Here is a 72089-nt window from a genome sequence, read left to right on the forward strand (position 1 = left end):
GAGAAAGTGTTGGTGCACTTTGCTGTGGGTGATGAGGAAAAACAAATGGTGGCGAATAAAGCAGCTCAGTGGGCTCGGAACGCAATCTATAGTGTGGAAGATGTGTGGAGTGTGATGAAAGATTATGAGCCCTTCATACAGTAGCATGCCCTTAAGCATATGTCGGCCACGCTGATAGGACTGTGGGAACAGTGTTTTCAGGATGTTGCACAGCAGATCAACTATGACATACGGGACAGGGTATATGCTACAGGTAGGGCCCCCAACAAGGTTTTTAGTAATGTACCGACCTTGGTGAGTTATTGGGGCAGATTGCTCCTAAAGGTCCCGACGATAGTGACACAGTGTCCCATGAGGGAAGTCCATCCCATTTACCATCCTGAAATACCAGAACTGTGCGACTCAACGTATACTGTGATTAGGCAACGAGTCAATGCTCGGTTTCAGGAACAGTGGATCTATACTCCTTGGAAGAGGAGTGAGGTGATATACCTTAAGGCTCAGTTGCCGGACCCTCGTAAAAATCAGACTGCGTACTACAAAGAATTGACTGAAGTGGCCTCATCCATGGTGATGACGTTAGCTGATATGGAGTTGTTCTTTGGCTTGGTACCGGTAGACATTTGAAGGCAAGTGCATACACAGGATTATGCAGTGGAATTATGTTAAACATGGGACCAGATTAGGACGTGGGACAAGGAACGCAAGCCTGGCGACAAGTCGAAGGCAGAGTTATTAGCCTTACCGGGTTGCATTATCACTTATATGCATTCCCTTATCCCGCTGAGACAAGTGGATTGGGACAAGTTGACTGCATGTCATCAGAAGAAGGATGAGAGTGTGTCTGATTTCTTTACTAGGTTTGAAGGGGTGTTTCTAGACTTTAGTGGTCAGGATCTGTCGTTGGAGGGAGGTGTCTGGTTGTTTGTCAGCAGGTTTGTTAATTACTTACTCCCCGAGATTGCAGCCAGGTTGCAGGCATGGGAAAGTGCGTGGAGTACCTCCTCCCCGTCAGTAATATTGAGTATGGCACAATATTATGAGAATATTGAGAATGAAGAGAAAGTGGAGAAGAAGTCGAAGGAATTGAAGATGAGGGTGTTGATGCAGCAAGTAGCGAGTGGAATTGGAAGCGGCAGAGGTTTGGGTTTGGCCCAGCAGCTACCTCGGTCTAACAGGGGTGGTGCTTCGAGTGCGCCCTTTGGGCTCAACCAATGTGTGTATTGTAAGCAGGAGGGACACTGGCGGAACGAGTGTCCGGAGATGTTGCAGAAAGGTGAGGCCCCTAGAGGTTGAGGTTTTAGAGGAAGTGGAAGAGGAGGAGGAGGACGAGGAGAGATGCAATCAGAGAATACATCGTATACTCGACAGAGTGGGAACTATTTTAATGACCCCCAAGGCCCACAGAACTAGTGACAGGGCACAGGACCTGTTCCGGTACCTGTAGATCAATGTGGACCCTATGTCACTGTGGATCTGCAAGGCATGGCTAAGACATTTTTGATTGACACGGGTGCAATGAATAGCTCTGTTTCTCATTCACTGGTCCCAGGGGCAGCTCTGTCTGGCCACAATAATGTGTTGGTAGGTTTTTCTGGCATGCCGGTTGTTAGCCCCATTTACAAACCTCTTGCTTTGACTATTGGCCCCTTTACAGTTGATTCGCCATTTTTGTTAATGTCAAATTGCGGGGAGAATTTGATGGGATTGGATTTGTTAAAAAGATTTCATGTAACAATATTTTGTACTCCAGATGGTGTATACATGACTATTGGACCAAAGGTGGCCAGTGCAAAGCAATGCTTCGCAAAAGATGCTCCCCTCCCTGCGGAGTTTAAAAATGTGCCACACACGTTGTGGATTGCTGGAGTCACGGATGTGGGGTTGATCCAGATCTCCCCGGTCTCCAACCAAATAGATGACACCGCCAAATTGCCACGCATTGCCCAGTACAAGATATTGCAGGCAGGAGAAAAGGCTTTATTGCAAATAATACAGGATCTGATTGAGTCTGTTGTGGTTGAGGAGACAGTGGCAAATGTGTGTAATAGCCCTATTCTTTCTATTCTTAAGAAGGCACCCCTGGATTCTCCTGATGCTCATCCTGATGTTTATCACTTTGTCATAGACCTTAGAGAGGTTAACAAGATAGTGATTCCCGATTATCCTGTAGTTCCAGGCATTACCACGATCTTGACAATGACTCCCCCATCAGCAAAATTATTTTCTGTAATCGACTTGAAGAATGCTTTCTTCAGCATACCAATCCATACAGATAGCAGATATCTGTTTGGATTTGCAATAGCCGGCTGGAGCTTTAGATTCTGTCGTGCTCCACAGGGCTATACAGAAAGCCCTAGTATCTATAGTCAAGCTTTAACCACTTGGACGCTAAGGCATGCCCAACTCTCTCATTGACTTTCCATTGAAATCAATGGAAAGTCCATGACGAGTTACCCTTGTCATTAGCGCTGAAGGGGTTAAAGAGCCAATTGGATTCTTTGGAACTTCCCACTGGTAATGTGCTCTTGCAGTACGTTGACGACTTTCTTGTGGCTTCTGATACTGAGGATGGTTGTAAAGAGGCCACAGTTAAATTGTTGTTACGTTTAGCACACCATGGACACAAGGTGTCCCCTTCCAAATGTCAATATTGTCGACAGGAGGTCACCTATGTAGGTCATCTACTGTCAAAAGGGGGTCGCAGACTACACCAGAACGCATATCAGCTATCACTAACATGTCTGTACCTAGGACACAACGCTAGATGCGTGACTTTATTGGTGTAACCTTGAGTAGTCGTCACTGGATCCCCAACTATTCCCTACTAATAAAACCCCTCCTTTACCTGACCACCAAAGAAGTGCATTAACCCCTGCCTTGGACGTCTGCATGCCAGCAAGCTTTTGAGCAATTAAAGGTTGCGCTTTGCTCTGCTCCTGTGCTTGGTACTCCTGATTACCAGAAGCCTTTTGTGCTCTACGTACACGAGATAGAGGGTTGCACGCTCTCTCTTCTAAAACCGTGTTTCAGTTGTAAGCAGAGACCCTACACTTACTTTTCTTCTATTCTTGATAACATCGCCAGAGCTCTTCAGAGCTGCCTAAGAGTTGCTGTGGTGGTGGCAGTTTCTATTAGACAATCGGCAGGACTCGTCCTTGATACTGACCTCACAGTTGGTACCCCATGCTGTAGATATGCTTTTGAATAAGACAAAGACACAGCCCCTTACTATTCCACATCTGACTGGATATGAGCTGAACTTGTTTGCTCCGCACATTACCATCAAACAGTATGCTACTTTTAACCCAGCCTTGTTACTACCCCTCCCTTCGGAAGAAAAGAATAATGATGTTGATGATTGTTTATTTCGAACTGAAGAAGAAACGAAAGGATGGGTAGACCTAACTAATGTTCCCTTACCTGACCCACAAGGGGAGCTATATGTCGGTGGCTCTTGTTTCATATTACCAGATGGCACTACCACTGTCATGTCCATGATGAGGGAAACATTTTACCTCTCTGTCCACTTTATATTATGGCCTAGGGCACAGAGGCAAACAGTCCATCAGAGGACACACTGACTGTGCGACTCAAAGAAGTGGCGCAAAGTCAGTGCACCCCTGAAGGTTCCTTCTGAAAGGCAGACATCCTCCTGCAGTCTAGTGCAGTCACCCTTTTCACTCTTCTATTTTGTTCTCTGCCCCACTACCTCTTTGGAATGCAGGTCTTGTATTGCCTGCACTTGTAAAGACAGACAGGGTTCTTCAAACAGCTGCTCTGCCTTTCACAAATGTTTTATTTGTAATAGAGTACACTGTCACTGTTTGTGCCAGGTATACCTAGTTTAAGGTGAACCATGGTGAAAACAGAGACAGTGTGCCATTACATAAAAAGGCCCAGGTTGGGTAACCTTAAAGTTCTTTTTTCTTCAATTTATTATGAGGAAAAAATTACAAGTACTTGCTTCAGATGCAGTGAGCATTTGCAAACTCTTTTTTGCAACCGGGAAGACGTTGATATTACATAATTGACAGCATTACCTCTAAAACATGGGGGCATTGCCCCAATAAAATGAGGGGACCTTTTGTCTTTTCACCAATAAGGTGTTACAGATGCCTTTTGGGCGGGCCATGACTGAGCCCAACACATGAGGTGGTGCCCGATCAGTGTTTCCTTAGAGGGTGCTCATAGGTAGCAGCATAAGGGTGCAAGGTCACCCTCAGATGACCCTTCACTGGTGGGTTTAGTCATAGACTGCATCCACTTGGTGGGGATCTCTGTGGTCCCCTTGAAAGGGAGGACATGGCCCCCATCTGCAGAGATGAAAAACAAACTGGCATCTTCAAACAGCTGGCCCACCTTTAATTGCTGACCTGTTCCCTGTGCGGTTCATTTTTCATAGAAGGGTCTAAACCAAATAAAAATAAAATCTACACTTACCTGGGTCAGCAAGCCGGCACCTCTTCTCCGTCCTCTTCTTCGTGTTTCGCTAGATGCAGGAAGGAGCAGAAAGCACCCGGGCTCCCAGGCTCTCCATAGCTAATCACAACATCGAACCATGGTGCTCAGATGTGGACTGGGAGGTTTTGCATGGTCATCAGCAGGCTGTGTAAAGCAAGCCTGGTGGGTAAGATGCAAAGTGCGCAGGACTGTTTGGCCGCCCCAGTATGGCCGACCAAAAAGTCTTGCGCGCTTAAAGAATGCAAACCACTCCTATCCCTGCTCTGGCCAGCCCCGCCCCAAGAGCCACTCACTTCAATAGGAAAAATAAAATGATAATAACAATAGGTTATTATCCCTTTATTTTTCCTATTAAATTCAGTGGGGCGACGCTCCTCCGCCTTGTTGGAGGAGCTTCCACTGTGCATAGGAGTGATTCCATTAATTCTATTTTATTAATTCTCTCTATCAAACATGAAAAACAATTAAACATGCAGGATTCTGAGAACTGTGCTATGCAGTCCCACAATTGTTCACCAAAATGTTTCTGTATGTTTCTAGGCTCTAACAAACATCATGGGCATTCATAAAGGCTGTGACCCCACTACATGCACATGTAACCATATATATTAATATGTCAGTCTTCCCATCTGTCAAATGTGAAAATCAGAAAGAGATTTTTTTGTTGTACTTCTGTCTGTGAGTTGTGTTAGTCCTCTGGTCAAGCAATTGTATTGACAATACACCAGTCCCCGCAGTTGGCTCAATCACTGGCACACTACTACCTGGGGTGGCACCAACTTGGCCTGCCCAACGAGCACATGACAGATGACATTTACTGAGGCCACTTTTTGGCCTGTGAAGAAACTAAACCTTGGGGCCCAGGGAATAGTATAGAATAATGCAGTTTAAAAGGATATTGTTCTGACATCTCTCTTCTTGCTGAATGATATGCAGCAAATGTTGTTACAAGATTTCCAAGACACAGGTGAAGCTATGCAAGAGGAGAAATACTTTTTAGACTCTTTCAGCATCAACTGAGCTAACTATAACCTTTTTGTTGGATGGTACTTTTGCTGCCTTTGTCAATTGTGATGCTACTTTTCACATTTAGGGCCAGATGTAGGAACCCTAATACCGGTTGGTAACGGCTGAAATTACCGAATTTCGGCCGTTACCGACCGGTATTAGGCATTTGGGATGTAGGTGGCTACATTTCAGATTCGGTAATTTACCGAATCGGTATTTCAGAATTCAGTAAATTATCGAATTCTTAAATACCGATTCGGTAACTTACCAAATCTGAAATGTAGGAAGCACTCAAGTGAGCGCTTTTCACCTGTAAGGATTCGTTATTTACCACCAACTACAAGTTGGTGGTAAATTGCTGAAACCCTAAAAAAAGCAATTATTGGCATTTAATAACAGTGCCATGTGGCAGACATATATGCCCTAACGGCATGTATGTGTGCCACATGTGCACCCATGCACAATTCAGGGGTGCAAATGGGTGTCAAAGTGACACTCTGCCACCCTTGAATGTTTCCCCCCTTTTACCGAATCGGTAAATACCGATTCGGTAATTCCCATTCATTCCTATGGGCCTACAGGCCCATAGGAATGAATGGGAATTACCGAATCGGTATTTACCGAATCGGTAAATACCGAATCGCACCGATTCGGTAATACTTACCTAGTAATTACCTACAGAGCATTTACCGATTCTAAAATACCGAATCTGTAAAATTCGGTATTTTAGAATCGGTAAATGTAGTTTACCTACATCTAGCCCTTAGAGAGAAAAGATTACTGAGTAGTAATTGATCAAAAAAGTTTGAGCACCTTCTCCTTTTCTGGGGCCACTCTATGCATATGGCCTAGGGGGCATACAAGGTGTGTGCACCCCGTGAGACTATGGCCTGACAGAAAGGTTCACATATGCTTGTGCAGCTCCTTCTGCAATATTGATAGAGGTGGATGTAGTCAGTACCCATCAACAACAATACTCTCGTGCCTAGCTCTTGCTAGTGGCAGGCAGTTTTCAATATTTCACAAGTGAAAAAATATGCCAGAAAAATTGATTTGTCAAGTGGTCTCCAAAGGATTTATAATCAAATTCAACATTCCTTCTCCAACACAGTTCTGTCAAACACATGTGCCTAGAAAAAGCCGAGGCTATATTGTTGGTGATAATATCTCTCCAGGGAAAAACATCAATAAGCCCAATTCCTATGAATGACATGGGGAAAGATTTTACTCAGTTGTCTTCCTGATTCCAAATCCTTCAGGAAAAGACAGACCAATCATAGATCTGAAGTATGCAAGCAACTTGTAACTTACAAGGCTTTATCAGTGTTGTTTCTCCAATCTGTCACTCATTTCATCAATACAGATGATTTCCTAACATCTCTAAATCTCAGCAATACATATTTAAATTGACATTACCACCAAAGACCTCAGAATTCTTGAGAATTTGTGATAAAACAAGCAATATACAATTTAGTGTTCTGCCTTTTGGTTTGGTGTCAACACTAAGGCACACAGAGAAGGTGCTTTACCCTTCCCTTAACTTTATGGTTAGTTAGTTTGTTCATCTCTTCTTTCTACGGATAAAAGATAAATGCCCAGAATATGGAGTGTTCTTCACTTCTGGATTTTTAGTACCTTATGAAAGTGAAAATAGCTCATCTCCCAACATGCAATATCTGAAGTCAATTAGAGAGGTCCTATGCTTCTGGGCCTGGAATTATCCTGTCTGGAGATTTCAAAGCCAATAATTCCATGCCTGAGAACACTCATAACTGCAAATTACATTGTTTCACCTGGGGTAATCATTCCAGGTGAAAACACACAATTCATATTGGGGTGCTAATTATTCAGGATGCATTGGCTGCATCAGCAAGGGTAGTCCCTTGAGTTCTTCTTCATATGAAACAATGGATATGGTTTCTTCTGTATAATTGGAAATACAGCAGAAGCACACTATGAGACCTTCATACCTGTAACTCAGAAAATCGGCACTGCTGCTGAATTCTGTGTAGAGAATGATCACATCTTGTTGGGACTGATGTTAAATGCTACATGTTCCCTAACAATCACAACGTATGCCAGTCTTGCAGGACAAGGGCAACTCTTTATGTAAGATCAAAACTTAGATGTTTTTAGAGTAATCTGGGTTCAACTTTGAAGTAGCTGACATACATTTGGAAGTCTTCCTTAGGGTTTGCTCCTCAACTTTCAGGTCATGCTCTAGAAGTAAAAACTGGAGCTTACATAAATCACTAAGGAAGAACTCAAAGTCCTCACCTAGTGTTGGTGATACATGCTCTAGATCTCTGGATGGAAACTGACCTCCTCTCCCTGATGGTGTGGTAAAATCCAGCAAGAGAAAATACATGGCAAATCATCTAAGTCAAACCTTTTTTCATTGACATCAAGACGTCATCTGTTAATTTGGCAGTGGAGGAGCCAACCAAGGCAACACCTTTTTGCATGAACAAATGATACTCTCCTGTCCTGTCTTTTCATTATGTATTCGTTCCATTGCATGTATTTTCTCAAATTACCCTTCATTCAAGGGTGCAGAAGAAGATTTAGCAGGACAGAATGTTAGAGATCCTAGTAGCTCCCCATTTCTTCTCCTTCTGCAATCAGCAAAAGGTCCCCAATTTGTCTTCTGCTGGACCTTTCTCCATTGTTTATCACAACTTTTCTACTATGATTGCTGATAATGTTACACCAGAATATTTGGAAAGTGAAAGGAAGAGGCTCCAAATGCTTGGGAGATACCTTAGATCTTTAGTCTTCCAGGAGACCTCCTATATTAGCCATTTACTCATGTCACCAGAAACATCTTAATGAACGGTGTACTCTTGAAGAATGTTCTCCTCTCTCCTTTTTTCATTCTAGATAATTTTTGTAAACGTTTGTCACCCTCAGTCAACTGATTTGGGTTTAATCCATCATCATTCTTTAGCTCACTCCACCACCCAGTTTGGTTTCTGGCTTCCTGGGACCGGTTTCTGGCTAATCAGCCATCATCATCCAGGATAGCTTGACTCCAGTGGCGTAGTGAGCACGGGACCCAGGTCTGGGCATACCCTTCCCACATAGGGCGAACAGCAAAACACACAAGATGATGGACGGAATGTTGCACTATGGCAAAACATTCACCCCCAGTCACAGATCTGGTTTTAATCTATCATTATTTTGCTAACCATGACACTGTTCCCATGCGGCACATGGTCAGACTGATTTGCGTATGGCCATGTCTGAACTGGGGTGGTGGAGTGAGCTAAAGAATGATGATGGATAAAACCCAGATCAGTTGACTGGGGGTGAGTGTTTGATTTGCTCAAACGCTACGTCCATCATCCCCTTTGGTATCGCTTTGTTTGCCTTAAGTTGGCACGGTATGCCCAGACGTGGGTCCCTTGCTCCCTATGCCACTGGAGTCAAGTTATCCTGGCTGATGAGGGCTGATAGCTAGAAACCGGTCGTAGGATGCTTGATTCCGGTCCAGGGAAGACATGGCTTTGCAGTTCGAGCTGGACTGTTCCCATGAGGCACAGGGTCAAGACTGATTTGCATATGGCCATATCTGAAATGGGGTGGCTTGGTGAGCAAAATAATGATGGATTGGGGGTGAATGTTTTGCCATTGTGTAACATTCCATCCATCATCTTGTGTGTTTTGCTGGCAGCTACTTTGGCCATGGAACAGGGCAAAAGCAGTATGCAAAGCAGGTGCATGGTTATCACAAAAATAGAATTGTTTCTTCATTATTGTCTTGAATTTGCCTCTACTCAAGAAGGTTAATTTAGTTCAGTTTTTTACAGTCTTTCTGTTCTTGCGTTTGATTCTGAAATTGCTGATTGGTAAAAATACAGATGTGGAGCAGCAATTGGCTTCTTCCATTATTTTTACACTTTTCAAGAGAAGTTATTATGAGCTTGTCACATCCTCAAAAAGTAAGGACTGGAACAAAGAAGAAGACCTACGAGTATATCATAACTTCTTTAATTACTAGTAATCTTTATTACTCCCAGCCCATTTATTCCTTATATCAATCCTCATTCCTGTCCTTCATTCCCTGTCATTTTCTCATTCAACATGTTTGAAATTTATAGTAAGTGGTAACGAAGAAACAGGGAGTATAGGAATACAGAGAAAAAGAAAGACTAAAAGGTTGCCGTACACTGGGAAAGACTTTCTTGACATTAATCATAAAGTATATAAAGTTGCCTGCGTTTAGCAGTAAGACTAAAAACATGAGGACTGGTTCAAGAGAAGCCTGGATTTGGAGTAAAGAACATTACCAGTAAGTAACTAAAATACAGATAGCTATTTCTTCATATAAAGTTGCATAAGTTACAATTCTTTGTTTACCTTGCACACAATGATAATGTTTCAAGCACTCTGAAATGAAAATGTCACTATAAGTTTTCAAACATCCTGGGGCAATTCTCAGCAATAGCAATTTAAAAGTGTAGGGAGACCAAATAATGATTTCTTAGCCAATGATGATCTGTTTGTGTATCCTGATGGAAGTGAATGGGAAGAGTAAGTCATGTATCTATTAAGAAAGTAACCTTTGGGATCTGCACTTTGAAGACTTATTTAAAAGTAAAACTGTTGCTCAGTACACATTCTTCTTTGGCTTATTATACATTGTGCTACTTGCTGCTTATAAATAACATGGAGATGTAATAGCTTGATTTTGAAACCTGTTTGCTTGGATATATTTGGTGCTTCCAAGGACAGGAGCAAACATATTTTTTAAATATTTAGATGTAAAGTTCCAGAATATGAAAGCAACTTGGTATTATACTCTGTTAAATTTGGCAAATCTACATACATAGAGCTTTTTTCTATTTCAACAGTGCACAAATGAAGGATAAAAAGAAACTCAATATGGGACATTTATTAATGATTGTATGAGCGCACTTGCAGTGCAATTTTACTCAGTTTTGTAGGCTTTTATAATCCATGGTATATCATTTCTATGTTTTGTTTTGCATTGTACCACTCAAGAGCCCACACAAATTTTATTAACAAAAAAACCTTGTCCTCTCAGTATTCCTTCCTCAATAAAATTGTACATATTTTTACTCACTTGTTAACACTGGTGCACATTGGTTGCTACTTCATCTGCCCTACCATATGGCCACCTATATACACTAAAATGTAACTTATAATGAATAAATACAATATCTTTCAGCCAATCCTTGCCATTTGGTGTAATTTATACTTGATTATATATGATTACTGAGGAACTGTTTCCTCACAGATTTATTACTTGATATAACAAATCAATCCAGAGGGAACAATGTTTCTTACTGAATGTACAATGTTTTCTAAAACATCAATTATCACACAATATAAGTGCAATAGTGCAGTTTAATGTGTGTGTGTGCACATACTCATGTGTGGTCATGTCAGTGTGTGCAATATGTCTGCATTTGGGTTCATTGTGAAAGTAGTGAGTTCTGTGAAAATGATATGCGTTTCAGTGAGAATATCTTGAGCAAGGGTGAATTAAAAATCATAGTGCAACCCACATACATTTCGCACAGTTCCTCTACATACGTATTGTGCCATTGTGCCATGTGACATTCAAACTGTGCTCAACTGTGCTCATTTTGCAATTCTCTGAACTCACACTTCAATTAAAAGTGAATATACTGAACCACCGACCACATAAACCTCTCAAACAGAACCCAAGATGTGCCAAACTCCACTCACAATGCCCCACACAACACTCCTTTCACACCACTGCATTGTCTACATATTCTACCAAAGAAGAAGTGCATTATGTGAAGTTCAATGTTGTAGAACCTCAAAATAATGCATTCATTATGTTGCAAGAAAATAATAGTGCAGCCACTACTACGATATACACACTACCACATGAAGTACAATCGACACATATAATAGTTAATAGGGTTATGCAGGTGGTTTGAATGTGAAAATAGTGGAGTGCTTACCTTGAAAATGCAGTGATAGGTAGTGTAAGTGATTCAATAATATTACAGTTTTATATTTATGATGTGGATACAGTGTTGTACAACCATTCAGCGTTTTTATTAAGGCAAAATAGCACTAAATTCCCAAAAGGTTCATCCAGATTCAGTTATTCAATGAAGGTTTTGAGCATATTCATCAAGAGGGGGCCAAAAAAAAGAGGTAGGGTCCCAAAAGGACCATTTCAGTTTTTAATTCCCATAGGAGCCCAGGTAACATGCATTTTTTCTCCATTCTTTTATAAATCTACAGTGCTATATGGATGAGTGGAGAGATTTCTTGAGTAGAGTTCATGATATTGAATGGAAAAAGGTTTCTTATTGATGCTGTATCGACCAGTATTACTCAAACTGAAGGTAATCAAGCTTGTAAACACGTACTTCGCGCAATAATCACGACCCACTACTTCTCTTTGTAGGACAAAAGGTCACTTTATTAAGGCAGGTGAATTTTCAAATCAAAATATCATTGTCAACAACTTGACATCATAAATCTTTACTTTGTACTTCAGAAACCCCCCCAGAAAACTTTACCCCAAAACAACTCAATCAACTCTTCAAGAAAATTTACCCCATGAAATGCAAAAATCCCCCAATTTTCTCTCCCCCCCTGCTTCAATCCTTCCCCACCCCAGAGGGATGGATAAGACCGCTCCAGACTTTCCACCCCCCAAAAAGCGCCTCGTTAAGGGGAAAAAATAAGGGGAAAAAATGAGGGATACACAATACCTGCCGTATAGTTACAAGACAGAATTATTATTATTATTTTTTTATTTACATATGGGTGGGATGGTAGGTCAATGAAAGTGCCCCGCAACCATTGAGCAATGCCGTCGCAATGCCCTTCCCTGAAAAAGCACCCACATTTAAAAACTACCTAACTCCCGCCCCCTCCCCTGACTACATCTATCACCTGCCGAGGCCCGCTTCATTGCATGAAAAAGCCCAGATGGAGACCGGTTCGCACCATGCTCCACCTGGGTTCCCATCGCACAATAATCACGAACCACTACTTCTTGTTGTAGCAAAAAAGGTCACTTTATTAAGGCAGGTGAATTTCAAATCAAAATATCATTGTAAACAACTTGACATCATACATTTTTACTTTGTATTTCAGAAAACCCCCCACGAAACTTTACCCCAAAACAACTCAATCAACTCTTCTAGAAAAAATACCCCATGAATTGCAAAAATCCCCCAATTTTCTCTCCCCCCCCCCCGCTTCAGTCCTTTCCTCACACCCCCAGAGGGATGGATACGGCCGCTCAAGACTTTCCACCCCCAAAAAACACCACCCAGGAAAACCAAAGAGTTTTCCTGGCCCCACCCGATACATTGCTGAAAAGGAAAACATCATGACCTTGAGCGCACCATAAATTATCATTCCATAAGAGTGGGAGCAGATCCCTAATTTCCAACAAATAATAAGCCTGGCACAATTGTGATAAGTGAACACCATCATCCCTAAATAGGTGTCCTTCTTCCTTTGTAATGTTAACATTAGACAGTACCTTAATACCCATAGCTCGACAAAATACCTTCATATCCCGGTTGAGATTGCGTCTGGCCTTTTCACCCACGGCCTGACTCCTGGACTCTCACCCATGTTTCCTCCAAATAAATTCTGTCCAAACTAGCTAAGTGCCTGCCCAATTGTTCTTGATAACAGCGACTTTCAGGTTAATTTGTGTAATGATGGACAAACCGGACAAAGACACCAAACCACTTTCCCCATATGAGTGATTAACATATCCAGAGGACCCGGAGAAAAAAACGACAGTCAACGTAGGAAACAAACACGCCCACCGCATTCCACTTTTACCCTTCCATAAAACCTCATGCCTAACACTTGGAAGTCCAAGGGATCTGCCATAGATTTGTTGTTCTGCAAAATTCACCACCTATTTTATGAAAGAATGTCCCACTATCCAGGTGTTTGTGTTCTCTGTCATAGGGGTCCTGTGCACAACCTAAATAGAACAAACTAAATTACCAAAGAAAAATACAAAATCAAATCATTTTCTAACATAAAGAGTACAACAAGATTTCCAACTCCCAATACGCTGAATATCATCCCGTGCCCAACTCAACCTTGCCGCCTCAGTAGCAGCTCCAATGCAAAGGAATGTGTGCCAAACAAAGCAGGATTTCTCCCCACCTAATGAGAGTCTTCTTAAAACTACTGGCAGGGGGGGGCACTGTTGCTTGTAGCCAATCTTATAGCAAAATATGTCACCTGATCTAAAACAGGCAGAGCTGCTAAAGTGCACCCACTCGACCACTGGGAAACAGTCCTCTACACCTATCATGTTAAAAAAATACCCAAGTACCATTGCCTAATTGGTCTGTTTTGATACCCTCAACCAAAACCTAAATTTGGACTGCTGCAAAAACACCTCATCACTGCAAATAGCAGGTTGACTACGCAATTCGAACAACTCAGAACCCCTGATTGCACCAAAAAACAGCCAAATCATACATAAACTAAAAACGAAAAAACTTACCACTCATTATTGCAACCAAAACGTCAACTGAGCAAAAGTTGCTGCAATAAATCAAAATTTACTGGCTGTCTTAAAGGAGCTGTATTTCCCCGCTCCCTACTAAAGACCTGCAAAACATTCTTTACCAAAACGAACCCACAACTGGGTCGTACCCCCACCACAACTGACCCTAAAATGAGATTCCTGCTAACTTTCATGTGATATTGGTGTGAGATAAGCCCTTGTTAACTAAATGCCTTACACAACCCAGAATCAACTGTGCAGAAATGGCCACCTTCTCGTAATTAAAATCAACGTTGCCATAACTTAAGAACTCCATCCAAGCCTGTTGATAGCTTCTCCTTGTAGTGGGAGCCACAGATTACTCCACTAACTCTGTGATCTTCAAATCTCCCAACCCCCAGACTATCTGTAGGATTGCAGTCTTGTTGAGGTCTGCCGCTGGCGCCAAACTGTGGAGCTGCTGCCAATGGAAGCGAGACAAAAGGGTTTGCTACGGAGTTATTGGTACCAGGAATATGTCTAGCCTTAAATAAAATTTTCAACTGTAAACTTTGTAACATAAAAGTCCTCAGGAGACGAATAACTCTCAAGTCTTTTGCTCTTAGTTTGTTGAATAGCTCCACAACGGCCATGTTATCAACATGAAAAAGTACAGAACGATCCCTGAACTCCTCCCCAGACAAAAAGAGCCACAATCAAAGGAAAAGTTCCAGGAAGCAATGCTACGCCCATGCTGTACCCAGTGGGAAAGGCCAACACTCTGCACACCATCGCTCCTCCTAGAACAGGCCAAATCCATGAGCTCCCGACGCATCAGAAAGAAGTTGTACCTGCCATAACATATTGTCTTCAACAAAATGCCGGGAGACACCATTGAAATCTTCCAGAAAATGCAACCAGATGCGTAGATCTTGCAGCAATATTAGTTAGTAGTGTTCACAAGGAAACGTCAGCACAATTCTTTAGATTACAGTATTATTATACATGCAAACAATACACAATATATGTGGAAGCAAAGAAACTTAGTTGAACATGAAGTGGGTGCTAAAGAAACTCCAGGCACCTACTACCTCAAGGTGCGATAGGCAAACACAAATGTGTAGACCGTATGAACTATTGAAGAATGAGATTCTAATTACAGCACACCTAATAATAACAAATATTTCAGTATGGGCTTTAAATATTGAGCCCTCAGCAAAGGAAAAATTCTAATTGTTATAGAGAATAGAATTAAGAACAGAACAGATATTGTAATGGATAAGGGGAATCCCAAAATTCCAAGATGAATTCAAATAGAGTCCTCTTTAGATTTCTTCAAAGTTTTCTTTATTGATATTCAAATTTCATAAAAAAGTTTCTCCCAGCTCGTAAATCGATTTACGAGCTGGGAGAATATCAATAGGCCGCACTATCCATCCAGTCAAATAGCACATTTTAGAGTACATGTGGGCATTACGACAAATTTATAAGCACTGACCAGTTGCCTGGCATTAAAATGAACATCATGGTAACTTGATTCCCCTAAATGTGTGGCAATTGACACAATATTGATGAGTATGCAAGGGGGCAACATGAAATAAACCCTAAGTTGTCTTCAGTCCAAATACATTATTTGCATAGAAACAAAAACCCCAGGGGGTTAATTATGGAAGAAGAGATGAAAGTACATCTCTAATTCACATTCAAATCTTGCTGCTTGTACATGTATTGAAATTTTACTAAGCATGAATATTTTAAATTGAACTATTTTATTTTTATGTTGTTTACAGACCTACTACTACCATCTAATGTGGAATAAGTTATCCATGAGGAGTTTCCAGCAATTAATTTGTGATTGTATTCTCACTCTGTGAAAAAAGTATTACGGAAGACATATATTCTAGAAATATACTTTCTTAAAACTATTAGCACCTTCTTTACCCACTTACAAGTAATTTTGGAGAAATTGTTTTACAGACAGTGTCTTGGGATTAACCCTGGGCGAAGCACTACGCTCCGCTCGCGGAGTTTGCGAAGTTTTTGCAACTTCGCACTACGCGAGCGGCACGTAGCACAGTGCGAACATGCGTAGTGCAGCGTAGCGTAGTGCAGCGCTCATTTTTTGCTTGTTCGCGGTCCTGAACGTCATGTTCGCGACCGCGAGCAAGCAAAATGACATCCTGGCGAGATTCTCAATGCGAGGAAGTCAGGTTTCTCATTGTGAGTGGTTGCGCATGCTCGCGACCGCTCTCAATGAGAAACTACCTGTTCGCGTTGAGAAAGCTGCCGCTCGAGTAATAATCTCCTCGAGCAGCAGAAAACTACAGCTCGCACTGTGCAAGATGCCGTTTTCAATGCTTGCACAGTGCCGGATGCTTGTCCGCACTGTGCAATCATTGAAAACGCATCTTGCACAGTGCGAACATGCTACTACGCAGCTCGCGTAGTGCTACGTGAAGTTCGCGTAGTGCGAAGTGCACTTCGCTTAGCTTCGCGTAGCGCTACTCCGCGAACTACGCCCACCCTTACTTGGGATCAGTATTGTGACCAGAAACGTGAGGAAAATGTATGATTTTAGAAACATTTGCAGTTTGCAGAGCTTTCTGAGTAACAAAATATAGTGGGATCCATGCTAGTCGCACAACCCTAGGCTCCCCTTGGGTATTTAGTTTTGAGAAATGTCTGGGTTTAATAGTTTCTTTGAATGGCGACCGGGCATGTGCCCAAACAGTGCGGCTGTTCAGCAGGACAAGTAAAGAAATGTGTGTTTTTTCCAAATCGTCTGATCATATGTCAAAACTACACCCAAAGGAATCTATATTTCCTCTTGCGTGCCATGGGGATAGAGATGTTCTGCACACCAAGTAGGAGCAGAGATTGTTGGTACTGTAAGAGTGGGGGGCATTCCCATAGCCAGGGTGGCCCACCCATATTCCAGATATTTTCCCCAAAAAAATCTCTAATGTTCAGTGAGCTTTATGTCCCCGTGAAAGAAATATTTTGGTACATTTCTGAATCTGACCCCAGGAGGGGCAGAAAGACTGTAGGGTCTGTTGTAGAGTCAGAACACATACAGATGCCTGGGTTGGCTGCCCAAATCTGCTCCTGTGGGTTGGGAAGACTGTGTGGCTCATTCTGGGATGGAAGCACACCTCCACCTGTTCTTTTTTGACTATTTTGGCTCTGAGGTGTAGAGGGATGTTTGCTCCCCGGGGGTAGATTGGGGTTACATTCCCTGAATATTTCCCCTATTGGCAGAAAAACTGTTGAGCTCATTATTGGGTGGGAGGACTGCCCAAATGTTCGTATGGCCACCCCTACTTTTTTCTTGACCATTTATCCAGTGGTGTCTAGCTGGTTTCACCCCCCAAAAATCTCTATTGTCCAGAGGGCTTTCTGTCCCCTTGAGGGAAGTCTTATGGTAAGCTTCTGAACTTGCCTCAAATGTTTAGCAGACCGTCTATTGGGCATGGTCTGCGGTGGGGGCCTAGTCCAATGCCTCAGCCCCATCCTCACCCCTTCTTTTTTCGCACCCTGTTTTCCTGGTGTCTAATGAGCTTCCTGCCCTCTGCTGGGGAGGTAGATAGTTGTGCACCTTCACTATCCACCTTCTGTGGGGCAGCACATGTTTTGTCCTGGGAGTGAAGTGAGCACAGTCCCATGCCTGAGGGATAGTTCCCCAACAAACAGTAAATAAGAAATTTCCTTGTTGTTCTACTTGGCTTTCTTTCCCCCAGGGAGAAACACTGGGGGTAGACATCCCTAACTGCCACCCAGGGGACAGAAAGACTGTTGTGCCCAGGGGTGGGGAAGGACTGGCCCATGTCCAGGGGGTACTCACCCAAACAGTAAAGAAAACAATTGCCTCGTGGTCTAGTGGACTATCAAGCACAGAATGTGCAGATTTGGTGAAAACACCCCTATCGGCCCCATGACATGGCAGTAAGACTGATGTGCCTGTGGGCTGTGATATTGTAGCTTTCTAAACAAGTATTTACTGTTCCAGGAGAAATGCACAAGGTAGAAAAAAATAACCCAGTCTGATGGCCCACTGGGCTTAATTTCTTACTGCAATAATTGAGTACTGACATCCATTCAGTTACATGATCCACTTAGAGTGACTTTTTTAATTCTCACTCTAGGACAAATGAGACCTGTAGTCCACTAACCTGATTGGGCTTCAATCACAACTATTTGTGAAACCTTGCAGTTATATATTGATGGTCATACCTTCCACTCCTTTCATATTGTCAGGTACTTTACAACCACAGGATTGGGTTATTAAACAGTAATTTCTCAAAAACGTACCGAGCAGATTGCAACAAACCAAACAAAGGCACTTCCTTGAGTAGAGTTCTACTTTAATGCAAATTTGGTATAGTTTGGGAGCATAAATCTTCTGGTAACTAAATTGGGAAGGGCCACATTTTGATGCTCCGTTTTTTAGCACCCAATGTATGCATCTGCACAAAATGTGCCATGTTTAACCCATTCAAAGATTTCATTCAAGTTTGTCAAACTGACCCGGGGTTAAGAAACTAATGCTTCCTTTGTAATAGATATATAGCTGACTTTGATGGGTTTAGAAAATGGGTTGGCTGCAGGGCCAGTCAATGCCAAAGGCTGTGCACTGAAGTGGTTGATCTTCTGCAGTATGTTGGGTGCAGGGCCTGAATGAGAGAAAGGCCCTGCACCCACACTGCACATAGCTGAAAGATATGCGCAGGGGATTGGCCAACCATGGAGTGGTGAGTGCAGGTCGAGGTTCTGGTCAAAGGCAATAGCCAATGACTTAGCCTTGCAGTACATTGTTTAAGGCTATGTGCAGTGATGGTTAACTGTAATAAGAAGTTAAGTGCAAGGAACAATAGGAGGTGATATATGATTAAAAGATCAACAGTTCACTGAAAATAAACACAAGTTAAAGGTTAAGGTGATGCTATGGTAAGGTTTGGTTATTATACCATAACATATGTTTAAAAATCGCTTTAGAAATTCACTGAACAAAACCCAGTTAAAGTAATGTTACTGTTACAAAACACAGCCTATTTTATCTCTGTGAACTGTGAGCAAGGCAAAACTCTTTAGGGTTGCAGCCACTTGTAAATACAATTTCATGTGGAGTATTTAGGACACAGTCACACTCTTCTGAAAGCAGTTATACCCCATTGCTCATATAACTTGGCAGTGACTACCATACTCACTAATTAGGCAGTTCACACACCCATTTACTCATGCGTACGTCAAACTTTGAGTACTAGCACACCCTTAGAGCCGGGGTAGATATCTGCAGAATACAATCTGCATCACATGAAGAGTTTGAAAAGGACTACTTCAGCAGTCTTGAAAAGAGAGAACCCTGTTTGTTGTTGAGCTCAGAATCACTGCCCCAAAGGGTAGTGAGTTTCAGAAGGAGGGAGAGGAGTGGAGGAATGAGTGAGTAAAGTGTCCAAGAGGAGAGAGGGAATCCTTTGGAGAGATAGACCAGGAGGTTTAAAAATAAAAATCCTCCTCCGTCTTCAGGTATCTCTTCATTAGTGGAGGCGTAGGGTATATTAAAATTATATGTACAAGGAGTCTTCAGGAAGTGATGTTAGTATGACCCTAGTGTTTTTGCCTAGTATCTTGCCAAGATACTGTCCACCTAGTCCAGATCAAAATAGTTAAGGAAAATATTGAATCTCTAAACTTTTCCAAAGACACTCATTAGAATTCTTTCAGCTTGTTTCATGTAATGCAGTTAAATGGCTTTGACAATAACCTCTTTTGAATATATAGTGGATGGTTAATGTAATGCTCATATATTTTTTAAGCTCTGCTAGCCTTTAATCCTCTTTGGCAAGCTTTCCACTTGAAGGCAACATTTGTTCTACCATGCAACTTCCATGTTAGACAACATCTACATCTTTATAGTACATGTTATTGTATTTAAGGTATAATGTATCTTTCTTCACCAACTTTACATTCACAAGTTCCTGCTATATTTGTTTGTTTTTTCGTAGGCACACCATTCATTAGTATATCAAGCTGTTCTGCCACAGTTTCAATATTGCATTTAACATTGAAAGGTAAAGAAACAACTCTTTTTTGAAGCTCAGTGAATTATACCTTTAATGCTACATTTTGTTTCTCACAGAAAGTAATGTAAGTGATCCCTTAGATATTCTGCACAACTCAAGGTTAGACACCAAGTTGGTAATTCTCAATTTCACAACATATACTTAAGCTCAACATGACGACAATACCAATACTCATTTATCTGAATAGTTGCAGAGGTAAAGAATATAGACAATAGCACTGCGAGTACAAGAGTGGTGTCCTACAGTATCAATTTATTCCTGGCAAATACTAAAAATACTACTGCATTGCAACTTATGCACAGGAGCATGTATACACCTTCCTTGTAAATCTTCACCTATTTCTTCTACATTTCGAGGAACCATCTTCTTTCGCAATGCGACTACTGTCTTTTACTTCATACCATTGGTCAGATGTTGAAACTGCTATTTTATTATTTCATTCTCTTGTAAGTAGATTTTTTCATTAAAGAAAGGCTCAGTAGTAGATGTACGCTTCCATTCTATACATTTTTACAGAGTGTTTCCATTCTATCTAGTATTAAAATAAATAGTTCATGCTTCAGAGCAAACACTTTAACAGCCATACTCTCAATATTTTATGATTGTTTGAGTACTGCTCTTTTTGTCTTGGTGTCCCTCATTTTTCGCACAATATTCTGTATTACTTATTTCTAATTTCTTATTCCTATTTCTTTAAATTATTTCCACCTCCTTGTCACATTAGGTGTTTCTTATAACATTCTTTCATTTAATCTGACTTATTCCTTCTTTGTTACAAATTTGGAGAGGTAAAGTACATAGACAGCAGAAGTGTAATTATATGAATGAGCTCTTAGAGTAGTTTAATCGAAAGTTCAAGTTTCAGTGTGTGTTTGCTCTTGTAAATAGTTAAATAAGCTATGTTATGTTTGTTTCTTAATTGTTTGGTTTACATTGTATTCTAAAATGTTAATTAAATGTGCTTGTAAAGTTATAAATATATTCATTCTTAATTTAACTTAAGGGTCATAAACACACCCATGAGTGCTGTAAAGATGGAATATTATGCTGCACCTAGTATCTCCAATATCACTCAGTTGTACACCCTTTCATGAACTGTTTTGAAGTGCATCGATTTGGAACTTGTTCCATGTGAATACTTCTTGGCAGTGCTACTGGGTAACTGTGTGCCACAAATATTACAATGCAAATATTTAGCTGTAATCAAGTTGACGAACATTACATTGAGAGACTACCATATTTCCTGGACTTAACTGGCAGCAACAAACAGAGACTTGCATTTTCTAAATTGTGAAGTTCCAATAACGAAACAAATACAGTTTTAAGGACAATTGTGCTATAGGGACAATTACATGTCTGTATTACTTGCTATTGTTTTTTTTTGTTTTTTTAATCCTTCCTTTAATTAATGAAGGTTAGCAACCTCTGATCCAGGATATTCAAAGAAGGCATCACTTATCATTCAAGTGACAATATAGTAGGAATGCATGTGATAGCAGATTGAATATTTAACCAAGATATTGATGTCATGGTATTTATTCTAGATTACGCAACTTCTAACTAGGTTGTAAAGTTAACCCACAATCCTGTACTCAGGGGCTTATTAGGATAGCAGATTTTCCGCATCCTCTGGGCCGGCGGAAGCCACCGCCGGCCCGGAGGATGCGGAAAATCCGCTGCGGACCCACCAAAGACCCACCGCCACATTAGGATGGCTGGTGGGTCCTGGTTTCCGTCCGCTGCTTTTCCGCCGCGGTTGGCTTACAACTGCGGCGGAAAAGCTCTAATATGGTGACGGTGTCTCTCAGACACCGTCAGCCAGATTAGGATGGGATGTGAAACATGCTTTTCCGCGGCTGCTTTTCCGCCGTGGAAAAGCATGTGTAACTTCACTGCGGGGGCCCGTTGCGGGCCCCCTAGGTGAAGGGGGGCTGGGGGGTGCACATGGGGGGTACCTATGGTACCCCCCTGCATTTGTATGCGGAAAGCGACACCTGCATTTTTTACATTGCTGCGGGTGCAGCTTGAAGCCGCACCCGCCGCAATGTTAGTAATAGAGGATGTGACCGCCAGGGTGGCGGTCACATCCTAATCCCACTGGAGGGAACGTCGCAGCCCATGCGGACGTTCCCTCCTCCTCAGTGATCGCGGACGGACGAAGGTCCGTCCGCGATCATAATCAGCCCCTCAATCTGCACAATTAGTAGGTAAGATGTATTTGTTATCGCATTGGTAGTTTGTGATACTTCTAGAAACCATTCGCGATTTTACACATTGTGATTTCTCTATAATTAGTAGCATTGAAGAGACCTTTTAGAAGATTCAAGATAACTGCTAAGCACCTGGTCGCTTTCCTGCTCCAAAATATGTTGTGCCCTATCCAGCCCCGCTGAATCCAGTCCTCTAGTGAAGATGTCTGGAATCTTAATTTTCTTTCTCTTGTCTTTGTCATCCCAACCCTGTTCCCCCTGGGGACTTCAGTGTGACACAAGTCTTTAATCTAGTAAGTACGCTGGGAGTTTCTAAAGGGGCTGGGGAATTATCTTCATCCTGGTTCTCTGGCGTCATCAAGGTGAAACAACCTGGAGCACAGGTGAGTGCCTCTTAATACGGGATTCTTCCCCTTTTCTGGAAAGACAACCATATTTGTCTCTCTCCAAGACTCAAGGACGCTATCTGAAACATCAAATGGGTTAAAAACATCCCTTAACACTGGGTACAAAATCTGTGAGACAGTAGCGCAGAACTCAGATGTAATCTGGTTGGGACCCGAGGCCTTCCCACTGTCCAGGGAACTAATAGACTCTTTGACCTCGACAAGAGTTATAGGTGCCTCTAGTTTAAATAGCTGGGCAGAAGTCACCCGGCCGTCGAAATCCCGCAGAGTAAATCAAGAGATATCATCGACAGAAGAGAGACAGTCCTCGCTTTAGAAGTCCTGGTAAAACCGGCAAAACCCACACACACTAACATGGGATTGGCAACTAGAAGTCCATTCTCATTCCAAATTTGCTGAATGCTATTTGCACTAGATCTATCTTTTACCCTGAATGATAAAACCATCCAGTTTCCTCATTATTCACAAAGTAGCTCATCTGTCGAGCTCTGCGGATTTTGACCACCCTCTGCCAGTTTATTTTTCCAAGGAAGGCTCTGAGGACAGTTGACTGTTCCTGAAGACATTTGTCCCAAGGCCCATCCCTCACACTAACACAGTTTTCTAAATCAGATTCCACGCACCAGAGGGTCTGTCGGATCACAGTTTCCTCCGAAAATGCTGTCCTTCATTAATAAGAAGCAAATTGAAGAGTCTGACCTCGGAATAGACCACATTGAGTGAAGCTGTCCCTATAGTACATTCAGGATACTTCCTTATGTGCGCCTTCCATAAGCTAGCATAGCCATCTTTCAAGAGTAATGTGTATTCAATCGTCCAGATTTGGGGGCCAGATGCCTGAGTGTGTGCACCAATTTGTAAAAACAATTACAAGCCGTTAAGGTCTGACAGGACCCTTGGATTGTGTGTGATCCTAGAAGAGGACACCAGAGTATTACTGGTCAAAAACATGTCCAATCTTGACATGGCCTTATGGGGAGCTTAATAAAACATGAATTCCAGATCTCTAGGATGCTTAATACGCCAAAGATCAACGAAACAATATAACAATATTACTGCAATGCAGCCTCCCCAAGCAAATTATTGACCAACAAGCTGAGTCATTAAAAAAAATCATCTGAGGACATAAGCTCGGATGCTGAATCATTCCTAGGGCAGAGAGCAACGTTAAAATCAGCACACACAATATAAGGTGGGGCCTAGAGATGCTCCTCCGATAAAAGAAAATCAAAAATATTCGGCTCATCCTCATTAGGCCCGTAGAGAATGCAAATGGTAAAGCAATCCCTGTTCTATCTAATGGTCACCACAAACCAGCACCCCCATTCTGTCATTTGGCGCATAACCTCCCTCTGACTCTCCAGTACCAGAAGTGCTATCCCCCTCTGGGAAGAGGAATAACATGAAAGGGATAACGTCTGATATCCGAGTTCTTTCAATACTAGGCTCTCGGTCTCAGACAAATGAGTCTCTTGGAGACATAGGACTGTGTAATTACAACATTCAGTAACTTCTGTACTAGTTTCCGCTTTAGCAATGACTTAACTCCTTTAATGTTCTACGATAAAGCATGCAGCTGCTACCCAGGACCTCCACCATAGCTAGCTGTTGCCATTGCCCCACAAAATCCACGGGTTCCTCCTCCCCTAAGCTCAATAAGATGTGCCAACTCGAAAAATCTTTTGGCAGATCAAACTCATTATATTCCTTGCAGCGTGAGCGACCTTGCTCCAAGTCAAATTGTCAAAAAACATACCCCAAATGCTCTGAAGGATAAAAGCAAAATCCCCCAACCCATCCCTGACTCCCATGTAGGTGAGCCGGCCCACCTGCCCCCATGCTATGGTTCATTAAGTCCTCATGATAGGCCTCTCTGTGCTGCAGGAGAAGATGATAAATGGCCCCTAACATTGGGGAATCCTGTGTCAAGGCAGTAGATGAATATCCAAAAGGGGATGTTGGATAGACAAATTGTTAGAGCTAGAATGTACAGCCAAGTATGAGCCTCAGGGGGTAATGGTTTGTAGGCATCAGCTCACTTCAAATACTGCAGACACAATACCCTCTTTTTAATTTACTGTTGGGCCATGACCCTTACACCTCCAATGAGATGGGAACGTGAAGGGAATATAGTGTCCTGGTGAAACCCTGGAAAGATCATTGCTGACATCAGAGGACAGGACTGTATGGGTTGCCTGCTCAAGACACTGTCCAGGTCACTGTCAGAGAAATCTGAAAATTAAAAAATGGCCCTAGTACTGTTCCTCACAGTCACTGCCAACTTTAAGCTACCAGGGCACAGAAGATGAGCAACCAGCTGCTAGAGATTGTGACTTGACTGATGGCATCTGAGTGACAGCTGAGGGCTTTACTACCTGAGCCACCAGAACTGGGCCCACTGAAGGATCCAGTTGAGGAGGTAAGATACGAATAGGCGGGATCATCCTCTCACTGCCGATGTAGCTACACTTGAACAGAGATCAAAAGTTGCAGTTTCCGATAAAAATTGCCTGGCCCCCATCCTGACTGGGCTCAATAGTTGTGGCAGATAATCGTGGGCCCATCATAGAAATGCATCCATTGTACATTCAGTGCAAGGTACTAGACTGTCCCTCCTCTGTTCCACTGATACCGCTGTGTTCCTGGGTGCCTTCTCACTCAGGGATTTCTCTACAGTGGCCAACACAGATGGATCCCTTAGCCTCTCCTAAACTGTAGGGGAAGGGGGCAGGTGGCGGCTTTCACCCTCTTTAGCCCATTGCGAGTATTCATGCTGCCATCTCCTACCTTCCCAGGAAGCAATCGCTTCTGCTTCAGCTTTGGGAAGATATGAGAAACATGAAAAGTGTCTATTCCCAGTCACACACCTTCTTAGGGGCAACCTTCTAAGACATCCTGGTCCAAACCTACCTTGCAGTACAGGCAGCCCCCACTGCAGACCCAGAGTCTTCCACCTCCTCCAGAATGAAAACACTGACTGTCAGCAAACAAAGAGTGAGACCTCCAGCCGGCAACAATGTATCAGGCAGTGGGATAGCCCAGCAAAAATAACAACTGCCACTGGTATGTGCCTTTCTCCGACATGCTAGCTGCTCAGGACCTCGATCACACAGCCACCAACAGTCAGAAGCTGCATAGCCAGAAGTCTGCGTTCCCTCTGCTTGAGCGGCCATTAGCCGGCATCCAATAGTGGCCCTCCGCACTCGGCCATAGGGAAAGCCAGGGGAAGTCAGTCTGCGCATCCGGTGCTGCTGCTCTTAGCTTGAAGCCTGGCAGCCGGAACATGGACCAGGAAGCCTCCAAGGACCAGCAAACCATCTGTGGGGCCACAAAAATAAGGTGAGTAAACAAGGAGGAGACTGATGGGGCCAGGGGATACCCTCTCAGCTCTAGAAGCCTACTTGCCACCGCATTTAATCAAACAGCAATGTCTACCTCATTTGTTTTGTATGCGATTCCCGATTGTATGTATAACATGTGATAATTATGTACTGTAAAGCGCTCTGATACCCCTGTGGGTCATGTCCGCGCTATATTAAACTTTATAAATAAAAAATAAATAAATACCGAGGTTCAAAAGCGCTGGATTGCAATACTTGTTCAGCTACGAGCCGCTAGCTCACTTTGATTCGAACTATCTTATTTATAAGTAGTTAAATAAGCTGTGGTATGTTGATTTGTTTATTTGTAGTGAGTGCAACGCACCGTGTTCCTTAATTGCAATAAGATAGTGTGCAATTTTGGGGTTTTCTACTACAATCTTTATGATTGTTTTTCCCCACTGTTTAATGATGACTGCCTAAAAAGTATATAATGTACGAGTAAAGAAGCTGAGAACAGTAAAAGAGTGAAAATGAAATGCTTATTTAGATTGATACATACGTTTACAGTATGAGAAAAATCTAGTTATTTCTGAGAATTATGTCTTTATGCATTGTTGAATTTGTAAGCTATTTTGTAATTCTATTATTTGTAAAACTAATAAATATTTGTTTTTTTCTTTTTATACAGATCAATGGCACCGTCTATTGTGTTGTGTAGTTCCACCAGATCTTTAGAGGATCTGTGCGTTTAGACAACATAAGCTAAGGGAATGGAGTCCAGACTGATTGCAGCCACCGCCAAAAAATATAACAAAAGATATCCTGGCACTCAAAATATTTAGACTTCAATTATTCACATAGTTATGTCCAATGCTACCAAGAAGAAGCAGGAGAAGTACTCTTTACACAGGAAACACAGGAAATTTCATTTTTAAAGATATTAGTTAATTTATTTGAAAAGTAACATTCACATGTTATAAGAGTTGCAAGGACTGAGACACCTAGATCTAAATATTACAATCTTAAAGAGGAATCTCTACAATGATGGAAAAAGTGATATAGTCCTTGGTGCAGAAATCATGAAACAGCCAACACGTGTTTCATCACATCCGTGACTTTTTTAAGGCTGTAAGAACAATGATGAAAACACTTACATACGTTTAGAATATCCTTGCAATCTATAATTAGGGCTCCCAGTTTTATGGTATTTATTTTTTTGACATTTCTGTCTTCATTTATCCATGTTTATTTTTGCTGATTTTATCTGTATTTTTCCTTTTTTATTTTTGGTTTTGTGAAAAAATGAATTTGAAATGAGTTTATTTCTACGTTTATTTAACCAATAAATATGCTCTCATGCCTGAACGACTGACAGGTTTCAATGATATATACACACTCAGATGATAAAATATGCTCTTATAGGAAAACATGCACATTTTAATATCAAGGTTGTGCATATTTATTGCTGTTTAAGGCTACTTACTAAAAATACTTTATTATTTTAACCCCCTTACCTTTCGATCGACAGAGCTATTGGCGTGATAGTCATGAATGACAGCATTTAGAATTACTCAAAAAACAACCCAATTTCCATTTTTATCCACATTTAACAATAAACACAGACAGGAAAATAAATGGTTTTCTGTCTGTATTCATCTGTAAAAATCAGTAGAAATGGATAAAAGGGAGCCCTATGTATAAAACATCATATCCACATTAGACTGGACAGTGCATAGGATATATCTAGAGAAGAAGATCTGAAATCATGCAAAAAGAAACAGAACTAAGAGAGCCAGTGTAAAAAATAGGAAGATGTGTGTTAGACCTGGCATCATTGGCATGAGTCTCTCCTCCATTTTTTCTGTTTGCCTCCTCTGTTTACGATGTTTTTGCTGGTATATGCTTTGGGCACTGTGCCACTGCTGATCAGTGCCACAGTGCAAGTGCTCCCTATGTGAAATTGCTGTATTGATTTACTTCCATGTTTGGCTTATTTGGTTTACTATCAGTCCCTAGTAGAGTGCACCAGGAGTGCCAGGGCTTGTAAATACAAATGCTGCTAGTGGGCCTGCAGCACATGTTGTGCCACCCACAAGAGCGGCCTAGTAAAAGTATGTCTGAAGGTCTACCATTGCTAGACCACGTGCAGTCTGACTGTCACGAGGACTGCGCAAGTACACCTACTTGCCAGTCCCTAAACCTTCCCTTAACTTCATGTGAGTCACCCCTGTAGTAGGCCCACGGGCAGGGTGCATTGTAAGCATAAGGTAGGACAAGCCTGACAAGGTTGGCATGTCCTAATAGTGAATTACATCCATAGTCGTTTTTCACTATTGTAAGGTAACCTGCTCTCCATCAGTTAGAATGGGCTGCCAGGATTATAAATGCTATAATCCTAGCGGGCTCGGGGAGCATGGTGCAATGTCGAGTTTGGTATCCCTGAACTCAGGGTTTAATAACGCATCCGTTTGTGTGGATGGTTTTTGGACTCTGTGTTTGAAAATAGCACTTTTAGAAAGTAGCTATTTTCTTGTCTAACTGTCTACCGGTCTCTGCTGGTTCTGGTGTGCGTGTGACAGGAGCTGGGTGGCTCCAGAGAGTCTGAATGAGTCAGTGTGGGATGAGTGGGGCATTTGCATTGAGAGTAGGGGAGAGTAGCTCTTGATAGCCTGCCCTGCCTGATACAATGTTGGCTCCGCCCCCCTGCCAGGCGACTGATGACTCTGTGCTTGCCTGGGACTTTCCTGGCCCGCCTCCTGCCGGGCAGCTGATGGCCCTGCCCCTGCCAGTAACAATGCTGGCTCCGCTCCTGCTGAGCGGCTGAGGACTCTGCCCTGCCCAGTGAATAGGCCAGGTGCTCTGGCCTGGCAACACCCACAACAAACCCAGGATGGGGGGAAATTCCCCTGCATGGACAAAGGGATCAAAGCCAAAAAGGGGTATAAGAGAAGGACCCCTGAACCAAGAAATCAGATCACTTCTGACAAGGAAACCTGAACCAAGGACAAGAAGCCTGCTGATCTAAGGACTGCCTACCCCTTCTGCCAGAGTGCTGTTTGTTGGGGGAATCCTGCATTGCTTCTTTATTTTTGCCAAGGAACCAGGAGAGAGGAACTTTGTGTGTACTCTCACTCTTTGCTGAGAAAATCTCCAAGGGCTGGAAGAGTGCCAGTCTCCTGTTGAAGTCACAGGGCTAAAGGACTTCATCTGCTTAAAGGGCTATTTGCTGGAATTTGTGAATCCAGCACCTCTGAAAGAATCCAGCAATCTCGACGCCGACGGACGCCGCCGAATCCAGCTCGACATCGTGAGTAACGGCTCCAGTGTCCCGCTTCCTCGACGCCGGCCGCCGGGCCCGATCGACGCCAGCAGCAACGCCAGTGAGTAGTGAGTTCGGCTCCAGCTCCAAGTGACCCCGTGTCTGCACCGCTGCTGATCGCATCGACTTCGAGCCCTCTCGACGCCGTGAGCGCTGCTCACTCTTGCAACCTCGACATCGACGACGCCGTATCCTGCTTCATCCCGTGAGCGCTGCTCCCGCCTGACTTCGGTCGACGCCGCTGCAGATCGCCCCGACTCCGAGGCCCGATCGACGCCGAAGACGCGACGCCGGACATCTCGACGCCGCTGATCATCGAGTGCTTCACTTTTCCAAGGTACTGTGTTGTTGGGGTCAGTGCGGCTCCGGGCTCGACGTAGCGCTCCTCGCGGTCGACGCCGAACCTTTGGATTAACTTTGCCTCGACGTCGTGTGACTCCCGTGTGGGTTACATTGTTGCCAAGAACTGTGTTTTAGAGAAGAAGAGTTGCTTTTGATACTAAAGACTTTGTGCTAAGAAGAAACCGTGCTTGAACTATTATTTTTCCTTCCAAGAGTATTTATTAAGACTGTGGTATATTTTTGTCGTTATTTGGTCTTGTGCTAAACCTTATATAAAAATACTTATTTTTATAATACTACTGTGTCGTGTCCATTTGTAGTGTATTCACTTTATTACTGTATGTGGTCATAAATGCTTAACGCACTGCCTCTGAGATAAGCCTGGCTGCTTTGCCAAGCTACCAAGGGGGTGAGCAGGGGTTATCTAAGTGTGTGATCTCCTTGCCCTGACTAGAAAAGGTGTGTCCCTATTTGTCAGAAGTGTATACCTCTGCCAACTAGAGACAGCCGCTTCTAACATTGGTGGGTCAGCGGTGGGATTTTGAACTTTGCATTTATGACCCATGTGCAGTGATTAGTGTGCGCTACATAGTGAAAGCAGACCATAGCGCAGCCACAATCTGTTTTGGTTGAATATTCTATTTTTGTTCTCCGCTTTTCCTGAAGCTTGATTTTTGAAACTGCCAGTTTTGACCATGAGTAATGCTGGAAGCACTACACCTGTTGTTGAGGAGGAGTTTGATAGGAGTAAGATAAACGACTATCCAGTAAGGAAGCTGAAATCCTTTTGCAAGCAGTTGAAAGTTCCTACCACAGGCATTTCCAAGAGAGCAGATTATCTCAAAGCATTGGAGGCCTGGTTAGAGGCCAGAGACCCCTCTGCCCCGGTGGTGGTACCGACAGAGGAAGGGGAGGAGGAAGTGCCCGTGACTGGGCCTGTATCCCCTCCTGGCAGCAGTGTTTCCTCCAAAGGTCTTTCCCCTGAAGAAAGAGAAGAAAGGGCGAAGGAGCGAGCCTACAACGTGGAAATGGCAAAACTTAAGATAAATGGGCAGTTGGAGATAGAGAATGCAAGAGGCAGGAGAGAAGCTGATTTGGAGATCAAAAGATTAGAGTTTGAAAGAGAGAAGTTAGCTTTTGAGCGTGAGAGAATGGTGAGGGACATGGAGCTCAAAGCTAAGGAGTTAGAATTGAATCCCTCTGGTGGCAGCGTCCCATCTGTGCCTGCAGAAAGTAGGTTTTATTTTCCCAAAGATGTGATCAAAGATTTTCAGAAGAATGAGGATATTGGTCAGTGGTTTAAAGCATATGAGTTAGCATTGTTGGCCCACCGGGTCCCTGAGAAGGATTGGGGAGCGGGGTTGTGGGGTCGCTTTGTGAATGAGGGAAGAGATACCCTGTTAGACATGCCTGTTGAGAATAGGACGTCTTATGCTCATATGAAAGATGCTTTAATGTTAAGGTATGGCCTAACCCCAGAAAAGTACAGACAGGCCTTTAGAGAATGTAAGAAGTTGCCTGGTACCACGTGGGTGGAGTATGTGTCATATTTTTGCAGAGCCATGGATGGTTGGGTAAAGGGCAGCAAAGTGGAAAGTTATGATGCTCTTTATGATTTGTTTGCTTGGGAGCACTTGTCTAATAACTGTTTTCCAGAGCTGCGCCAGCACCTTATTGATAGCAAGATATCTAACCCTAGAAAACTTGCTGAAGAGGCGGACCGCTGGGTCAGTACCAGGGTCCACAAGGGTCCAGTGGGAGACTCAGCCAAAGGTGGGCAGGGTCCCCAGCAGAAGAGTGGGGGGGACAAGGGTAAACAGAAGGAGTCCCAGAAAGGGCCCCAAAGTAATCCCCAAGGGAAAGGTTCCCAGCCTCCCCCTGTGAAGAAATCAGAGGCCCCGCCAGGTAAACCTGGTCATAGGGGCCCACTGACCTGCTTCGTTTGTAAGCAGGTAGGACACCGTTTTTATGACCCTCAGTGTCCCTTGAAGAAGTCTGGTGCACTACCCAGTGCACCACCCCGTCAGTTGGCTAGTGTAGCTCTGGGAGGGGAGGAGATGGTTGCCCATGGTGGGGAGGGTCCCGCGGAGATGTCCCTGGTCTCTCTAGGAGACATGGAATTGGTCCCTCCACCCCCTCTGCCTAGTAACACTAAGAAATATAGGCAGTGGGTGACCATTAATGGCCATAGAGTGGAAGCTCTCAGAGACACCGGAGCGAGTGTGACAGCTGTCAAGTGTCACTTGGTGTCCAGAGAGCAGGTTGTTCCCCACGCATTCTACCCTGTGATAGCTGCTGACAACTCCCAGAAAGAGTGTGAGGTAGCTCAAGTTTCCTTTGAATGGGGGGGAGTTTCAGGTACTCTTCAGGTTGCTGTGAGGCCCGCCATGCCTGTTGATTGTCTCCTGGGCAACGATTTAGAAGACTCCCCTTGGGCTAAGGTGGAGAGGGAGACACATTTGAAAATGTTGGGTGTGCCAGAGTGGGTGTGTGCAACCACTCGATCCATGACAGCAAGTAAGGGTGTTGATGGGGTTCTGGAGCCTGAAAGTATGGCCCAGGACCCAGCTATGAAGAGAAGAGGCAGGGGGCGCGGGAAACCGCCCCCCGTAGTTCCCGTGGTCCAGGAGGAGGCAGACCTCGAGGGGGATGCCCTGGAACCCACAGGTGAACAAGTTGCCGAACTGGGAGACCTGCCCGAGCTGACCCATTGGCAGCAGGATGGTGGTCCCTCCAGGGAGGAATTCTGTGCAGAACAGAAAGTGTGCCCTTCTCTTGTGGGTATGAGGCAGCAGGCCTCAGCCCAAACCTCAGGTGATCAGTCAGGGTCACATTTTGTGTACTGGGAGAACGACCTCCTGTATAGCGAGCCTAAGGCTGCTGAGCCTGGGTCAGCCCGTGTGCTGGTGGTACCCCAGCGCTTCAGAGCCTTCCTACTGGGTTTGGCTCATGACGTTCCGTTAGCTGGACATCTGGGGCAGGACAAGACCTATGACAGGCTTGTCACCCATTTCTATTGGCCTCAGATGCGAAGGGATGTAGACATCCAGTGCAAGACCTGTCAGACTTGCCAGGCAAGTGGGAAGAGCGGGCGGAAGCAGAAGGCTCCCCTCCAACCTTTTCCCGTGGTCAGTACCCCCTTTGACCGGGTGGGGATTGACATTGTTGGGCCACTGGACCCCAAGACAGCCCTGGGCAACAGGTTCATCCTGGTCTTGGTGGACCATGCCACACGGTACCCGGAAGCCATCCCTCTCAGAACAGTGACTGCCCCCGTGGTGGGACGGGCGCTGATGGGTGTTTTCTCCCGAATGGGGTTCCCCAGAGAGGTGGTGTCAGACCGGGGCACCAACTTCATTTCCAACTATATGAAGTCTCTGTGGAAGGAGTGTGGGGTAACTTATAAGTTCACCACTCCTTACCACCCTCAAGGTAATGGGTTGGTTGAAAGGTTCAACCGTACCCTTAAAGGCATGATCATGGGTCTTGAAGAACCAATGAGGCGTAAATGGGACGTCCTCTTGCCATGCCTGTTGTTTGCTTACCGTGAGGTGCCACAGAAGTCTCTAGGGTTCAGCCCCTTTGAGCTTTTGTATGGTCACCCGGTAAGAGGACCTTTGAGTCTGGTCAAAGAAGGCTGGGAGCAATCTCCCAGGAAACCTCCCCAGGATGTATACAGTTACATGCTGGCCTTTAGGAACCAGACTAGGCGCTTCAGGGATCTTGCTCAGGCAAATCTGGAGGCCAGCCAGGAGGAGATGAAGCGGTGGTACGACCAGAGGGCCACTCTGGTAGAGCTTCAGCCTGGACAGAAAGTTTGGGTCATGTCCCCTGTGGAACCTTGTGCGCTCAAGGACAGGTGGACTGGACCATTCGAGGTTGTGGAGAAGAAGAGCGATGTCACCTACCTGGTGGATTTAAAGTCTCCCAGGAACCCCTTGCGGGTCCTGCATGTCAACCGTTTGAAGCCCCACTTAGAAAGGTCCGAAGTGGGCATGCTCCTAGCTACAGATGCTGGAATGGAGGAGGAGAGTGAGCCTCTTCCTGACCTCCTGTATGCAAAAGAGCAAGATGGGTCAGTGGATGGTGTTGTCCTCTCTGACACACTGACCCCTGAACAGCAGCAGGATTGTCGCCATTTGTTGGGGCAATTCCCTGATCTGTTTTCCTTGATTCCTGGTGTTACTCAGTGGTGTGTCCATGATGTAGACACCGGGGACAGCACTCCTGTCAAGCACAAGGCTTACAGAGTGACTGACAAGGTCAGAGCATACATCAAGGAGGAGGTCTCCAAGATGTTTGCCCTAGGGGTGGTTGAGTCCTCTAGCAGTCCTTGGGCCAGCCCCGTGGTCTTGGTTCCAAAGGCTGCAGCGCCTGGTGCTTCACCGGAACTTCGGTTCTGTGTGGATTACCGAGGACTCAATTCAGTCACCAAGACTGACGCGCACCCCATCCCCAGAGCTGATGAGCTCATCGATCGGTTAGGGGCTGCCCAGTACCTTAGTACGTTTGATCTAACGTCTGGGTACTGGCAGATCGCCTTGACCGATGGGGCAAAAGAGAGGTCAGCATTCTCCACACCAGATGGGCACTACCAGTTCCGGGTTATGCCCTTTGGGATGAAGAATGCCCCTGCCACCTTCCAGAGGTTGGTCAACCAGGTCTTGGCTGGGCTGGAGGATTTCAGTGCTGCCTACCTGGACGACATCGCAGTGTTCAGCGCCAGCTGGGAAGAACACTTGTGCCACCTCCAGGAAGTGTTGTTGGCCCTGCGCAGAGCAGGCCTCACAATCAAAGCCAGTAAGTGCCAGATTGGGCAGGGTTCAGTGGTGTACTTGGGGCACCAAGTAGGGAGCGGCAAGGTGGCCCCCCTGCAACCCAAGATTGATACCATCCTGGCATGGGCACCGCCCAAAACCCAGACTCAGGTGAGAGCCTTCCTGGGTCTCACGGGTTACTACAGGAGGTTTGTCAAGGATTATGGTAACATTGTGCACCCCTTGACTTCGCTGACTTCCAGGAAGCAGCCGCGACTTGTGAACTGGACTGACGCCTGTCAGACGGCCTTTGACACCCTGAAAACTGCAATGTGCACAGCACCCATCCTCCAGGCACCCGACTTTTCTAAAGAATTTGTTGTTCAGACGGACGCTTCAGAGCATGGCGTGGGGGGTGTTCTAGCTCAGGTGAATGAAGAGGGCCGAGACTTCCCTGTAGCCTTCATCAGCAGGAGGTTACTTCCCAGGGAACAGAGGTGGAGTGCGATAGAGAGAGAAGCATTTGCTGTGGTCTGGGCGCTAAAGAAGCTAAGACCCTACCTGTTTGGAACTCACTTCCGGGTGCAGACAGACCACAGGCCCCTCAGATGGTTGATGCAGATGAGGGGTGAGAATCCAAAGCTGTTGAGGTGGTCCATTTCCCTACAGGGGATGGACTTCACGGTGGAACACCGCCCTGGCACAGATCACGCCAATGCTGATGGTCTGTCCAGATTTTTCCGCCTTAGTGATGAGGACTCCCTAGGGTAAGGGTAGTTCTCCCCACATTTCAGCTGGAGGGGACACGTGTTAGACCTGGCATCATTGGCATGAGTCTCTCCTCCATTTTTTCTGTTTGCCTCCTCTGTTTACGATGTTTTTGCTGGTATATGCTTTGGGCACTGTGCCACTGCTGATCAGTGCCACAGTGCAAGTGCTCCCTATGTGAAATTGCTGTATTGATTTACTTCCATGTTTGGCTTATTTGGTTTACTATCAGTCCCTAGTAGAGTGCACCAGGAGTGCCAGGGCTTGTAAATACAAATGCTGCTAGTGGGCCTGCAGCACATGTTGTGCCACCCACAAGAGCGGCCTAGTAAAAGTATGTCTGAAGGTCTACCATTGCTAGACCACGTGCAGTCTGACTGTCACGAGGACTGCGCAAGTACACCTACTTGCCAGTCCCTAAACCTTCCCTTAACTTCATGTGAGTCACCCCTGTAGTAGGCCCACGGGCAGGGTGCATTGTAAGCATAAGGTAGGACAAGCCTGACAAGGTTGGCATGTCCTAATAGTGAATTACATCCATAGTCGTTTTTCACTATTGTAAGGTAACCTGCTCTCCATCAGTTAGAATGGGCTGCCAGGATTATAAATGCTATAATCCTAGCGGGCTCGGGGAGCATGGTGCAATGTCGAGTTTGGTATCCCTGAACTCAGGGTTTAATAACGCATCCGTTTGTGTGGATGGTTTTTGGACTCTGTGTTTGAAAATAGCACTTTTAGAAAGTAGCTATTTTCTTGTCTAACTGTCTACCGGTCTCTGCTGGTTCTGGTGTGCGTGTAACAGGAGCTGGGTGGCTCCAGAGAGTCTGAATGAGTCAGTGTGGGATGAGTGGGGCATTTGCATTGAGAGTAGGGGAGAGTAGCTCTTGATAGCCTGCCCTGCCTGATACAATGTTGGCTCCGCCCCCCTGCCAGGCGACTGATGACTCTGTGCTTGCCTGGGACTTTCCTGGCCCGCCTCCTGCCGGGCAGCTGATGGCCCTGCCCCTGCCAGTAACAATGCTGGCTCCGCTCCTGCTGAGCGGCTGAGGACTCTGCCCTGCCCAGTGAATAGGCCAGGTGCTCTGGCCTGGCAACACCCACAACAAACCCAGGATGGGGGGAAATTCCCCTGCATGGACAAAGGGATCAAAGCCAAAAAGGGGTATAAGAGAAGGACCCCTGAACCAAGAAATCAGATCACTTCTGACAAGGAAACCTGAACCAAGGACAAGAAGCCTGCTGATCTAAGGACTGCCTACCCCTTCTGCCAGAGTGCTGTTTGTTGGGGGAATCCTGCATTGCTTCTTTATTTTTGCCAAGGAACCAGGAGAGAGGAACTTTGTGTGTACTCTCACTCTTTGCTGAGAAAATCTCCAAGGGCTGGAAGAGTGCCAGTCTCCTGTTGAAGTCACAGGGCTAAAGGACTTCATCTGCTTAAAGGGCTATTTGCTGGAATTTGTGAATCCAGCACCTCTGAAAGAATCCAGCAATCTCGACGCCGACGGACGCCGCCGAATCCAGCTCGACATCGTGAGTAACGGCTCCAGTGTCCCGCTTCCTCGACGCCGGCCGCCGGGCCCGATCGACGCCAGCAGCAACGCCAGTGAGTAGTGAGTTCGGCTCCAGCTCCAAGTGACCCCGTGTCTGCACCGCTGCTGATCGCATCGACTTCGAGCCCTCTCGACGCCGTGAGCGCTGCTCACTCTTGCAACCTCGACATCGACGACGCCGTATCCTGCTTCATCCCGTGAACGCTGCTCCCGCCTGACTTCGGTCGACGCCGCTGCAGATCGCCCCGACTCCGAGGCCCGATCGACGCCGAAGACGCGACGCCGGACATCTCGACGCCGCTGATCATCGAGTGCTTCACTTTTCCAAGGTACTGTGTTGTTGGGGTCAGTGCGACTCCGGGCTCGACGTAGCGCTCCTCGCGGTCGACGCCGAACCTTTGGATTAACTTTGCCTCGACGTCGTGTGACTCCCGTGTGGGTTACATTGTTGCCAAGAACTGTGTTTTAGAGAAGAAGAGTTGCTTTTGATACTAAAGACTTTGTGCTAAGAAGAAACCGTGCTTGAACTATTATTTTTCCTTCCAAGAGTATTTATTAAGACTGTGGTATATTTTTGTCGTTATTTGGTCTTGTGCTAAACCTTATATAAAAATACTTATTTTTATAATACTACTGTGTCGTGTCCATTTGTAGTGTATTCACTTTATTACTGTATGTGGTCATAAATGCTTAACGCACTGCCTCTGAGATAAGCCTGTCTGCTTTGCCAAGCTACCAAGGGGGTGAGCAGGGGTTATCTAAGTGTGTGATCTCCTTGCCCTGACTAGAAAAGGTGTGTCCCTATTTGTCAGAAGTGTATACCTCTGCCAACTAGAGACAGCCGCTTCTAACAATGTGTAAAAATATAATAAGAAGTGATGGTGAACCCCATTTAGGGACAGTTGGATGGGAGTCCAAACTATTTAGTGTAACATACAAGCAAAAAATGTGAGCTTGAAAAGAGATGGAGATTCGCCGTGACTCCACTGATATTGACCAAGAAGGAGATGAATCCCGTGGGAGTAACTAAGTTAACGGCTCGTCGGTAGTAGTAGGTAAAAGTGATCGGAGTAATTCAATACGTGTCATCATTTAATGCTGAAACATAAAGATAGTATTTATTTAGAAGAGCAGGTTGAAGTATTTAAATTGTTGTTATAATATACACCTTGACGGTATGCTTACTCAAAAGGTGTGTCTAGACCACTCTTCCTCTTAATTGCAGTTGCAACAGATGTGTATTTCTTTATGAACTCGTAATTGATATTTGTCTGTAACAGTGAAATAATTTGTTTTAAAATAAGCGAGTATGTTAACAAATGGCCAATCGATAAAAGTAGAGTGGTCGGATATTTAAAACCGAGTCAGACACTTTATATAAGGTTGGTCTACGAGGTAACTTACATGTCTAGATATTGTGGAGAGTGAAGACGAAGGCAATTTAGCATGGCATCTAAGGGGCTATGATAGGCCCCTGTGAATAAACCAAATAATATTCAGGGAAACGAAACTGACAACTGATTGAGTGACTGTCCTGTTTAGGTTACTCAAAAATACTCATGACATAGAGTGCTAACTTTTGTACATAAGTAGCATGTTAAAAGACAGGGGCACAGTGCTGAAAGTTTGCTCCTGAAATTCAGTAAGAACTAACCTCATTATTTGACCGACCTCACGTATTAACAGTCTCCTCCTGTCTATACCTTTGCGAGAAACATGGATCTAATGTGGCACATTTAAATATGTGACATGCCGGGAACCAGAAATGTAGTGAAGTATCACGTAGACAGAAAGATAAGAGACATAAAGGACAGACTTAGTGTGACATTCCATGGTGATCCAAATGAGTTGTACCACAAGGGTAACGTGGTGGCCATCTTAGAAGAGCTCCCAAAGATGTCAGAAAAACAGCAAAAGAAGAACACAGTGAATATAATAGAATAAACAGACAGCAATAAAGGCACTAATTGTGGATTCAGTCAAGTGAGAAGGATGATGATAGGAGAAAGTATGTAACAAGTATTTTACAAGCATACTAATGTTACATACCGTACATTCAGGATTCAAAGGCATCATGCATCGATGGACTTGAATGAAAATGTATTATACCAGAATGAAATAATTTAAAAAACAGATATACAGATCTTGTATTACATGTGATTCGACGGCACCAGGATATGTTGAATATTTGTATACTTCACTAGTTAAAAATTTGACATTTGCAGTACACTACTCAATGACGGTCATAGAGGTATGTTTAGGACACATGACAGATATCGAATTGTTAAGATCCGTTAACAAACACATATTTGGACAATATTGGTAAACATTCAAAGCATATACACAAAGTAGCCTATTTCTTGGCACAGCATTTATATCACTTGGTATGATCTGTCATATAGTAAAGCATGTATCCCTAATGTATATATGTGCACAAAGGTCCCTGTCTTATGGATCATTCAGACAGGAACACATGTAGTTCCCTATCTGTGTTTAAACCCTTATCTACAGCTCACAATTTAAGAATCCATTGTGTCTCTGTTCTCCTCAGAGTCACTAGCCTATCTCTTCTTCTGGGGTGACACTGTACTTGTGTGATTCCATGGAATCTAATGCCAATCAATTTCCCAGAGTGGTGTGCGTTGTTAAAATGTACAGCAAAGGGGTAGTCAGGGTTGTTAATGCAAATAGCCCTCGTATGTTCTTGGATTCTTTCTTTTAGGGGGCGTAGAGTACTTCCTATATAGATGAGTCCACAATGGCAAATGATGTCATAAACTACAAACCTGGTGTTGCAGTTTATATGAAATGTTTTTGTAGTGTTTGATAGGAGTGTTGTACTGGAACTCTGTTAGTTTGTTAAGTGCAAACGGACAAACATTACACTGTGCGCATTTGTAGAAGCCCTGTGGCCTGATGGGTAGCCAAGTGATATTTTGTCTAGCTGGAGGCAAGTAACTTGGGCAAAGAATCTCCCACAGTGTGGTTCCACTTCTAGGCGCAACCAGGGGTTTCTTGGGAATGTATTTCTCTACTGATTTGTCTTATCTGCGTAAATAACAGTGTTTGAGTAGAATCTTGTAAATCAAATGGCTATGTGTGTTGTAACCAGGAACAAAAGCCAATTTATTATCCCTACCTTTCCTGGAATTATTTCTCTTATTATACAATAGAGACTGTCTTGGTGAGTTAAGAATTTTCTTTTTTGAACTGTCAAGAACCTCTTGTGAGTTACCCCTGTGGATGAAACGTTTTTCTAATTTGCTCAGCTCTGTAAGGAAGACTATGTCTTTGCTACAGTTCCTTCTAATCCTTCTAATCCGTGTCATCACTCCCAGTGGAGTAGCACTGAGTTACACGCTGGCGATTTTCTAAACAATCTGGACATGATTCTATTTTCTCTGACATATACCACCACATCTAAAAAGTCAATCTGTAGCTTACTTGTTTTGTAAGTAAAACACAAGTTGTAGGAGTTGTTATTGAGACGTTCTAACAATTCTAACAAAAGTGCCTTGCTACCCGACCAGATAAGGAAAATATTGTTGATGTACCATCCCCAATAGATGATGTGCTTGGTGACTTCTAATATGGATGCCATCCAAAGATGTCTCTGTTCAAAATTGCCCATATAGAGATTTGCTTAGGAGGGTCAAAACTTAGAACACATTGCGACTCCCACAGCCTGTCTAAACCAATTCCCCTGGTGTAAGAAGACATTGTTTTCTAGAGTGAGGCCAGTTAGGTCTAAAAGCATCTGCATGTGTTCGAAAAAGGTGGCATCTCTCTGATATAGTGTGTCGGTCAGAGCTTGTAATCCCTTCTCTAAGGATGTATGACATTACAACGCATGCTTTTACATCGCATGCCTTTACAACGTGGTTTATTACAACGCATGCCTTTACAACGTATAGTGCTTTGGGGCGCTGGATAGTGAATTGTTTAATTTACTATTCCAACTCCAGTCCCCGTGGATAGTAGGGAAGGTGTTGGATAGTACATGAAACCTATTCCCTATCCTAGTGCGCCCCCCAGCGCAATGCGTTGTAATGGTTTGCGTTGTAAAAGTTGCGTCGTAAAGGCACTGCGTGGTAAAAGTTGCGTTGTAAAGGATGTTCCCCCTTCTCTAACGGTATACAGGTATGAAGGGAGTGTTGGACTTGGGCCTTGTGGCAGGTTCACCCCTGAACTTTTTGCCTTAAATAATAGTGATTTCTGGTCTTTGCGCACTTTGACACTGTGGTGCAGTGTAAAGTGCGTGCGCACTTGGAGTGTGTGTGTGAGATAGGCCTGCCCTCCCATAGGAATGCATGGGGAATGTATGTGTCCCTGGTAGTTCCTGATGCGTGGGGAGTGCAGGCTCGAGTTTGGTATGTGTGAACTCGTGGGAACGAATGCTGCGCAATGGTATGCCCAGCTTGTATGTGTCTAGTGGGGAGGGCCACTTCTAGACATGGCTGTGTGTGTGCAGTGAGGGTACTGGAGCGTGATTGGCTGGAGCTGGCTGGCATGCCAGGCTCCAGGAAGTCTGGCTGGGTCTGCCCGGTGGTGAGTGGGAGATTAGCATGAGTGATGTGTGGGAGGAGTGTACCTGTGTCCTGAATGAGGCTGGGTTTTCCCCTGATAATGCTGGCTCCGCCCCCTGTGGTGCGTCTAATGACCCAAGCCCTGCCAGTGAATAGAGAGGGTGGTTGAGGTAAACAGAGTACTCAAGAACCAGCTGCGACTGGTTCTGCCCCCACCCTGCACCTAAAGACAAAGGGAAAAGGTGTATAAAAAGAGGCTGTAACCTCTTGGAAAATGTTCTTGTTTGCTGCTTGAATCTACCAGGGGCGTGCTGCTGCTTGGGCCTAGGGGGAAGGCTTGCCTCCCCTGGGCCCTGCCCAGCCCCTGGACTCCTGAAGAGCTTTGCTGGACTTTGGTCCCTTATAGCGCTTGGGAGCGCTGTTTATTCCCCTCTAGCGCTGTGCTTGGACTTTTGCTGGACGTGTGTTCCCCTGAGGCGCCTGGAGGCCCTTTGTCCTGTCTGGTGGCGCTGGGAGCGCTTGACTGGTGGCTTCTGGCGCCTGGAAGCGCTTGTGTGCTGTCCCTGGCGCATTGGAGCGCTTTGTGTCCTGCTAGCGCTGAGAGCGCTTTGTTTTTCCGAGGCCGGTGCCCACCCGGCGTTTGTTTGCACGCATTTTGCGTGAGGATCGGCGCGGGAGCCCACTCCGCTGTTTTTGCCGACCTCCGCGATCCACAGCCGGTGCCACCCGGCATTGCCCAGAGAAGGGGAGCTCATCCCCGTGATCCTTTCACTCGAGGGAGCCCACCCCTCGGTGAATTGCCCTCCAACCTCTGCACGTCTGAAAACGGGGCGCTGCGCTGCCCGCGACGACCCGGAAGTGGTTGGCCAGCCGCCCAATGGCAGCGCGGCCCGGACGGAAGTCCCGCCCCCGCAGCCGCGACCTGGAAGTCAGGCAGGCCGGGGGCAGGAGAGAGGCAGGCGGAAGCTGCCCGCCGGGGCTCCCATGATGTGGAGAGAGCCCCGGGGCAGCCAGGAAAGTGCAGCGCCAGTGTTGCGGGGCTCCCATGGAATGGAGGGAGCCCCGGCCGAGGTGTCCGCCCGGAGCCACGAGAGCCCCGCCTCCCGAAGTCCCGGTCCCGAGATGGGGGACCGGGAGAAGCGTGGTGCACCACCCCTCGCCCCGAGAAGCAGCCGGTGAGTAGAGCTGCCTGGGAGGAGGGCGGGGGAGGAGAGAGCAGTTACTGAAGGCCCCACGCGCTGGAGGCCCTGTGTTACTATGCAGCCCCCGCTTGACAGTGGGGCTGCTCAACGATGGGGGTATTTGTTGGCTTGAGGAGAAGGATGGCTCCAGAGGCGCCCCTCCCCCCCGTATTTGCAGAGCCTAGATGGCTCAAGGGGGCGCAGTTGTTCTGATGGGCCCATGCTTCCCCGCACAGCTCTTCCTAGGGGCAGAGCTGATTCCCAGAGCCCCGTGGCTCCAACGAGGGGGACATGTATTTTCTTTAAGGAGCCAGAGTGCTCCTGTGCTCCCATTATGGATTCACAGCCTGTGAAGGGCTCCAACGTTTTGGGCGCAGTGTTCCTGAGGGGCTAGTGAGAGCCCCAGGCGAGAGTTGTTCCCCAGCTGCCCAGCAAGTAGTGGGCAGCTGCACCGTTTAGGTATTTTGCTTCTAGGGACATGTTCTGGACTTTAGGAGTGAGGCGCACTCCTTCATCCCTGGCCTTTCCCCAGCTGCGCAGCACTTAGTGCCAGCTGCAGCGTTTAGGCCCCCCTGTCCTGTCCCTCAGCTGCCCAGCAAGTAGTGGGCAGCTGCTACGTTTAGGTTCTGGCGCAAGTGGCGCAACCTGGACCCTGGACTTTGATGTAAGTTCATGTTAATGTGATTTCTGCAAAGTGCTCTTTGCTGCACCGCTGAATGTGTTGTTGATACATCATGTGCCTTGTTTCTCTTACACCTCTGAATGAATGTTATGCATTGCATCATGTGTTTTGTCCCCAGGTCTATGCCCCTACTTGTATTGTGATACTGAGGTGGTTGTTCTTGCTAGTGCAGGTGGTGCTAGTAAGGTCCTGGTTCCCTGCGTGACCTGTTCCTAGGGTGGTTAGGATTGCGTAGGGGGTACTTACCAGTTACCAGTGGGTACTGGTTGTGTGCTTCATGTCCTATTTTGTATTACAGTGATCTTCTGTTATAAGTGATCCCAAGGGCTTGATACTAAGCTCGCCCCCTGACCAGAGTCCCAGGACCAGTGGACTCTATGGTGCCTTCCCTGCCAAATTGCTGGGACTTGTCTGATCTCCCTGGGCCCCTGGGGCCTCGCTGAAGTGTGCCTCGCTCGTTCCCCTCGGCAGCTCGTGTCGGAAGCCCGTCCAAGCCTCGAGCAGCGCCGCTCTCCCCTGAGCCGCGCCGCTTCGCTGGGTCGCCCGCATCCTGCCTTCCCCTCCTCTTCTGAGCCGCACACATTGGTCGCCCCAGAGAAACGCTTGTACCTTGCCGGCCGCCCGCTCAAGCCTCGAGCCGCGCCGCTCCCCCCTGAATCGCGCCGCTTCGCTGGGCCGCCCGCTCAAGCTTACTAAGGAGGTCACTTGCATTATCCCGTGCAACCAGGACGGAAGGTACTGTCTGAGAGGCTATGTTCTAAGTTCTAGGCCTACAAGTATTGTATTGTATTCTAAGTGCTGATTCCTGACAGTGGTCCAGGTGGCCCTGTTTTGTACATATCCCCTGTAAATTCTGCCCGTGCTTTGTAAAGTGTGTGTTTTATCTAATGTGTTTTGGTGTAATACAAAGGCTATTTTTATATAACCTTGTGTGGAGTTTCCTTTGTGGTGGGTCCTGGGTGTTGTTGCTGGGGTGCGTGCGCAAATACTTAACTTACATCGCCTCCAAGTTTAGCCTTGCTGCTCGCGCCACGTTACCTAGAGGGTGAGCAGGGGTTATCTTGGCGTGTAACTCCCTTGCCCTGACTTGGGAGTGGTGGTCTCTGACTGACTTTGGCGAAAGCCCTGGCCAGCCAGGGATCCCATTTCCAACATTGGCGGCAAGCGGTGAGGATAAGGATTTGTGTTTGCGTTGTACCACAGTAGCGGCAGGCTGCACCACAAAACTCTGCATTTTAGATAAAAACATTTTGGGGATTATTGTTTTAAGTTTGCTGAAAATGTCATTTCTGTGGACATGTGTTTCTTGTGCACTTTGAGTTACGTGTCCCTAGCTCGGGAGGGTAGATCATCCCCCCTAAGTGCAGTGTGTTTTCTGGATTTCACAGAAGGGTGGGATCCAGTGGTGGCAGCATAAGTCTGTCCAGTGCATGTGTCCCCCGTCCCTGCCCTGGAGTAATGGTACCTGTGTCAAGTGTGGTCAGGTTGAGAAGTCAGGGGTGGTAGAAACTGCCTTACCAGTCTGGGGAGGGGTGTGTGTGGATGAATGGTGTGTGGCACTGGACATGTTTGTGAGTTCTCTGGATGGGGAGCTTGCTGAATGCTAGTTTTGCTCAGATATTTAAGTCCTGTGTGTTGAACTTTTCCCAAGAACGTCTGCAGATAGTGGAGCCTGCTTTTTGAATTCTGTGGTCTGTCGAGAGACAGAATTTTGGAGTTGGTAATGTTCTGGGAGGAGAGAGGCATAGGGGATGGAGTGATTCCAAAAGGAGTGTCTGAGGTGTCTTCCAGCCCAGCGTGGTGGAAGAGGTTCAGTGTAGCCCAGCTAGGTCTCGGTGTAGGGGCTCACGTCCTGTCTCAAGAGGAGAAGGAGTGGGTGGGACTGCGTGTCTCCAGGTGCCCGAAACCCAGTGTCAGGGCCTGGAATGTTTCTGAAGGGAACATGAGGTCGGGGGCCTAGGCTGTACCAATAGGTCATTTGAGGAGGATCTTCCAGAGTGTCTGGAGAACGTGGGACCTCTGTAACCGGGTTCCAGTAGTTCTGGTGTCTGGCAGTACCGCTCCAGTTGGGAGGGTGCAGAAGTCCAGATGGAGGGGTGCGAGGGGGATAGGTTCCCCAGTGGAAGAGCCAGTGGGTCAGGGGCCAGCCAGAAGGGTTGTGTCGCCAGTGAGTGACCATGGTGATGCCACTTCTGTCCTGAGTGTCAGGCAGACTTGTACACGACACATTAGTTGTGTCACCCTCAAGGAAGTCCTGGTGCGCCAGGCATCTGACCAAAGGGTACGTCCCTTGGTTGGGGAGCCAGTAGCCGGTGTTTCCGGATCTGGACGTAAGGGCAACTGTATGTAGTGTCCTGAAGTTACAAGAGGGAACTCCTGCCGGAAGAGAAGGAACCGGGTAAGCTGTATGGGGTATTGACCTGCAGTGGTTGCCTTGCTGCTGAAGGAGGAGAGAAAGTCTTAGATTTTTGTTTCCAACTTGTAGAAGTCCTGGTGCGCCAGGCATCTAACCAAAGGGTAGCGTCCCTAGGTTAGGGAGCCAGGTTCAGGTGTTGCCTGTCCTGGACGGCAGGGCGACTGTAGCCAGTGTCCTGGCCAGTTTGTCTTCTAGGGGTACCCCTGTGAACACAGGTGGGGCTCATCTTAAGTGAAGAGACCCTGTGGTTCCCAGAAGGGGTGGTACAGGCCTAGCAGGGATCTTTAGGGTTCTTGGCTGTGTGTTGTGGTACTACCCTGAGAGCAAGTGGGGCCTACCTTAAGTGGAGGGACCCTGTTCTACAGTGGGAGGGTGCAGAACTCTGGAAGGGGGTCAGAGGGAGTCTGACCCCTGTGCATCCGGTGAATTTGAATCCCAGGTGGTAAACCAGTTAGGACAGCTGTGGCTCAGTCATGACCACCCTGGTGTCCTGTAGGCACCGCACTTGGCAACGTCCGCCTCGAGCAACGCCGCCTCTGCGCTCACCGACGTCGTCTCGACGCCGTCAACGAGCCAGAGGCTGCACCGCAACTGGGGGGCACCGCGACGTGCAACGCCTCGCTACACCGTTCTGGTGGTGGTCTGACCGTGGTCACTGCTGCTGAGGAAGTAAGGTCCTAAACTGGTGGGAGAGTTGTGTTCTGGAGGGTGCTTCAGAAGTAGAGGTAGGGTGGGGCATTCTTGCCCGTGACCTCTGGTCAGCCTGAGGGTGCAGACCCTAGGTTGAAGGATCAGTGGTAGTTGGGAACTACACTGAGAAAGGGAGTGGAGAATGGCTATTGTAGGCCAGGGGTTACTACCCCCCACTCTGTGGATGGGCATGGACCAGTGGTATCTAGGTGGCCTAGTGCCTGGTCCTAGCCGTGGACAACTAAGGAGTACCAGTGGGGTAGCCTAGTTGGGCCTGTTTTTTTTAAGGATGTGCTTGGCTTATGGATCAACGTGGCATAGAACCGGAGGGTGTCCCTGCAGTGCGGGCCCGCGTCCGTGTTCTATCGCCCCAAGCAGGGAAGTCCATCACGGTGGTGATTGGCCTACCCTGCGTTTTGGCTGGAAGGGGGTTGTGTTGGACTTGGGCCTTGTGGCAGGTTCACCCCTGAACTTTTTGCCTTAAATAATAGTGATTTCTGGTCTTTGCGCACTTTGACACTGTGGCGCAGTGTAAAGTGCGTGCGCACTTGGAGTGTGTGTGTGAGATAGGCCTGCCCTCCCATAGGAATGCATGGGGAATGTATGTGTCCCTGGTAGTTCCTGATGCGTGGGGAGTGCAGGCTCGAGTTTGGTATGTGTGAACTCGTGGGAACGAATGCTGCGCAACGGTATGCCCAGCTTGTATGTGTCTAGTGGGGAAGGGCCACTTCTAGACATGGCTGTGTGTGTGCAGTGAGGGTACTGGAGCGTGATTGGCTGGAGCTGGCTGGCATGCCAGGCTCCAGGAAGTCTGGCTGGGTCTGCCCGGTGGTGAGTGGGATATTAGCATGAGTGATGTGTGGGAGGAGTGTACCTGTGTCCTGAATGAGGCTGGGTTTTCCCCTGACAATGCTGGCTCCGCCCCCCTGTGGTGCATCTAATGACCCAAGCCCTGCCAGTGAATAGAGAGGGTGGTTAAGGTAAACAGAGTACTCAAGAACCAGCTGCGACTGGTTCTGCCCCCACCCTGCACCTAAAGACAAAAGGAAAAGGTGTATAAAAAGAGGCTGTAACCTCTTGGAAAATGTTCTTGTTTGCTGCTTGAATCTACCAGGGGCGTGCTGCTGCTTGGGCCCAGGGGGAAGGCTTGCCTCCCCTGGGCCCTGTCCAGCCCCTGGACTCCTGAAGAGCTTTGCTGGACTTTGGTCCCTTATAGCGCTTGGGAGCGCTGTTTATTCCCCTCTAGCGCTGTGCTTGGACTTTTGCTGGACGTGTGTTCCCCTGAGGTGCCTGGAGGCCCTTTGTCCTGTCTGGTGGCGCTGGGAGCGCTTGACTGGTGGCTTCTGGCGCCTGGAAGCGCTTGTGTGCTGTCCCTGGCGCATTGGAGCGCTTTGTGTCCTGCTAGCGCTGAGAGGGCTTTGTTTTTCCGAGGCCGGTGCCCACCCGGCGTTTGTTTGCACGCATTTTGCGTGAGGATCGGCGCGGGAGCCCACTCCGCTGTTTTTGCCGACCTCCGCGATCCACAGCCGGTGCCACCCGGCATTGCCCAGAGAAGGGGAGCTCATCCCCGTGATCCTTTCACTCGAGGGAGCCCACCCCTCGGTGAATTGCCCTCCAACCTCTGCAGGTCTGAAAACGGGCCAACGCGCTGCCCGCGACGACCCGGAAGTGGTTGGCCGGCCGCCCAATGGCAGCGCGGCCCGGTCGGAAGTCCCGCCCCCGCAGCCGCGACCTGGAAGTCAGGCAGGCCGGGGGCAGGAGAGAGGCAGGCGGAAGCTGCCCGCCGGGGCTCCCATGATGTGGAGAGAGCCCCGGGGCAGCCAGGAAAGTGCAGTGCCGGTGTTGCGGGGCTCCCATGGAATGGAGGGAGCCCCGCCCCCCGAAGTCCCGGTCCCGAGATGGGGGACCGGGAGAAGCGTGGTGCACCACCCCTCGCCCCGAGAAGCAGCCGGTGAGTAGAGCTGCCTGGGAGGAGGGCGGGGGAGGAGAGAGCAGTTACTGAAGGCCCCACGCGCTGGAGGCCCTGTGTTACTATGCAGCCCCCGCTTGACAATGGGGCTGCTCAACGATGGGGGTATTTGTTGGCTTGAGGAGAAGGATGGCTCCAGAGGCGCCCCTCCCCCCCGTATTTGCAGAGCATAGATGGCTCAAGGGGGCGCAGTTGTTCTGATGGGCCCTTGCTTCCCCGCACAGCTCTTCCTAGGGGCAGAGCTGATTCCGAGAGCCCCGTGGCTCCAACGAGGGGGACATGTATTTTCTTTAAGGAGCCAGAGTGCTCCTGTGCACCCATTATGGATTCACAGCCTGTGAAGAGCTCCAACGTTTTGGGCGCAGTGTTCCTGAGGGGCTAGTGAGAGCCCCAGGCGAGAGTTGTTCCCCAGCTGCCCAGCAAGTAGTGGGCAGCTGCACCGTTTAGGTATTTTGCTTCTAGGGACATGTTCTGGACTTTAGGAGTGAGGCGCACTCCTTCATCCCTGGCCTTTCCCCAGCTGCGCAGCACTTAGTGCCAGCTGCAGCGTTTAGGCCCCCCTGTCCTGTCCCTCAGCTGCCCAGCAAGTAGTGGGCAGCTGCTACGTTTAGGTTCTGGCGCAAGTGGCGCAACCTGGACCCTGGACTTTGATGTAAGTTCATGTTAATGTGATTTCTGCAAAGTGCTCTTTGCTGCACCGCTGAATGTGTTGTTGATACATCATGTGCCTTGTTTCTCTTACACCTCTGAATGAATGTTATGCATTGCATCATGTGTTTTGTCCCCAGGTCTATGCCCCTAGTTGTATTGTGATACTGAGGTGGTTGTTCTTGCTAGTGCAGGTGGTGCTAGTAAGGTCCTGGTTCCCTGCGTGACCTGTTCCTAGGGTGGTTAGGATTGCGTAGGGGGTACTTACCAGTTACCAGTGGGTACTGGTTGTGTGCTTCATGTCCTATTTTGTATTACAGTGATCTTCTGTTATAAGTGATCCCAAGGGCTTGATACTAAGCTTGCCCCCTGACCAGAGTCCCAGGACCAGTGGACTCTATGGTGCCTTCCCTGCCAAATTGCTGGGACTTGTCTGATCTCCCTGGGCCCCTGGGGCCTCGCTGAAGTGTGCCTCGCTCGTTCCCCTCGGCAGCTCGTGCTGGAAGCCCGTGCAAGCCTCGAGCAGCGCCGCTCTCCCCTGAGCCGCCCCGCTTCGCTGGGTCGCCCACATCCTGCCTTCCCTCCTCTTCTGAGCCGCACACATTGGTCGCCCCAGAGAAACGCTTGTACCTTGCCGGCCGCCCGCTCAAGCCTCGAGCCGCGCCGCTCCCCCCTGAATCGCGCCGCTTCGCTGGGCCGCCCGCTCAAGCTTACTAAGGAGGTCACTCGCATTATCCCGTGCAACCAGGACGGAAGGTACTGTCTGAGAGGCTACTAAGTTCTAGGCCTACAAGTATTGTATTGTATTCTAAGTGCTGATTCCTGACAGTGGTCCAGGTGGCCATGTCTTGTACATATCCCCTGTAAATTCTGCCCGTGCCTCTGGCACATTGTAAAGTGTGTGTTTCATCTAATGTGTTTTGGTGTAATACAAAGGCTATTTTTATATAACCTTGTGTGGAGTTTCCTTTGTGGTGGGTCCTGGGTGTTGTTGCTGGGGTGCGTGCGCAAATACTTAACTTACATCGCCTCCAAATTTAGCCTTGCTGCTCGCGCCACGTTACCTAGAGGGTGAGCAGGGGTTATCTTGGCGTGTAACTCCCTTGCCCTGACTTGGGAGTGGTGGTCTCTGACTGACTTTGGTGAAAGCCCTGGCAAGCCAGGGATCCCATTTCCAACAGGGAGCAAACGTCCAGTGTGACAAAAGAGAACTCATCAACCCACTCAATATCTTCCAATTTGTTCAAAAGTTCTCCTGTATCTCTGAGGAAGGAAGGGAGATTATGGACTAATGGGGCCAGAATGCATCTATATATTCCGAAATATGTTCGGTGGGAGATCCAATACCGGAAATTATAGGTCTCCCTTGTGGGAAGGTACTTGGTTTATGACTCTTAGGTAAAATGTATAGGCATGGTGCCTGAGGTCAGGGATTAAATAGGTATTTATACACAATGTCGGTGATGAGACCTTGTTCCCTCCACATATTTAGTTTGGGTTCTATGTGTTTGGTGATTTCCCAAAGTGGATTACTGGTTAGTTTGATGTATGCCTGGCCATCCATGAGTTGCCTCTTAATTTCTTGGATATAGTCTGTGTTTCTCCTTACCACTATATTCCCGCCTTTATCTGCCTCTTTAGTGTCTGACTCGGTTTTAAGTAACCTGACCACTCTTCTTATATCGATGGTCGACTGTTAACATACTCAATTATTTTAAAACAAATTATTTCACTGTTACAGACAAATATCAATTACGAGTTTGTAAAGAAATACACATCTGTTGCGACTGCAATCAAGATGAAGAGTGGTGTAGACACAACTTTTGAGTCAGCATACAGTCAAGGTGGACAGTATAACAACAATTTAAATATTTTGACCAGCTCTTCTAATAAATACTATCTTTATGTTTCAACATTAAATGATGACACGTATGGAATTACTCCAATCAATTTTGCCTACTACTGCCGACGAGCCGTTAATTTATAAATAACTCCGAAAGTTAGACTCTTAGTTACTCTCGCGGGATTCATTTCTTTCTTGATCTATATGGGTGGTGTCACGGCGAATCTCCATCTCTTTTCAAGCTCACATTTTTTGCTTGTATGTTACACTTAATGGTTTGGACTCCCTTCCAACCGTTTTCTCATCTTATACGATCTCTAAAAAGGGTTCACCATCACTTCTAATTATATTTTTGCACATGTTCCTATTTTTTACTCTGGCTCTCTTATTTCTGTTTCTTGTTGCATGATGTTAGATCTTCTTCCCTAGATATATCCTACCTATACACCGGGCGAAATTTAGGGCAGTGTGATCGGTGCGGCAGCACTGGGCACTGTGACCTCAGGGGGGGCGCTATGATTAGCAGTATCTTATGATAGGAGAGACGATGGGCACTTTTGCAGGTCGTAGGGAGAGAATCGTGGGGGCGCCAAAAGTGACTTTCGCACCGGGCGCCACTAGTGCTAATGCCAGCCCTGCCTATATACTGTCAAGTCTAATGTGTATAGGATGTATTATACATTGCAAGGATATACAAAATGGATGTAGGTGTTTTTATGATTGTTCTTACTGCCTTTAAAAAGTCACGGATGTGACGAAGTTTGTATTGGCTATTTCATGCTTTCGGCACCAGGGACTGGATCACTATTTCCATCACTGTAGAGATTCTTCTTTCAGATTGTAATATTTAGATCTAAGTGTCTCAGTACTTGCAACTCTTATAACATTTGAATGTTATTTTTAAAATAAATTAACTAATATCTTGAACCATAACATTCCCCATGTTTCTTGTGTAAAGAGTACTTCTCCTGCTTTTACTTGCTAGCATTGGGCATAACTATGTCAATAATTGAAATCTAAATGTTTTGAGTGCCAGGGTATCTTTTGTTGTAAGCTAATTCAATAGCCACTTCCTGTTACTTGTGTTTTCCACACCCAAGGTTGTGGGGTTTCCTTTACCCTGAGTGGCACCAAGTCTACTCTTTCACACTATGCTACTATACAACTTACTTTGTAACCTGTATATATATTAATATTGGTGTGTGACCCCTATATCCCCTACTACCTTTTCTTATTTTGTAAACCCCCAAGGGATATGTACGTCTGTGGACCAGCTAGCTCACAGGGCCACTTTAAGCCCCATAACCTTACCAGGGAGGGATTCGTTTTTGGCAATTATCGAACATGACAACCCTGATCCCTCAGGGATTGTGGAAACAGTGTACTACTTTTCGCTCAGCCACTCGTGCTCACTTCTTCTCAGAGAGATACATAGAATAAAACGAGGGAAAGTGTTGCAATAAGCATTTATTGAACAAGCATCATTCTAGTATAAAATAATATTGCTGCAACAACCATTAAACAGAAACAGATACATATGATTATAAGCACCAACAGAGTAAATAAAAGGTAGAATTCTACCATGGTGCTAAAACAGTGAATATATGCAGCCACATAGATACATGGCAGTAATCATAAGTACTCCTGAGATGCAAATCCTAACTAAATGTACCAAAATGTACCTAGCATGTATGTGGGTGTATAGCCAAGAATCCCCCCAGGAAACAGCTAACCCATTACCTGATGGGAGAGAACAGAGGACCCCATCTTGGTCTTAAGTTGAACAACCTGCAAGGGATGTCAGACCACTGCATGCTGGAGTGTCTGCATTTAGGTACTTCAGCATCTCATGTCAGCATGGAAGCTTCTCCCCTGGTTTGCGCAGCAAAGATGCTGTACTGATATACCCGAAAAGGTACCCTCAGCAGATATACTTAGATGTGTCATAGTACTGTGTGCCTGTTGTACATGATGATGATATCGGTGACTTTTGTACAGAGTTATTATACTGAAGGTGGTAATCCTGCTGTGATACTAAGTATCCTCATGCATAATGAATGTGGCTAGTTTTTCGAAGAAAACCACACAACATTTATTCGGCACATAACTAGGCAAAAGGTCAGCGCCAGAGCCATTATGTAGAATCAGGTAGGACAAATGTAGGTAAAGGGTTGTGCAGCTACTTAGGCCTATACTGGGGTACATTGGGGCTCATAACACCCACGCCTCATCCGAAGGACGATAAGATAAAATGAGAAAGAAATGTATGTCTAAGAAGCATAAAAACGTTTGTTAAAAACTGATTGTAAAAACATCTAAAAACATGGTATATGAAAAATGTTTAAAAAGTTCTATACATCCTCTATAAAGTCAATATACTATTTAGACCCGCAGAGCATATCGAAGGCCATGCTGCCCAGTGAGAGGAAGACAGAAAAATAAAACAAAAACGTTTCAAATTCCAATTTGGGTTGTTTTGGAAAAAAGCCAAATTGTTCCCATCACACAGAGAGCCAAATGTTTCTGTGTCCTGTGTGGGGGACCCAACATCACGGTTGTTTGCCTTTGCAGACAATGGTCCCTGTAACACCTCTTGGATCCGGTCGGTAGAGCAAAAGTGATCTTCTCTGGTTCCCACAGCAGCTGCTGGGGAAGCCATCGACACTTGTGAGCCTGTTGTAGAGCAGGTGTCCATTCAGACAGCAGCTGAAGCATCCCGTGGTGGCTCTAAGAATGCCGACATCAAGGTTGGAATACACTGAAGGATACTGCAATACGTGGGCCGTTAATGGGTTCAGTAGTACTTCTATATCCGGAGGTGCAACAGATGTAAGTGCTAGACATATGTTCAACACGCATTCGTATCTGCTGACTAGGCAGCGGAGCACAGGCAAGACGCTGTTAGTCAACCCAGACTCATCTTAACGATATAAACCAATGCTCGCTTAGCTCCAGAAGCCGAGGTGTGCCCAGATGGAGCTCCATGCATTCACGGCAACATCGCACCAAGAATGCTTTTTCCATCTCTTTGGAGGCCGGGACATCCATTGCGTAGGAGGAAAATTAAAACCAGAATACCCACTAAAAAGAGTAGGACCAGTGGAAGCCCCCTAAAAACGCTTCCTAACACAGAGTGTAAAAATGATGGGATAACTCCGAAGATTTTCTGAAAGGTGCGCAATAGTCCAGAACCGTGTACTATCCCACTCGTATCATATTAAAGATATGATGTACCATTTTCCGGAAATGGAGCAGGAAGTTCGCACTGACTAGTGCATGTATCTCAGTTGAAGACCTTGCAACCTGAGATCAAAGTCTCCAGGGCTGAGGCTAAGGCCACATCCTTCTGTAAAAGCAAGGCTTTCAGTCTGCTCAGAGAATCAAACCTTATAAGGGAAACATTTAATGGAGGATTTAACGGTGCCTCCATGACTGTGTGTGTGTCGGAAAAAACAATACTTGCATACAACAAGTAACCCTGGAACGTACTGTGAACAGATACACGATGACCGGTAGCATCCCACAACAACCTAGATCATTCAACATCAAATAACTCCCATTCGGAAGCAGCTTTAACACCAGATGAATCACGGCAGTTGGGGACCCTTTGAAGTGACACGATAAGTTTGCCACTGAAGCATTACATTCTCCATGAAGCATAATATCCTGACAAATTAGAGATCCACTTGAAAGAAATCTCACAGTCAGAACCACTGAGAAAAACTTCAGTGTCTCCATTCCTGCATCCAAATCTGTACAACAGTTCACAAGATTCCTGTATATATCCCTTACTCAATGCTTCTTTCCTGCCTACCTGGTGCAACTGTAGACAGTTTTGAAATTGGAATGTCGTGATTAGCAGTGTAATATGGCCATGAATTAACCATTCTGTGGAAGGTGACTCAGCCACGGTAAAAGGTAATTGGTCCAATTTTTCAATGTACATCATTGTATTTGTGCCATTGTTGTCTATCTTTCTGTTACGTTATATGGAGAAAACAGATACATACTGTTGATTTTCCACCGGGGTACGTGACCAGAACGCAGTGATTGCAGCGTCCAGCCTAATAATAAAATGTATTGCAATTGCCCATGTTGAAGAATAGACAAATCCTGTTCTATTATACCTATTGCAGAAGACACAATGTTGCCCAGTGAATAAATCCTGGATGTCAGTGTTGTCATACCATTGTCAACCGCTGCCAAAGCCTTTTCTAGGTTAACCCTATCAAGTTCAGGCAATCTCTCAGCAGCCGCTTGTTGAGATATTTTCCATACTTCATTGGAAATAGCATAAATAAGTCACTTCTGACATGGCTTCTGGGGACCTAGCAAGAAATCCCTAGGTCCATGTCATCAGAGAGTAAGGACAAGTGTTGTTTCACCTGGGACAGTGTTGAGGCTTCTAGCCATTCTAGGCATTACTTCCCAACAGTGTAAGATGTCCCCACCCTTGAGTGTTCTGTTTCTACATAGCATTGGTCAGGCCTATGGATACTAAACCTTCTGACAGTACCCTTGAATCTTGACTAACACCTATTTGTATCAATAGGCCAAACCAGCTATCCCTTCTGTGAGAAGCAGGCCTGGTATTTGATGTCCACTTATGTAAGTGGGCACCTTGCATCAGTCCAGACAACCCTTATGGTGATTTAGAGGTCTCAGACAATCTTAGAAAGCTCACCAAGTGGTAGCTGTGGAGAGCAGCCTTCTGGCTGAGTCTTGAAGGAGTGTAAAGCAACTAGTTTTACCAGAATGCAATCTTATAGAACATATTAAATGAAAAAGAACCACACAATATATTTGAAAAATATGTATTTATTATATATCACTATCTAGTATGTTACAGTATCTCCTTACATTGAGATAGACATAAAGCACACAATACCTTAGCAAAGAAATGACAGTAAATAATACTGATAGACAGGGGGGCGGAGCGAAACCATATACTAAGAAAGTGGTATAAGAACCACGACTCGAGCCAGGACAATGTCAAGAGAACGTAGAATTGCTGGGGACCAACAGAACCACCCATGGTAAATAGCTAGGGACCATACGAAGAGTGTGTGCAGTGTGTGAACATGTCCGCGTGCTCCATATAAGCCTATGTGCAAGTCGCGGTTAGATTTTTAAAGATTAGGGACCCTTGTCTGTGGAGCCTGAAGAAACTCAGTGAAATACAGAAGGTTGGTGAGCCACCCCACCCCTGGATACTGTGGTACCCAAGTTACCTATTGCAGGGAAGCTGGGTGCATAGTTGTGGTGTGGCATCGAAAACTGCAGTCAAACCCAGTGGATGACTTCAGGAAAGTGCCGCTGCTGGAAGAGGAGAAAGTGTCTGGAGGAATCCAAACATGGATTCTTGAAGAGAAATACCTGAAAGCAGAGGGTACAGTGTCTATGTCACTCAGGGGTGACCAGGAAACTTGGAAGATGGATGCCCTCCGATGTCGGGTGCTTCTGGAAAGATGATGGTGCCCGTGACTCTGCAGCTATGAGGACCAGACGATGCTGAGTTTAGCCAGAACCTGGATGTGAGCTGTCACAGATGGATGCGAGTTGTCACACTGAGGTGTCTGGCGGAAGCACCAACAAGCCTTGGTAAATGCAACCCATGCCGAAAGTCAAGGAGGTGCACACTTGGGACCAGCAAGGTCCAGGAGTCTCACCGCAAGCAGGGAAGTCAGGGCATGTCCTGAGCAATCAGGGGAGCCCAAGGAAAGCAAAGGTGACCTTCAAATGGACCCACAGGCCAAAGGCACAGGAGGCGCGAGAAGACCTCAATCTGCTCACCAAAAGAGGCAGGCCATGATGTACACAATGTGGTGTGGCCAAAGATTCTGGTCAATGGAGGTGCTTGAGGTTGGAGCTACTTGGAGCCTGAATATATTCTTGCAAAGATGTCAGCAAACCTTTGCAACTGCAAAGGGGATGAGTTACCCAGGGGTTTGGTTATTGCATCTTCCACGAGGACTACTGGCCTCAAACTTGGTAAGAGGGTACAGCAGGCCACAGTAGCCAAGAAAAACTACCACCTGTATTTTAGAGCCCAGAGAGTCCAGAGGAGCCCAGGATCTTCAGACCGGTCGTCTTAGTTGCAGTGCCTGCGAATGAATGGGAGTGATTCCTTTACTCCAAGGGAGACTACTTTGGTGGTCCTTGATGCTTCTCAGGCCTTCCAAGGTTCCAGTCTGATGCAGAGGCACAGACAATGCAGCAGACTGGAAGGGAGATGAAGTCAGGCCCAAACGAAGCCCAGCGAAGTCCGGAGTGCCCAGACAATAGACGTGCAGTGGTTTCAGTTCTGAATCATATCCCATGATGAATGTTGGGACCTACACCAAGGTAAGCCCTGAAGTACGCTAGGGAAAGGGTTGGGAAGATGCAGGGGATCCTCCTGGGGGAGGTTACTCCATGTGCTTTGTCCAGTTTTGTACCAGAGTGGGAGCCAACGGCTCCCAGGACTAGTTTGAACTGGACTATGCACAGGAACCCCTAACTTTCCATTCATGCAGACTTTACGGGACTGGCAAGCACACCCACACAGCCCTAATACACTAAAACCTGTTGGGGAGGTGGTCATACCTCCCTGTGACAGGATGGCTGTTGTTCTGCCTTCCCCCGCTCGAGCCTGGATCAGCAGCCGAAAGGCAGAAATGTGTCTCTGATCAGCAGCAACCATTTTGTGCTGTCTAGAAGGCTAGTACTGGGAAAACTGAGAGCCTATAGGATGGCTCTTTCAGTGCTTGGAATCATACCTCCCACTGTGTGGGGGTATGATTCCAACATGTTTGATACCAAACATGATAGGAATCATTGCAGTTTTTTTTCAAGATGGTCATTGCGCGATTATGCGGTGACCCTCTATATAGTATATGGCTGCTTCCTGACAACCTGGGCGAATAGACTCCGTATGCTGCAGGGGTGTCCTGCTCATGTAGGGGTACCATCTCACTTAGAACCAAGCAACCTGCCCTCAGTATTGTAAATACCTGCTATAGGGGTGACTAATAGGTTTTAAGTGCAGCGTTCCTTAGATATAGTAAACCTATATCTTTAGTAAGTGGTGCAGGCACCAATTTACACAGGCTGCAATGGCAGGCCTCTAGTTCCATTTTGAATGGTCTCTCATGAGTGGCATAATGCATGCTTCCGCCCATGGGAGCCCTCTGGGATACCTATGCCCTGGGTACATGGGTACCATGTACTAGGGACTGACAAGGGTACACCAGTATCCAATCTGGGATGTACCTAGGTACTGAACACAACAGTTTAGGAACAAACCAGATAGACTGGGGTCCTGATTAGCAGGATCCCAGTCAGACTATTCAAAAACAGCATTGCATCCAGCAAAATAAGTGGGGGTAACCATAAGAAGCAGAACCTACTTTCCCATACCTTCCAAACGGGGTCTGATGAATTGTATGAACCGTCATGTAGAATGTCATCTAGTGTATCCTCACTATGTTGTGTATAGTTTCGCTATCCCTCAAAGTATGTAAGAGAGGGAATTCAAGCTATGTCCAAGTTCTTTATCTCGGCTAGCCCAAGACAGAAAGTCTGTTGCACCGTATTGTTCAGGAAGAGTATTTGCTTGGTAGTAGGCATGCTCTAAATAAGGCCTCAGGTCCCTGAACTTGCCAATATTTAGTCCCTCTGACAGATTTTGTGTCTATAGTATCCCTCCAAAAGTCAACACCCTGTAAAGACAGCTGGGAAAGAAAAGAAGTAGATTATATCTGATTCATGATGGTGAGCATATTTTTCTTTGTAGGTGTAGGTATAACCTTATAACAATAAGATCTTGGGTCTGAAATGTTAAACACAGAAAAGTAAGTAAATCTTTGTGCAAACGTTTGTGAACTACCTTTTGGTGGTGTTGGACAATGTTTCCATTGAAGGTAAAGGAAAACATTATGTGAGATACTCTCTTTGTGCAAGAAGTGATGAGCATAGTGTTGGTAAAAGTACATGGTGTCAAAATCAGATGTATCATCATACAATTCCTTACTGGAACATGCAGCAGTTTGTTTTAAATCAGACAGCATATTATTTACAGTTTCAAAGTCCCAATCATCAGAGAAAGTACTGGAGGTGATGATATAAGTCAAAGAAATTTTTAACAAGTGTGGTATTTTCAAAAGTTCAGTTGGACCATATGCGTCATATGCAACCCTATCCCAAACTATTTCCTCAGGAACTGGAACTGCTGTAATGTTCACTAAGGACATATCTCTGTTCACGGTGTGATGATGCATGTGGTTTCAGGACCAAGTTCACATGTTCTACTGAGGAGAGTTCTGGGACATGTTGTCCGTACAGGAGCAGGGAAAAGACAGTCACAATACTTAGCCAAAGGTCTGGGAATGGTAGACCAATTGCAATCCACAGCTATTTTCATTTGGAGTGGTACGGAGGAGACACTGATTGAATTTATTACATGGTTAAACCTAGGTGATCAAAATCTGAGATTTACCTCGAATTACAATAAAGAGACCATTGAATTTCTCGACATCAAGATTAGATTAGAAAACGAAGTCCTTGGGGTAGATCTCTACACAAAACCGTCTGATAGAAAAACCCTTCTGCATTATAAAAGCAATCACCCTAGGAGCCAAAAGGATAATATTCCTTTTGGACAATTTTTAAGAATAAGACGAAATTGCAGCAATATTAAGGACTTCGAGAAACATGCCAGTACTCTATCAGAAAAACTAAAGAATCGAGGATACCCCAGGGGTTTAATTAAAAAGGCGTACAAACGCGCAAGATATTACAACAGAGAAGCGCTGTTTGAAAAAGACAAACAGAGGCCTGACAAAACGAAAGACCAACTAATCTTCGTGACTAACTATAGTGTGGCCAGTAATAAAATAAAGAACATCATTAATCGCAACTGGTCCCTTCTTAATGACAGACAGGGAGTAAAAATTCAAAAAACCAATGTTTAGTTTCCGCAGAAATAAAACCATAAAGAACTGTTTGGTACATACTTTCATAGAGAACAAATTGGAAACTCATACAACTATCCAAAAAACACCTCTACCAACAGGCAACTTTGCTTGCAATATGTGCTCCAACTGTGAGTCCCAAGTAAAAGGGAACACGATCTCCCACAATGGCATAAATCATAAAATTAAAAGCTTTATAAATTGTAGGACCAAGAACGCGATTTATATGATCAGATGTCCATGTGACAAAGTCTACATCGGAGAGACAGCCAGGGAGATCAGAACACGAATAACGGAACACAAATCCGCAATTCGCACTAAGAAAAAAACTGCCCCCCTAGTGGAACATTGGCTTACCCAGAACCATAGTGTCGAAGATTTAAAATGGTGTGGAGTGGAAGCCATCACTCAGAATATAAGAGGTGGTGACAACACCACCAAAAGAAAGAAAAGGGAACAATTTTATATGTCCTTGTTTAACTCCTTTAGAGCCGGTTTGAACAAAAGAGAGGAATGGGAGAGACTTATTTTATAAACAGAGACTCGTGCATTAAACTGAGGTGGCTAGACAAAACAGGACACTGTAGCCCACTAAGATTGAAGCAAAACGGGGGGTCTTTTATGCATTTGGCTTATGCCCACATAAAGCAAATCATGAGATTAACAATACTTAATAACATATGTGTATCAAGTACAAATTCCGCCAAGTGACCATCGATATATTGACCACTATAAGTCCCCTATACTGTTCGGACCAAACAGCCACCAAATGTAACATTTAAGGTTGGACTTATTTCTTCCATTGCGTTCGACAGCGTTGGTGTATATATATGGAATGTATTAGCCAATAAGATAATTTAAATGGTGCAGTATTGATATGGTTTGATCCATAGACAATTAAGTGCTTTATTAAATTACTGCATTATAAACTCTGTTCGATGTTAATTAAGACACAATGCATGCATGTATAAACATGGATAAGATTTAGTGCACAAATATGGGGCATGTTAAAAACGTAATATTTCATGTATTTGCAAATACACTGTGGAATTTCGAACGAGAAAATTATCCTATGTAAAAAAAACTGTTTGCACATTTTTGTATATGTTTGATTATAGTTGGGTAAAGTGAGTAACGGTGTATTAACATACCACCAGGGCAAATGAATAATACGGAATGGTTGCCTATGTCAAGATGACCGAACCACCTTTCAAGTCGTTTGAAAACAACCCATGTGACGATTTTAGTCCCTTTTCTCTTTTTTTTCCCAATCCAAGATGGCCGCGGTAGATGTCGATAGTAATATCTACAATAAGAAAAAATAATATATAGAAAGCTGAACAGCGGAGCTTTCTAAATAACAAGCGATTAGAAGGGCGGGATGTATCTTGTCCTGTACAATTGTTCTATAAAACTATCCCCGAGGCTGCCCGAGAAACACTTCCGGGGTGACGGCCGGCGAACGCGACAGAATAATGAGCCTAATACTTTTTTATAAATACATGGTAGAATAACTAAGGGTCAGAATACCCAAATAATAATTGAAACTTAAGATATTGGAGTAGTGGCCGAAAATAGTCTCAGAATGTAGAGAGCCGAGTTCTACTTCCGGGTCAAGACAAGTAGAGCTAGCATAAAAACGCAGTGCCAGGTAGTGTGGTTTTACCCTTTGAATCAACACGAAGGCGAACGCACGGAGGAACAGGGAGGCCAGTCTGTAAACCACAGGTATGTGTCTAGACAGGGTTTTAACTTAATGGCAATATGAAAGGGTGTTACTATGTCCACAGTGAGAACAGGAGCCCCTAAGCTTAAATACAATGGATAATTTAACCCCCTAGAAAGTTGATTCTTAATTTCAAGTGTGCTCTTTAAAAAACTGTCTCAGGCCAAGACAGACATGCCAAATAGGAGGTTGAATAGAAAAGTTTGAGGAAGTATTGTATCCTCACTAGACCATGACGGGGGTAATTGCTAGAAATATCCCTCATGCAAAAATGAGATAGGTCTAACGTATACAAATTCCTTGATGACGCTTAAGCGCAATTTAATTAAGAATAAGCAACAATACGAATAGAGAGCCCAGAGAAGATTACAAGTTCGAGTAAACTTCTGTAAAATTAACTTTATATTAATCAGGCCGAAATAAACTTTGTTCTTATAGATATCACTGAACTGAAACTGCAAAGTGGAGGTGCATAAATTCAAAAAGCACACCGGCAAATCCAACCATTTTAAGTTGGTAAGTACAATGTAGAGGGACTATAAGCACTCCCAACAGCCTAATATCTATTTGATCCCCTTGTACCATAATATCCCCCTCTTGCCTCTAACATTCCGACAGCATCTAAGGAATGGCATGTATTTATTCTTATAGGACATCAAATATAATCCCAGACCTGAGAGATCCTGTCCTACTGATACACGGTGGTTCCTCCGTGCAATGTGAAAACGCTGAGGCATAATCAAAAGGTAATAGGCCCATAGTGAATGACTAAGCCATTAAAACTGAGTCACTTATATAATTTGGGTCTATAACCTATCATTCTATACTCTTTATAGCTTCCAAGCGTGACTGAATCATCACAAGCCAGTCCACGCCAAGCCAATAAGAACTGAAGAAACTGACTAAACTTAATTCTGTAATCACATTGCAGGTATCAGACTTTTCTCACTAATAGTAACATAGTGAACAGTTGTGGAACAGTGGGGTAACCAAAATTGCTTAGGCAATTTCTTGAATACTACGCATGGTGATAGATATCATTAAGGGGTTATAACATATTCTTAAAGAGTAAGCAAACTGTGATGACGAAACTATTAAACAAGAAATGTCACTAAACTTCTGTTGTTTAATTTGTAGATACTCTGAATTACATATGTTTGTCCTGATGAAGGTATAAAGATTGAATAGACACCGAAACGCTGCGTCGACTTGTTTTGCACATTGATTTGTTTTGATAATTTTTGCAGTGTAAATAGATTGTATGGTTAAACTTTTCACAAAAAGGTTTTTTTAAATATATTTTTAATTTATTTTAGATTGTAACCCATTTGGGAGGTTGAAATAAATCACAAATTGATTTTTTTATTTATTCGTACATGCTTATTACTTTAGCACAGTGAAATTTTGTTGCTTTCTGTTATTGGTTTATTGATGAGCTTGCCCCTCAAAAACATTCTCTGTAGAAACCCCTCAGGGATTATTTTCCTCAGTAATCTAAGGCTGCTACAAAACACAGGGATTTTTTTGTGATAATCCACAGCTATAGCCAGGGAGGGGAAACATACTTTACCACGCATCAATTACAATGCGGTACGTTACATCACAGTTTTGACTATTCAAGTCGTTATATCGACTTGCACTTGAGGGCGCTCTAGACTAAGGAATAGTATAAATTACTATTCCAACACCTTCCCTACTGTACGTAGACAGGAGTTGGAATAGCAATTCACACTGTCCCTAAGTCCAGCACCCTCCAGCGCAAGTCAATGTAACGACTTGCGTTGTCAGGATCGCGATGTAACTTACCACGTTGTTATAGAACGCGTTGTATCATCATACATCCGCCAGGGAGTAACAAAGTAAGTCTTTTTTAGCCAAAGATAGAAATCACGTTTTTTTGTCTGTTGGAAACAGGAGCTGGCGGTGACTCAGGTTTACTTGGATCCAAAGAGAAAGTATTGTAAACCGATGAAGTAGCCAGACGCAGTTTGATCTGTCTTTGGTAGCTCAGCAGGTTTCATAGAACTGGCAGATGACTCGTTTCGAGACACATTCACATAGATGTCGGTATTAGGCCTAATTGAGATCTGTGTTTCATTCTTTCTGTCTGAACTTCCTGTATTGTAGCGAGAGGAGATCATCAGCTACCCAGGAGCCCATGTAGCCTGCTATGCAGTATCGGCCACATAGTGTGGTTTGATCAGATTGATGGAGACGAATCTCCTTTCTTTTTGCCGGCAAGGGGCGGAAGAAGTACTGTTCTTGTTCCTTTGACAGTCAGGACAGATACAGGTGCTCTGTAAGATGCTCCAAATTCATTTTTGTCCACTATTTTCTCTCTGACCAGGTCCCCAATCTTCGGGTCCCAGGCAGGTCTTGACAGAACAGCTTTCACTTCCCCAGTGGGTGTGCGTTTTACTTCGATGTAGCTTTGTAATGCCTCCAATTCATGAGTTCCTGTAAAATAGCCAAACGATCATTGATGTTAAATGCTTTTTCATCTGCCACTGCGCTGCCACAATCGAGATCAGGAACCCACATTCTAGTCCCAAATAGGACTTTGTATGGAGAACGGCCTCCCAGGGAACTTCTTGGCATGGTATTAAGTGCCCTCTGGACCCCCTATAGGTGATTGACCCAACTGACACCTGAGCACAATACTCTCGCTATTAAGGATTGCTTTAATACCCGTTTTTTCCACTCCACAATTGAATTTCCCTCGGGATGATATGGAGAGGAGTAACGCTAGACCACACCCAAACTTTCCATGTCTTCTTTGTAAGATCAAGAGCAGAACGCGGGGCCAAGGTCAGAATATAATGTAGCAATTGCGCATGTCCCTATAAAGACTTGCAAATCCTTTATAACAGGTAGAGGGTCAGCTGAGCGCTGGGGCCAAAGCCACAGGAATCTAGAGCATGAATTCATTGCCACCAAGATGTACTTATAAGCCCTGTCAGATTGTAAGGAGACGCAGTGGTCCAAATAGACACATGCAAGAGGTCTGTCTGATATCAGTTGTGGTGTCTGTGGCGGACATGCTACTGTGGAACCATTCATCTGTTGAAAGATGTCACACTTAAGGACATAACCCTTGGTCTACTTTGTAAGACCTGGCCACCGATAACGCTGTATCTGGAGTGAAACTGTTGCAGTAACACAAGCGTGAGCTGAACCCAGACCCTCGTGTGAAGCTAGAATTATACCTAAACAGCGATCCATGTGTGGTATTAGTCCATTCCCCACTCCTGGAATTTGAGCCTACTGAATATTTAGAGCATATAACTTGTAGGAGTACTTTATTGGAAAACCTTTTGGCAAGGCTGAGCTATTATTACCCATAGTGTTGACAGCTACGATTATCTGTCCATCTATCCTCATGCTAGAACAAGTGATTGCAGCAATGGCAGCAGTTCGTGCTGTCACTTTTATGGCTTCATCAGCCAGTGAATTCCCTTCAAAGTGCACGCCAACACGCTGATGACTCAATGTGTGAATTACATGAATCCATGGCAAGTCTTGTTTAAAGTCTGCCACTTGTTCCAAATGCAAAGTGTGCTTTATTGTGCAACCTCTGGAATCTCTAAACCCATTCTGGTCCCAATAGTTAAGATATTTATTCTATGACTGGACACAGTCAAATACATCGCAAACAATGAGTCTGGGGAATTCCCAATCTGTATTTGTTAATGCCAGTATCAGGGTTTTTGGTTCTGCCAGCTGTGCCGTGCAGTCTCCTGGAGATTGCGTCTGTGTAGTGCTAGGATGGAACTTGTTGTACTGCATAGGTCCCTTTACAATAGCACATGTTGTGCTGTATTGCTGTTTACTACCTACGACAGGTTGGACAGATCCATCAGTATAAATGTATTCATACTGATCTAGAGGCATTATTTCATACGCAAGAGGATATTCTTGTTCGTACTGCAGGAACATTTGTGTTTTTAATGTAGAATCAAATTTGTAGTCTACATCCATCATAGTGAGGCAATTAGGCCATTGTATCCATCACAGCTGCAGTGCTTTTGCGTTTGCAAAGTTTGCTTTTGTAACAGCCTCTAAGGTTGGGTTCGGAGTCACAACAATTATGTGTTTCCCTTGAGCTAGTGTTCTTTCTCTCACTACAGCCGTCTGCACTTCCATCAGTATTTTGTTTGTTGATGCAAAACACCTTTCAGCGTTTGTGTACAAGTAATATTTGGATGCAATGGGTACTGTTTCTCCTTCATTGAAGGTGAGGTAAGTGTACCTGAATTGACCCGCGATTACACGGAGCACCAAATTTGTGGTGTTTCCACATGTATGTAAGTGTTTAGAAGCTATTGTATCAACTGAGAATTTCCGTGTGTTCTTGTGTCCAATGTTGGACTGAAAAAAAATCAGGTCTAATTAAGTCGTGGAAAGATTTTACTTTTTCTGCCCAAAACATATGTTCTACCAAAATGTAGGAGTCCTAAATTGAATTGTACATTTCTCAGAGCCTTTGTAGGTTGAAGCAGGGCACATTTTTCAAACAAATTAGCTGTTAAGCTTTTCCCTTCACTTGAGAGCTCATATCCCACAACTAGGCCATTGAGGAGGGCAATTTTGTTTTTTTAAAGTTAAATGTTTAGCCCTCAGAGGTGAACCCCAGAAATATGTTGTTCACCCTGTGCAAGTGATCCAATAATTCATTGCCCATCAGGTAAATATCATCTACATAGGACAATGCCTCCTAATCAAAATTTTAAAGTAACTCTGATACTCTTGCTGGGAACAACCCAGAGCTATTCTAAAATCCTTGGGAAGTCTACAGAATTGGCGTTTAGAGCCTAGGGCCAAAAATGCAGTCAAATTTCTGCTTTCAGGTCCTATATTCTGGCAAAGGAATCCATTTGGGATATCTAGTGTTCTTTTGTTTTTCTTCCGCACACTTTTATTTATTAATGAGCCACTGTGTGCATTTTGTACTGCAAATATTTTTGAGCATGTGTTCAAATGCCTGTAGTCTAAAACTAGGCAGTATGAATTGTTGGGTTTTGTTACGGGAAACAAATGATTATTCATGGAAGAGGTGCAATTCTCAATCACACCTTGGTATTCAAGACTAGTTTCTTTGCGTCATGGTTTATAGGGTACTGCCTCTGTGGAGTTGGAGTAGTTTTTACTGGGATTTCATGGTGATGTAACTCAGCATCCTATCCTGTTATGTTGTTATGTTATTCAGAATTTGTTAAGCGCACGGGCACCCAGAGGTTTCATGGCGCTAATGGTGAGGAAAGATGATAGACAGTTACCTAACCGTGCGCTTGCTTGAATACCCAGGTTTTCTGTGCACCCCTGAATTCCATAAGATTAATGCAACTACGGAGTGACAAGGGAAAAGAGTTCCAAATCTTAGGGGCCAAATAAGCACAACGGCATCCGCCAAGACGTTTCCTTTTGAAGGAGGGGAAAGTGAGGAGGGACAGGTGGGCGGAGCGGAGATAGCGAGACGGTTCATGTTTGTTTATAAGGTTGTTAATAAACTTAGGGCTTTTTCCTTGGACAGCCTTGAAGGCCAAACAGCCTACCTTGAATGTCACCAGTTGGGCTATGGGTAGCCAGTGCAGAGTGGCCAACAGTGGTTTCGCCGAACTCCTGCCGTTGCTTTTGAAAATTAGTCTAGCTGCCTGATTTTGCACAATTTGCAGGCGTTTAGACAGACCCAGGGGGAGGCCCAGATAGATGGAATTAGAAAAATCTAATCGGGAGAGGACCAAGGCGATAACCACCTGAATGAGGCAGGGTACGTAAGTAGATGAGCAATCTTCTTAATCTTACGTAGCTGGAGAAAGCTAGACGAGATCACCGCTCCCACCTAACTTTTCAGAGAGAGATCGGCGTTGATGGTGATCCCGAGGCTTTTTACCGAGAAAGAGGGAGACGGAGGAGATCCCATTGATGACGGCCAGAAATGAGGGCCCCAGCAGGTTGAACTTCTACTCGGGAGTACCAGCTCGGTCTTACCGGGGTTAAGTTTTAGGTGGTTCAGCTCCATCCACTCTTGAATGTGCAGCATGGTAGCCTGAAATTCCTCGACCGAGTCTGTTGAGTTTAGTGGAAAAATAAGCTGCAGGTCGTCGGCATAGTTATAGATTGTAACCCTCCTGTTTTTTAAAGAGTGTAATAAAGGTTTAAGGTACAGATTGAACAGGAGGGGGCACAATGATGAGCCTTGCGGAATGCCGCAGTTGGTGGACAATTTGGGCGCTGTGAAGTTCCCGAGTTTGATTGCCTGGGATCGGTCTCTCAGGAAGGATTTCACCCAGCCGAAGGCCGCGCCTCGTAGGCCTTCGGCTTCCTGAATTATTGCGGTATAATGCTGGAGCTAGTGCTACTGCTCACTCCTGAGCATATGTGTGATTTAATGATTCTGGAAGCCATTAAAATTTCCTCTTCCCCCTTTGGGCAATCCATGATGAACTCAGGAGGCCAATCTATTTCAGCCAAAAGGATATCATATCCAAAAGTCAGGTTCTCCCTAAAGAGACCTTTCACTTTCCTCAGTATGTCCCCCACCATTTGGAGTGTTATTTCGTATAACTGATGTGGGACACTTACCCTAGTATCAGGTGTTTCCACCATGATATGTTTATTCAATGCTGCTGTCGCCTCAAATTCCCTCAGGTTCTGACAAGCTATTGTTACTTCTGCTGCACTGTCTAGCATTGTTAGAGCCCATTACCCGTTCAGTAGTTGAGTACTCAGTAGCCTAGGCATTTCTCATTTTAAGACCTACTACCTTCTTCTTTTTAAATGTAGGTTTATTTTTTGTTTTATCTTCATTTGATAATGTAGTTTGATGTGCAATGTGTGTCTCTTGGTTTGACTCGCTCTTCTTATCTGTGTTCTGACCATCCTTCCCTCGCAGAGTTTTTTGATGAACCCTGAAAGGAATGACAGGAATGTGTATCAGTATCCTGATACCTGTCAGGTTTTTTAATATTGTCACAGTTTCTGAGGTTATATTTCCTGTCAGAAGGCTCCTGTTGAGAAGACCCACCTTGTTATTGTGATGTATTTTGCTTGTTTTTCGACTATTTTTTTAGAAGAATCAGGTGCTTGCTTTGAGTGATCCTTTTCAGGAGTAACCATGAGTTTTGGTTTAACTGGTCTAGCTCCCAAATTATCTGTACCTAATGAAGCATATGTATTGTCTTTTTGGTAATTCTCGTTCCTGTTGTGCAGGAGTACATTCCCTCAGGTGCTGGTGTATTGCCACTGCTGCTGCCTCCCCTTTTATATTGGCTAACATAATTGTAGATAACTGGGCAAAATTGCTTATCCATTTCATCCCTGACTACAGGGCGGATTCTGCCCAGTATACATTCTGTATTTATTTCAATACTTCTGGTATAGCTGCTATTGAGGGGGTACCATGTGTCCTGGTATAAACAGCTGAGAAAACTGTACCCCAAGTGCTACAGTCCTCTATTGGGGGAGCTATTCCGATTGGCAAGCAGATTGTAAGTATTCTGTGAATTTCTTGCGGGCCTGTGTGTGGAAACACTGTCTTAAGCTGTGCAATTTTCTGTGCTATCCAGACCGACATTTACTCAAGCTTAGTCGGCATTGGTCCGATAATCACGTTTAGCATTTGTGGGGTGATTTTAGTTGCGGTCCCTTGTAGTTGACCTGCTTGAGTGACCCTTGTAGGTTGAAGTGTGAGTGTTTGCATAAGGAACTGTGAAAGATTTCTGTAAAGTTTTATAAGTCCTTTCTGAAGTGGCCCTACGTCTGCTGCTGGTAATGTATCAATCTCTGGATTTGGTGTGTAAGCAGCTATGACTGGTCAAGTGGCTCTATCTCTGCAGAGTGGACCGAGTCTCATTTTTTCTATGGCATGTGGAAGGGCACCTTTAAACCAATTTATATGCTCTTGGTAAGTTAACGTGACTTCTAGGTCCTCGTATGGAGAATATTCTTCAGTTGGTTCATCTGGAGTATAGGTATGAAATGTAGGTGTACGTGCATCTGGGAACTTAACCTAAGAATAGAACACCTCTGTCCTGAAAGTCTCATGTGCCTCAATCAAAAATGTAACTCTATAATCAGATAATTTTAAAGTAAGCACATTTCTTCAATATTCTGAAATGTCCAAGCTCAGCTTCTTTCACCCCAAAACCACTCATACTAGCGTCTTCAGTCTGAGACATTATGAGAGTAAGTAGTCTATGAAAAATAGATAAGGTTAATTTTCCCTTCCCACTCCAGATGTCTCTGGGTAAATGTGAGTAGGGTTCTCTGAGAAAGAATGACAGAACTTCTCAGATTTGAACGTTACATAAGAACCAAACCAACGTTGGCGATGCCATGTTGTGTAGTTCCTACACATCTATTTAGGATGTGCGCATTTAGACAACAAAAACTAAGGGATTGGTGTCCAGACTGATTCCAGCCACCCCCAAAGGATATGTTAGTCTGTCGACCAGCTAGCTCACAGTGCCACCATAATCCCACACAGCATCTGAAATGATCTCAATGATGAACACAGTGTACATGTTGGGGACATGAGTTATTGTGGACAACCACCCACACACCCCCAACTACACATTTTATGTTTTTTAAATCTTTTTTTGGTCCCACAGAACTCCAATAGGAGCCCATGAGTCTGCTCTGGTTTCCACAAAAGCCCTGTCAGACCACCCACAGAGGCCACGCTGGGTCCCGCGGGACCCTCACAGGAGACTGATTGGCCAAATCTATTCAATTTTGACTCTGGGGGCGGGGAGTTTATGTGTACCTTCAACACTACCCTCTACTACCTCCTTTCTTTTTAAGTTTCCAGGCATAGCGACTGAGTACCCAGTGCCAATGTCCTCTAGTGGTGGACACAATACTTTTAATGTTGAGGCCAGCTAATGAGAGAGTTGCATCCAATGGAATTGCTGAGACCAGTGGGGACAAACTAGTATATAGGAAAAAAAGTCCCTCGCAACCAATGAAAATGCAATATTTTATCAATTTTCTGTCCCACTGGACTCTCACAAGCCTGCTGCAGGACCAGCAGTCCAGATATCTCTATTTTTTTAAAGCTTAATAAAAAAAAAAGTATGTGTGGATTTACACAAAATCACTAAAAGCATACTTTCTGAGAGAAGATCTACCATTCTAACAAATTTTGTGTAAGTCTGTTCAGTCATTTTCTCTTTCTCTTGTCTAATTTTTCCAATAGAAATTGCAAGAGAAAAAGTGCTTTTGTCGGGTCGCGCCAAAACATTTCAGGAAGTTTGAATACTAAATAAAATGATGATCTGACTTGAATTAATGTGTCAATAAATCCGTTTGAAGCTCACTTCAATTCTCCTTGCTATTTCCTGAAAAGTCCCAATTCGTCTTCACTGTTATGGTAATTGATGTAAATGATAGCTCCTTATCCACTCTTCTTGTTGACTATCAGATATCAGATATCCATACAACCATAGGTTGAGTTATATGATGATTGTACCTGACATTTGAGATACAAAAATCCCTGCTCTGCACTATAATCTAAGGATAAACAGAGCATCTGGGATATCCCTGTGAGAAATGTGAACCCTGGACCCCGTATAATGATTCAGCCTCCTGAGGGCCAGATGCACAAAGGAATCTCTGACTTTTTTATACTGTCTCTTAGGTGAATTGTAGACGGTTGTTTAGAATTTACCTTTCTGAAGAATGGTGAAGGAAAACTGATGTTTAGCATTTTTCGTGTTATGTAATTCTTTAACAGTGCCTAATCATCCATGAGGATATCCAGGCACTAAAACAGGTGTGGTCCCCACACCTCTTACTTGAAGTGGCAGGTCTTCAGCCTCTTATGCAGCTAATGAAGCAAGGAGAAGGCCCTGATGTCTTGTGTCAGGTCGTTCCATGTTTTGGGTGTAATGTATGAGAATGAATGACCTCCTGTCATGAATTTTTGTGATTGCGGTGTGTGCGAGTGAGTGTGAGGCTGAGCGTAGGGGACTGGTGGGCTGGTGAAAGTGTATGCAGCTGTTTCAAAAGCTTTTTATATGTGTGTGAGGAGTGTAAATTGGCTGCGTTTGAATGGAGAGTTAGAGGAGTTCTCTGAGGTGGGTTGAAATGTGGAAGATGCATGGGAGGATGAGTATGAGTCATGCTGCATCGTTCTGGATGGTCTGAAGTCTATGTAGGTGCTGATTGGAAATTTTGTCATAATGTGTCTTGTGGTAGTTGAGCCTGCATGTGATGAGTACTTGCATTATGGTTCATTTGGCGTAGTATCATTTTGGTTTTGGTTTGTTTTGTTACAATGGAAATACGGTTACTACTTTTTAAACTATTGTGCATGTGTGTGAAAGCACTTTCTTAAAGTTTTGATCACAACATCATTTAGTTTTGCTCAGATCTTAAAGCACTAATATCTATTGTGAGGTGCCCCACTGGTCATATCCATATACATTTCATGACCTCTAATTAAGAGTATAAATCTTTGAGAAAGAGGACACTAACACAAGATCCTCTTTTCTGCAGAAGGCTTTGGCAAGTGCAAAGCATAGAAAACGTATCAGAAAAGCACAAGACTGGAGTTATAAACAGGTATGCTGAAGTGAAGTCGAACACTATAAGAAATATAATTCAGTTCCATTTCTACCATTTATTGTTGAAGATTGACATTAGCGATAATAAACCTTCCTAGCTCTTTCAGCATAGAATGCACCATTCTCAATACTTAGCAACACAGCACACTGTAAACGGGATAAGATGGCCTACTGTATCAGGGTCA

This window comes from Lissotriton helveticus, chromosome 12 (assembly GCF_964261635.1).
Source record: "Lissotriton helveticus chromosome 12, aLisHel1.1, whole genome shotgun sequence".
Classification (NCBI taxonomy): Eukaryota; Metazoa; Chordata; class Amphibia; order Caudata; family Salamandridae; genus Lissotriton; species Lissotriton helveticus.